Source organism: Bubalus kerabau, chromosome 7 (assembly GCF_029407905.1).
Source record: "Bubalus kerabau isolate K-KA32 ecotype Philippines breed swamp buffalo chromosome 7, PCC_UOA_SB_1v2, whole genome shotgun sequence".
NCBI lineage: Eukaryota > Metazoa > Chordata > Mammalia > Artiodactyla > Bovidae > Bubalus > Bubalus kerabau.
The window spans coordinates 88557603-88616457 of record NC_073630.1 but is presented as its reverse complement, the minus strand read 5'-3'; the positions used below and the strand labels follow the sequence as shown (position 1 = coordinate 88616457).

Genomic DNA, 58855 nt, shown 5'->3' with positions numbered 1-58855 from the left:
CAACATTCACTGGAACATCAAAAAAGAAAGAGAGTTCCAGAAAAACATCTATTTCTGCTTTATTGACTATACCAAAGCCTTTGACTGTGTGGATCTCAATAAACTGTGAGAAATTCTGAAAGAGATGAGAATACCAGACCACCTGACCTGCCTCTTGAGAAATCTGTATGCGGGTCAGGAAGCAACAGTTAGAACTGGACATGGAACAACAGATTGGTTCCAAATAGGAAAAGGAGTATGTCAAAGCTGTATTTGACCCTGCTTATTTAACTTACATACATATTCTTGCCTAGAGAATCCCGTGGACAGAGGAACCTGGTGGGCTGTTGTCCATAGGGTCACACAGAGTCGGACATGACTGATGTGACTTAGTATGCATGCATGCATTGGAGAAGGAAATGGCAACCTACTCCAGTATTCTTGCCTGGAGAATCCCAGGGACAGAGGAGCCTGGTGGATTGCTGCCTTTGGGGTCACACAGAGTCAGACATGACTGAAGCAACTTAGCAGCAGCAGCAGCAGAGTACATCATAAGAAAGGCTGAGCTGGATGAAGCACAAGCTGGAATCAAGATTGCTGGGAGAAATATAAATATCCTCCAATATGCAGATGATACCACCCTTATGCAGAAAGTGAAGAACTAAAGAGCCTCTTGATGAAAGTGAAAGAGGAGAGTGAAAAAGTTGGCTTAAAACTGAACATTCATAAAACTAATATCATGGCATCCAGTCCCATCACTTCATGGCAAATACATGGGGAAACTGTAGAAACAGTGGCAGCCTTTATTTTTGGGGCTCCAAAATCACTGCAGATGGTTACTGAAGCCATTAAATTAAAAGATGCTTACTCCTTGAAAGAAAAGTTATGACCAAACTAGACAGCATATTAAAAAACAGAGACATTAGTTTGTCAACAAAGATCCAGATAGTCAAGGCTATGGTTTTTCCAGTAGTCATGTATGGATGTGAGAGTTGGGCTATAAAGAAAGCTGAGTTCTGAAGAATTGATGCTTTTGAACTGTGGTGTTGAAGACTATTGAGATTCTTGATTTTGGAGCCCAAGAAAATATTTTTATATTTTTATTTCACTCTTTCACTTATTTAAAACAAATTTCTGTGAATTCATATTTATACAAACTCACCCTCCTAGGTACTAGGAAAGATAGGACTTAATGCTATAAACTAAAAACATGACTTACCTAGTTGTTGCTTGTTTTTTTAGTCACTAAGTCTTATATGACTTTTGCCACCCCATGGACTGTAGCCCACCAGACTTCTCTTCCTATGGGATTTTCCAGGAAAGAATACTAGAATGGATTACCATTTCCTTCTCCAGGGTATCCCCCTGACCTAGGGATCAAACTCACATCTCCAGGTGGATTCTTCAACACTGAACACCAGAGAAGTCCATACTTGCTTAGTTCAGTTCAGTCACTCAGTCATATCTGACTCTTTGTGACCCCATGGACTACAGCATGCCAGCCTCCTGTCCATCACCAACCCCTGGAGTTTATTCAAACTTATGTCCATTGAGTCAGTGATGCCATCCAACCATCTCATTCTCTGTTGTCCCCTTCTCCTCCTGCCTTCAATCTTTCCCAAATCAGGATCTTTTCCAATGAATCAGTTCTTTGCATCGGGTGGCCAAAGTATTGGAGTTTCAGCTTCAACATCAGCCCTTGCAAAGAATATTCAGAACTGATTTCATTTAGGATGGACAGGTTGGATCTCCTTGCAGTCCAAGGAACTCTCAAAAGTCTTCTCCAACACCACAGTCCAAAAACATCAATTCTTCAGTGCTCAGCTTTCTTTATAATCCAACTCTCACATCCATACATAACCACTGGAGAAACCATAGTTTTGACTACATGGACCTTTGTTGGCAAAGTAATGTCTCTGCTTTTTAATATGCTGTCTAGGTTGGTCATAACTTTCCTTCCAAGGAGCAAGTATCTTTTAATCATGGCTGCAGTCACCATCTGCAGTGATTTTGGAGCCCAAGAAAATAAAGGCTGTCACTGTTTCCATCATTTCCCCATCTGTTGCCATGACATGATGGGACCCAATGCCATGATCTTAGTTTTTTGAATGTTGAGTTTTAAGCCAACTTTTTCACTCTCCTCTTTCACTTTCATCAAGAGGCTCTTTAGTTCACTTTCTCCCATAAGGGTGGTATCATCTGTGTATCTGAGGTTATTGATATTTCTCCTGGCAATCTTGATTCCAGCTTGTGCTTCATCCAGCCCAGCATTTCTCATGATGTACTTTGCATATTAATTAAATAAGCAGCGTGATAATATACAGCCTTGATGTACTTCTTTCCCAATTTGGAACAAGTCTATTGTTCCATGTCCGGTTCTAAGTGTTGCTTCTTTATCTGCATACAGATTTCTCAAGAGGCAGGTAAGGTGGTCTGGTATTCCCATCTCTTTAAGAATATTCCACAGTTTGTTGTGATCTACACAGTCAAAGGCTTTGGCATAATCAATAAAGCAGAAGTAGATGTTTTTCTGAAATATCCTTGCTTTTCCTTTGATTCAACGGATGTTGACAACTTGATCTCTGGTTCCTGTGCCTTTTCTGAATCCAACTTGAACATCTCGAAGTTCAAGGCTCACATATGTGTTAACTTATCTGGCCACAAAGTAGAAATTATAATTATATGTTATGATAGAGGTTTGAACCATCATTAAAATGGCAATCATATTATAATATATAGATGTATCCATCATCATGTTATATATCTTAACTTAATAAATATATTGCATCCTTTTCTAAAAGTATATAATTTGAAACTAAGACTATCCCTGTATGGAGAGCTTTAATAAATATTATTTCCCTTTATATAAATTTTCATACCTTTGCATATTTTCTTGCCATGAGCTTATATTTTTTTCATAAAGATATCAGAGGATGAAGAGAATCAGTCCACATCAGTAATTAATTTGTATAGACAGTATGTACTATAATAATCCCAAACGGATGCATTTTTCACAGCATAGATGAAGTAGCATTGGGTAGCAAGGCAATATGACAAAGCATTGAAGATAAGTAACTTTAAATTCTACTACAGATCACTAGAAATAGAATATTACCTGGATATATCATGTGAGCATTAAGAAAGTTCAGTGACATTAATATTAAAACTGATATCAACAGATGAAATTATACTTTTGAAGAACACTCACATTGGAGAAGGAAATGGCAGCCCACTCCAGTGTTCTTGCCTGGAGAATCCCAAGGATGGGGGAGCCTGGTGGGCTGCCGTCTATGGGGTCGCACAGAGTTGGACACGACTGAAGTGAGTTAGCAGCAGCAGCAGCAGCACCAGCATCAAAACAGCCTTTAAGGTTAAAGTTTGAAAAAGTGTTTTATTTTCTTTTCTTTGTTAAAATATATTTTTGCAAAGAAGTTTTACACAATAATTAAAATCAAAAAGTGTATATCTTATGATATACAAATTTGGTCATTATTTTCCAGAGATTAAACAGAAGAAAATAGTTTTAAAAAGATGAGTACATGGTCACTAAGAGTCGGACAGGACTGAGCGATTTCACTTTCACTTTTCACTTTCATGCACTGGAGAAGGAAATGGCAACCCACTCCAGTGTTCTTGCCTGGAGAATCCCAGGGACAGAGGAGCCTGGTGGGCTGCTGCAGTCTATGGGTTCGCACAGAGTCGGACACGACTGAAGTGACTCAGCAGCAACAGCAACAACATGGTTTTAATCAGATATTCAGGAAAATAAATTTTGCTCCTCTAAATCTTAAATAGAAAACTTTGAGAAATATGGAATTATTCCTGTATAGAAAATAACATATTTTTAAACTAGAAAGGATCAAGGATCACAAGACAAAATAATTCAAAAACAGTTCCAGGAAAATAAGTATTCACCAGGAGCTTTATTTAGTTAGAAGTGAAGTACTCAAAAGGTGACCAGATCTCTGCTGCAGAAAGCTCTGGGTTACCTCTCCCACTGTGGGGCAGGTGTTCCCTGGGTCTCAGGTGATGATGATTGTCCCTCATGGCAGTTACACAGAGCACATCCTACTGTGACATCAATTATAGGATTTCAGGACAAAGGGTGCTGTATGTAAAAAAACCGAGCAATGCCATGTGCTGAGTCATTCAGTTGTGTCCAGACTCTTTGCTACCCCATGGACTCTAGCCCACCAGGCTCCTCTGTCCATGGGAATTCTTCAGGCAGGAGTACTAGAGTGGGTTACCTTTCCCTCCTCCAGGAGATCTTCCCAACCCAGGGATCGAACCCAGGTCTCCTGAATTGTAGGTGGATTCTTTACCATCTGAGCCACCAGGGAAAGCCAAATCCAGCAATACAGTCACTCAAATAAGTAACTACACAAGTGTACCTCTGGGATACAAACGCAAGTCATAGGACTGTTTCATAGAACTTCTAAACAATAAAACCAGACTCCTCAGTATCAGTGACTAGTAATATAGACAGAGAGTTTTGGAAATTTTTAAAAATTTTAAGGTAAAGAATAAGGAATAAGAATGGTAGACATAAACTGATTAAAATTATATTTTTTCATAGTGCTAATAGGGAAAAGAAATATTAATGACTAATTAAAATAATTCTCAAAGGAGGGTCTCAAATAAATAAATGATTTAGTAGAACAATAATAAAAAAGAATTAAAGGTGAGTTGAATCCTGCATTGTAACTTCTTTCCAAGAATCTATATTAGTAACAAACAACATGATTGATGAAGAACCTGAATATAATATTGTTTAACAGTATCTCCTTGTCAGCTCTGTGTACTGGCTTTATTTCATTTCCTGCTTATACACAAACACATTTGCACAAATATACATAATAGAAGAAATTGACCTCATATCACCCATTTCCTTCCCAAGGAACTCAAGGATGATTTACGTTAAAAACAGCCATTATGGATTCTAATATGGAGTTTCCTCGATAAATTTTAACTTCTTTAGTGTTAAATACTTATTAGCACACTAACCAATGTCCAAAGTGTGAAGGCAGCATGTTCAAGAGACATGGCTTTGTAGGGGGGAGATTGGAGGGGGGGGGGGTGTTGGAGGGGTTAGGGAGGGAAATCACTCTATAAACTAGCTATATAGCACATTGTAGGAATAATGCACATTTTCTAATATAATGCCTGTCTACATATGTGGCTTAGTAATTCCTCTTCTAGGTGTGTATCCAAAAGAATTGAATCTAGGACCCCAGTGAGATATTTGCACACCACTTACATAAAAGCTCTATTCACAGGAGCTAAGAGGTTGAAGCAACAAGAGTGTACATCAACAGATAAAGCAATAAACTAAATATCATATACACAAACAATGAAATATTATTCACCCATAAAGGGAAATTCTGACACATGTCACAACATGAATGAATGTTATGCTAAGTGAAATAACCCAGTCAGAAAAAGACAAATACTATACAATTCACCTTATAAGAAATACCCAGTCTAGTCACATTTGTAGAAACTTAGAGTAGAAAGAGAGGCTTCCTGGGTGGCTCAGACAGTGAAGAATCTTCCTGCAATGAGGGAAACCTAGATTCAATCCCTGGGTTTGTAAGATCCCCAGAAGAAGGGAATGGATACCCACTTCAGGATTCTTTTTTTTTTTTTTTTTTTTTATAAGAATTGACATTTATTAGGTGCTTGCTATTTGATGTTTTAATGCTTTATATTACTTAAGCCACCTAATCCATACAGTAATCCTAATAATGGAGTTATAGATTTGGACATGACTCAGCTGGTAAGTTACAGATTTACTGAAGAATTCCATCTGATTTTCTCTCTTTAGTTGCTTGTAGAAATTCATTCAATAATGTTTGCTACACTACTGCTCTTTTGTGATGGAACAAAATTTTTCATAGGAAATGGAAAAGTTTGTGCAGAGCTCAGGAGAAGATAGTATTGTGGTGTTTTCTTTGGGGTCAATGGTCAGGAACATGTCAGAAGAAAGTGCCAATGTGATTGCATCAGCCCTTGCCCAGATTCCACAAAAGGTACACACAGTAACTTAATACTGGACACCTATTTAATGTCTGTTAAACTATAAAAGATGTGACTTTAGACATTTTCTACCAGAAAGGTGAAATATTATAATAGTTACCACTTATCTCAGATATATATATATATATATATATATAAACCAAATATAAATGACAGGCTAGTTATATCATTACAAAGAGTGTCTTTGATCCATAATACTTTTAGATTAACATTGTAATAAAAAAGAATGATATTTGAAGAAACAGTGTGAATTTTGGAATTATAATGGTAACATGGGCAGGAAAATAAACCACTGTATTCTGCTGTGTCACTTGTTCTTTTTCCTTGAAGAGCTTCTTTTAAAAAAAAAAATCAATTGAAGGATAATTGCTTTACAGAATTTTATGGTGTTCTGTCATACATCAACAAGAATCAGCCATAGGTACACCTATGTCCCCTCCCTCCCAGACCTCTCTCCCATGGCCCTCCCTACCCTCCCCTTCAGCCTGTCACAGAGCTCCTGTTTGAGTTCCCTGAGTCATACAGCAAATTCCCATTGGCTATCTGTTTTACACAGGATATTGTTAAGTTTCTATGTTACTCTCTCCATATATTTCCCCTTCTCCCTCCTCTCCTCCCACCTTCTCCATAGGTGTGTTCTCTATGTCTGTTTCTCCATTGCTGCCCTGAAAATAAATTCATCAGTGCCATCTCTCAGATTCCATATATATGTGTCAGTATATGATATTTGTATTTCTCTCTCTAACTTACTTCACTCTGTATAATGGGCTCTAGTTTCATCCACCTCATTAGAACAGATTCAAATGTATTCCTTTTTATGGCTAAGTAGTGTTACATTGTATAAATGTGTGCCATTTGCTTCAAGGAATCTTCTGATTTCTTATTTCTTCAGTAACCTCTTTGTTATTTAGTAATGTATTTTTTAATCTCCACGAGTTGGTGTTTTTTGCTTTTTTTCCCCCCCTGTAGTTGATATCTAGTCTCATAGCATTGTGGTCAGAGAAGATACTTGATACAATTTCAACTTTCTTAAATTTACTGAGGCTTGATTTGTGGCCCAAGATGTGGTCTATCCTGGAGAATGCTCCATGTGCACTTGAGAAGAAACTGTATTCTTCTGCATTTGGATGGAAAGTCCTGAAGATATCAATTAGGTCCATTTGGTTTAATGTTTCATTTAAGCTTTGTGTTTCCATATTGATTCTCTGTTTTGATGATCTATCCATTGGTGAAAGTGAGATGTTAAAGTCCCCTACTATTATTCTGTTGCTGTAGATTTCTCCTCTTATGCCTGTTAGTGTTTGCCTTATGTATTGAGGTGCTCTTACGTTGAGTGCATAGACATTTATAATTGTTATGTCTTCCTGGATTGATCCTTTGATCATTATGTAGTGTCTTTCTTTGTCTCTTATGATATTCCTTATTTTAAAGTCTATTTTGTCTAATCATTGGAAAGAGAATAATCACTGAAATGGTAATAGAAGGATTAAGAAGCATTGAGAGCAGTTAAAATAGGGAACCATGAATGTTATGGATACTCATCTTCCCACTTTTCTTTCTTTCAGTGTGTGAACTCCTCTGATGTTTTAAACTCTTCAAAGAGCATTTATTTTCAGTAAACTATCTTGATATTTTATTGCTGTTTAGTCCTCAAGTTGTGTCTTTGACTCTTTGCCAAACTGTGGACAGCAACATGCCAGGCTTTCCTGTCCTTTACTATCTCCTGAAATTTGCTAAAATTCCTGTCCATTGCATCAATGATGCTATCCAACCATCTCATCTTCTGTTGCCCCTTTCTTCTCCTGCCCTCAATCTTTCCCAGCATCAGGGTCTTTTTCAGTGAATCAATTCTTTTAATCAGGAGGCCAAAGTATTGGAACTTCAGCATCAGTCCTTCCAATGAATATTCAGTGTTGATTTCCTATAGGATTGATTGGTTTGATCTCCTTGCTGTCCAAGGAGCTCTCAAGACTCTTCTCCAGAACCACAATTCAAAAGCATCAATTCTTTGGTACTCAGGCTTCATTATGGTCCAACTCTCACATCCATACATGATTACTGGAAAAATCATAGCTTTGACTATACATACCTTTGTTGGCAAAGTGATGTCTCTGCTTTATAATACACTCCTAGGTTTCTCATAGCTTTTCTTCCAAGGAGCAAGTGTCTTTTAATTTCATGGCTATAGTAACATACCACAGTTGTTTTGGAGCCCAAGGGGGGAAAAGAAACCTGCCACTGCTTCCTCTTTTTCTCCTATTTTCCATGAATTGATGGAACCAGATCTCATGATCTTAGTTTTTTAAAAGGTGAGTTTTAAGCCAGCTTTTTCCACTCTTCTCTTTCACCTTCATCAAGAGCCTTTTTAGTTTCTCTTTACATTATGCCATTAGAGTGTTTCTTCCAGGATCATCTGCATATCTGAGGCTGGTGATATTTAGAAATATCAACAACCTCAGATATGCAAATAATACCACTTTAATGGCAGAAGGCAAAGAGAAGCTAAAGAGCATCTTGATGAAAGAGAAAGAGGAGAGTGAAAAAGCTGGCTTAAAACTCAGCATTCAAAAATCTAAGATCATGGTATCTGGTCCCATCACTTAATGGCAAATAGAAGGCGGGCAGGGGGGAAGTAGAAACAATGACAGAGTTTCTTTTCTTCAGCTCCAAAATCAATACGGATGGTGACTGCAGACATGAAATTAAAAGATGCTTATTTGTTGGAAAAAAGCTATGACAAACCTACACTGTGTATTAAAATCTGAGACATCACTTTGCAGACAAAGCTTTGTGTAATCAAAGCTATGGCTTTTCCAGTAGTCACGTATGGATGTGAGAGTTGGACCACACATAAGAAGGCTGAGCAGCAAAGAGTTGATACTTTTGAATTGTGGTGCTGAGAAGACTCTTGACAGTCTTTTGGACAGCAAGGAGATCAAATCAGTCAATTCTAAATGAAAGCAACCCTGAATATTCAGGGACGGACTAATGCTGAAGCTGAAGCTCCAATACTTTAGCCACTTGATGCCAAGAGCTGACTCATTGGGAAAAAAAAAAAAAAACAACCTGATACTGGGACCTTCTGGGAGAAATGTGGTAAAGAATCCGCCTGCTAAGGCAGGAGACCCAAGAGACACCAATTTGATCCCTGGGTCCGGAAGATTGCCAGGAGAAGGAAATGGAAACCCACTCTGGTATTCTTGCCTAGAAAATTCCATGGACGAGGAGCTTTGTGGGCTATAGTCCATGGGGTCACAAACAGTCGGACGCGACTGAGTGACTGAGCACACACACACACACTGATGCTGGAAAAGATTGAGGGCAGGAGAAGGGCACGACAGAGGATGAAATTGTTGGATGGCATCACCAACTCAATGGATGTGAGTTTGAGCAAATTCCAGAAGATACGGAAGGACAGGGAAGCCAACCGTGCTGCAGCTCACAGTGTTACAAAGATGCGGACACAACTTAGTGACTGCTGCTGCTGCTGCTGCTAAGTCGCTTCAGTCGTGTCCGACTCTGTGCAACCCCAGAGATGGAAGCCCACCAGGCTCCCCCGTCCCTGGGATTCTCCAGGCAAGAACACTGGAGTGGGTTGCCATTTCCTTCTCCAACGCATGAAAGTGAAAAGTGAAAGTGAAGTCGCTCAGTCCTGTCCTACTCTTAGCGACCTCATGGACTGCAGCCTACCAGGCTCCTCCATCCATGGGATTTTCCAGGCAAGAGTACTGGAATGGGGTGCCATTGCCTTCACTGAACTTAATGACTGGACAACAACAATAATGAAATATAACCTACAAAAATCCTGATTTGTTATATTATACACCTAAAACTAACGCATGATTGTAAATCAACTACACTTAAAGATTGATAGATCAATAGATAGATAGATAGAGGATAGATAGATATACTTATGTTACAAACCGAAGGGCTTTTAAACCATGGCCTCTGGGTCATATCTTGGCGGCAGCCATTTGTGGTTCTACTGGTGAGGTTAAATGTATATAACACAAAATTTGCTCTTTTAACCAGTATAAATTATATAGTTCAGTTAATAAGTTTACATGATATGCAACTATCACCTCTAGTTAGATCAAGAGTATTTTCATCTCCCAAAAGAAACTATATACCCATTAGATAGTTACTTCCCATTCACTCATTCCTCAGCCCTAGCAAATTGCCATCTACATCCTTCTGCACGTATTAAGGCAGCAGAATGTTGAGAAATTTCAAAACACTTTGAATCTCCCATTTCTTAAATGCTAACATGACATATTTTATGGAGAAGCTCTTACATGAAGTAAGAATAACTAGTGAAATTATGCTTTAAAACAACTAAAGTGTCTAGAAATTCACTTAACAGCATCAAAACAAACAGCTGACTCAAAAAAATGGTCAGAAGATCTGAATAGACACTTCTCCAAAGAAGACATACAGATGGCCAACAGGCATATGAAAAGATGCTCAACATTGCTAGTTATTAGAGAAATGCAAATTAAAACCACAGTGAGATATCACCTCACACTCATCACTATCATCAAAAAAATTCACAAATAACAAATGCTGGAGAGGGTATAGAAAGAAGGGAATCCTGCTACACTGTTGATAGGAATGTAAATTACTACAGCCACTATGGAAAACAGTATGGAGATTCCTTAAAGAACTAAAAAGAGACTTACCATATGACTCTTCAATCCCACTCCTGGGTATATATCCAAAGAAAAACATGATCCAAAAAAAATGCATGCACCCCCAATGTTCACTGCAGCACTGTTTACAATAGTCAAGACATGGAAGCAACCTAAATGTCCATCAACAGAGGAATAGATAAAAAAGACGTATATATATTCAATGGAATATACTCAGCCATTAAAAAGAAAATGATGTGATTTGCAGCAACATTAATGGACACAGAGAAAGTCATACTGAGTGAAGTAAGTCAGACCAAGAAGGAGAAATATCATATGGCATCTCTTATATGTGCAATCTAAAAAAAAATTATACAAATGAACTTACAAAATAGAAAAAGACTAACAGAAAATGAACTTATGGTTGCTGAGGGAAGGAGATAGTTAGGGAGTTTGGGAAGGTCATGTACACATTGGTATATTCAGAGTGAATAACTGACAAGGACCTATTGGATAGCACATGGAACTCTACTCAATGTTATGTGGCAACCTAGATGGGATGGGGATTTGGGGGAGGAAGGATACATGTATATGTATGGCTGAGTCCTTTAGCTGTTCATCTGAAACTACCACAACATTGTTAATGGCTATACCCCCAATACAAAATAAAAAGTTTAAAGTTTGAAAAAAAGAACCAATAATAATACTACATCTAGAGATTTTCCTGAAGATACAGTAAATAAAGACACATTTATTCCAGAAGAGTATACTAACAGTAAAATCAACTGAAAGCCTATGCCATTTAAACCTTAAACTGCTCCCTCTTTCACTGTCCTTAATCAGAAAAATAGATTCCACTCTAAGTAGGTTCAGAAAGAACACAGAGCTCTCACTCCTCACAGTTCCTTTGACTGCTATGGTATCTTCTTCTAAAGGGTCAAGTCACTTGAATTTCTCACACATACACATCTCAGCTGTGTCTTACAGAGGCAAAGTTCCAGACAAGTGTGGTCAACAAGGTTCTCCCATCTTCCACCCAGCCAGACTCATAGGGCAAAGGTTCCCTTTAGACAAAACATATTGAGAATACTGAATCCCAAATAGTCATTTCCCCAGCTCTTTCATATAATGGAGGTTCCAGGACAAAAGAGGCAGACTAAAAATAGATACTACTGTTTACATCTAAAAGAAGGATGTCACAGAGAGGTGTGCCACTGTGCATATCCCCAGTTCTGAAGTCAATGTTCAGGGAGTTTGACCAGAGGGGGGACATAAAACATAAAACTCAGAGCTCCAAGCTATTCTCAAGACACTCACTTTATTTGAATCAGACTGTGGGAAGGAAGGTCAAGCCTATGACTGACCACAAGTTATGAAAGATTTGTTGGTTAAACAGTTAAGAGGAAGCTAATTGTTTCATGACAGATACAAGCTAAACCATTGGCAAGCTAGTTTATCAGAGAAAAACAAAGAAAGACACAGCTAAGAAGAGTCTTCTGAGATCACAACAGACTTCAAACATTGACTTCCAAAAACATCCTTGCAAATGAAAATGAACTTCTGGAAGTCAGATTCTGGAGCAATTTATGCTTCCAAGATACTAACATAACCTATTGCACAATCAGTCAACAGTTGATGAAAGTTAACAGTAAGAAAAGAGACAGTCAAAAGGAGGCCCCTACTAAAACTACTGTTAGCCCAGGGAATGTGAATATGCCCAAGGCTGCACCCTCCAAATAGCCCCCAACAGAGGCTTCACACTGTAGGGGAAAGAGACTTCACTAAAATAGTCCATTTAGTTATTGAACAAATAATAGTAATAACTAATGGAACTGGAAAAGACCAGTATCCAGAGTTGCTATACTCATTATCTAAATGTCAGAGCTTAACAAAAATTTCACAGTACATAGAAACAGGGAAATGTAACCTACATGGGGAAAAAAAGCAATAGCAACTGCCTCTGAGAGGGACTAATAGTTCTAACAGGTAAAAACTTTATACTAGCTATCACAAACTGTGTTCAATGACCCAAAGGGGATTATCAAAAAAAAAAAAAAAAAAAGCCAAATAAATAAAATGAGAAGCTAAATATATATGTATGTATAAATATATGCATACACACATATAAATGATCATAAGAGAATATTATGAATCATTATATTCTAAAAAACTGGGGAACTTAGAAGGAATAGATAAATTTCTAAAAACATACAATGCATCTTCTGTAAAACAAGCTTAAAGAAGTAAAGAAAGGTATAAAAACAATGTCCCATCGACAGAGTCTATAAGTAAGAGATATAAATCATATTTTTCAAAAGTACCAAATGAAAATTTGAGTTGAAAATTACAATAATTGAAAAAATTCACCAGAGGTAGTCAGTAGCAGATTTGAAGCAGCGGATGAAAAAGCCAGCCAAGTTAAGATAGAGCAGTAAGATAATATAATCAAAAGAACAGAGATAAAAATGTATAGAAAAGTGAAAAGAAAGATAGCAAATTGTGGAATACAATTAAACACACTAACATATGCAAAATAGGGGTGCCATAAGAAAAATGAGTAAAACAAAATATTCAAAAATATAATGCTGGAAAATATCCTAAATATGATGGCAAATACTAATCTATACAGCCCAGTATTTCAATCAGTTCAAAGTAGGATAAACATAGGAGAGCCATACATCAACACTAGTAAAATGTTGAAAGCTAAAGGCAGAAAATCTTAAGGCACCAAGAGAAAATATTACATCCATACAAATGAACTGCAATAAGATATTACTTATATTTCATCAGAAAGGATGGAAGCTCTATGGCAATGGGATGACATATTCAAAGTGCTGAAAGACAAAACTGTCAGTCAAAAATTCTATGTCAACAAAGCTATCTTTCAAAAATGAGGACAAAATATAGATAGTCTTCTGCCCCTCATGCCTTCCCCTCCTCTCCTCCCGCCAAAAAATAAAAAAGACTTCATTGCTGGGAAATCTGCCTTACAGGAAAACTGGAGAAGTTCTTCAGCCTGAGGTGGTAAAACCAGCCTGCAGTTCTAATCCACATGATAAACCAAAGAGCACTGGTAAAGATAAGTAACTTTGTAAGACAGTACAAGTACATATTTTTTCTCTTTCTTCTCTTAACAAGTACAAAAAATAAGCATGTAAGTCATCTACATAGTTGTATTGTTAGACATATGACATATAGTTAATATATTTGTCAAAAGCAAGATAAAGTAGGTGGTGGTAACAAGCTGTGTTAAAGAAAGGAACGATGCTATATGATAACATGAATACATGGAAGCAAAAAGAAAATAAGAATAGGTAACTAAAAAGGTATCATAACCACTGAAATAATATATACTTATTCTCATTTTTGCCTCATTTTGCCTTAAAAAAAGGACAAAATTATGTAAATACTAGTATACAATACATACACTATTATGTAATTACATGTATGAATATAGCATGTATAACAATGACAGCACAAAAGTTTGCAATAGAATAGAGCTTTTAGGAATATTTTTTCTGTATTGAACAGGAATTAAGTTAGTATAAAACTAACAAAATTCTGATAATTTATCATGTATATATAATAAACCATAGAACAATACAAAAATAATTTAAAATCATTAAATGAATTGAGATGTTGTGCTAGTAAGTATTCATTTGATGCAAAAGAAAGACATCAAAAAAAAAAACTTAAGCAAATAAAATGACATGCAGATAAAAGTAAAATGATAGATATAAATCCAACAGTAGCAATATTAACACCAAATGTAAATAAATTAAAAATTCAATCAAAAGACATAAAGTAAAGGTTATAATAAAAATATTCAACTATGTTACTTAAAGATACAGTATAAATTCAAAGATACAAATAGGTGGAAATAAAAGAATAGAGTAAGATATATATCATATGAACAGCAACCATAAAAATACTGGAATGACTATATTAATATCAGCCACATAAACTTTAAAACCAAAAATGTTGCTATAGATGAAAAGACACATTTTATTATAAAAGTGTGAATCTCTCAGTGTGAAGATATGTCAGTTATAAAGATACATGTACCTAACATCAAGACCAAAACACATGAATCAAAAGCAGGTGGAAATTAAAGGAGAAACAATCCGACATTAATACTGGAACACTTTACTCACTTACATTTAATAATGGGTAGAAAACTAGGCAGAAGATCAACAAAGGAAACAGAAGAATTCCATAACACGATAAACCAATTAGATTTTAAGAGACATCTATAGAATACCCCATTCCAAAAAGAGTAAAATACACAATCTACTCAAGTGCACATAAATATTTCCCAAGATACACTATCACTAGTGTGAATTTTTTAAGTCTCAATAAATTTTAGAAATTCAAATCACAAGATGAATGGCCTCTGGCCACAATGCAATAACAAAAAAAAAATTACAAAGAAATTGAGAAATTCACAAATATATGGAAATTAAATAATATTCAAAAAAAGCATCACAGATGAAAGCAAAAGAAAAATTAGAAAATAATTTAAGAAAGAAAATGAAAAACAAAAATTATGAGAATACACTGTTCAGAGGGTCATTTAAACCCTAAACATCTACATTAAAAAATAAATATTTCAAATCAATAGCCTAAATTTATACCTTAAAAAATCAGAGTATGGAGAAAGACAGGTTCCAGTTCAAGATGGTGTTTATGAGCATAAATTGCTACACAGTCTGACCCAGCAAAATTCACACTCTTTTGCAGGAATGTTTTTTGAAGTTGGTGTTATGTCAAAGAATAAATTATGCCAAAGAGTATTCTGCTTGTTTTTGTCTAAGTGTCCAGTCTCACATTTAGATCTTTTTAATTCATTTTGAGTTTATTTTTGTGTATGGTGAGAGAGTGTTCTTATTTCATTTTTTTCATATGTAGCTGTCTGGTTTTTCCAGCACCACTTATTGAAGAGACTGTCTTTTCTCCATTGTATATTCTTGCCTCCTTTGTCATAGGTTAGATGAACATAGGGTACACGAGTTTATTTCTTGACTTTCTAAGAAACAATTCACAGAGATTTTTTTCATTCTTTTCTCTCTGTGTGTGCCTAGTTGTTCAATCCTGTCTGACTCTTTGCAACCCCATGGACTGTAGCCCCCACAGGCTCCTCTGTCCATGGGAATTCTCCAGGCAAGAATACTGGAGTGGATCTCCATGCCCTTCTCCAGGGGATCTTCCTGACCCAGGAATCGAACCGAGGTCTCCTGCATTGCAGGCGGATTCTTTACCAGCTACGCTACCAGGTAGCTTTCTCTCTATCAACTGGATAATATCAAGACATTTGTTTTCAAGTTTGAAGATTCTTTCTTGTGCTTGATTGAGCCTATTGTTGAATTTCAATATCAATTGCATTTTAAATTTCATTTATTTATTTTTCAGTTACAGAATTTCTGTTCAATTGCTTTTATAATTTCTTTTTCACTTATCAGCTACTTGTTTTGTTCAGGCATTGTTTTTCCTGACACCATTGAATTATGTGTGTCCTCTTTAATCTCACTGAACTTTCTGAAAATAATTATTTTGAATTATTTCCTGGTAACTCATAGATTTTCATTTTTGGGGGGTCAGTTACTAAAAAATTATTGTCTTCCTTTGGTAACACAATAATTGTCTCTGCCCAGAGGGAACTGTCACATTTCTAGCCTTTTTGGACTCATTTTATCGGGAAAAGACTTTCACCTGAAGTTGGCTGTGAGAGAAATGAATGAATGAATGAGGTGTCATATCTGTTCCTCAGAGTGCATGGCTGCATAATCTCTGTGTGGTTATCACACAGATCAGCATCTGTGAAGACTGCATGGGTCTTCAGTGACCAAGGCTACAGAGATAGTTCTTGATGGTTGCAGCAGTAACTAGAGCTATTGGGGTCCTTGGCAGTGAAGTCTGCTGGCATCCTACTGCTGGGGATCTCCACCTGTGTCCATGGCACATAGTTGTAACTGAGGAGATCCTTCTTGGCATCAGATACAATGTAGTGGCACTGAGAGTGGCAGTGAAGCAAAGATCCTGAAATTATGTTCATGTGTAACTACTATACTGCCTTGGCCCTGATGTGCAAGAGTACATGCTGGAGCAGTGGTGTCAGAGTCTAAGGTACAAGCATGTGCAGATTTGTAATAGAACTTAGGTGTGTGGCTGGTTTGCTTCAGTGACTTGCAAGGGGAAGGGGTAGGTGCAGCAGTGGTAAAGGGCATGAGGTGACAGGTGGCTTAGGCCCAGGGGACTGAATGCCATAGCAGCCCAGGCTGAGGATAGTGCACCAAAATTCCAAAACTTATGCCAGGGGAAGTCTCAAAGCAGCACGATCCAGCGATGGCATGTTAAAGCCAATGTCAGGACCCAGGGGATGTGGTACAGAAAAGCAATGGTGTGGCCCCAGTAACAGTCGGTCAAACTCTGACTTAGAACCCAACAAGGGGGTTTAGAACAGCCTGGGTAATGGCCAAAGACATGACTGCAAGTACAAGATGAGGTCTACAGCTGTAGCAGCATGGCCCCGGTTACGTGGTGGTGATTTAGTCACCCTGTTGTGTCCGACTCTTGTGACCCCATGGACTACTGCCTGCCAGGCTCCTCTGCCCATGGGATTTCCAAGGCAAGAATAGTGGAAAGGTTTGCCATTTCCTTCTCCAGGGGATCTTCCCAACCCAGGGATTGACCACGTCTCCCACTTTGCAGGTGGATTTTTTTTTTTTTTTTTTTAAGGTGGATTCTTTACCAACTGAGCTGCCCGGGAAGCCCAACCACAGTTACAGCAGGAAAAGAACCGACTTGGAACCCGGGGGCAGGGTGCAGTTCAGCAGCTCCTCTCACATAGACCACAAGGCTTGTGGCATCCCAAACAGAGAAAGCCAGGCACAGGACTGACAGGGCCCCAAGAGTCAGGTCCCACCACAGGGACAGTTCCAGCTTCGGGAAAGACACAGCAGCAGAGACTCGGCAGCTCTGTGGCTGAACTCAGAGCTGGATAAGACTGTGGAAGTCCTCAGTAACAAAGGCTGTAAACACCTATGATAGTGAGGCTTGCTGGTATTTTCTGACACTATTCTTCCCCATGGAGGGAACTTACTCTGACAGAATCTCTGCTGGTGCCAAGCTGTCCTGAACTCTGTGTGCTCAGTAGCTCAGTCATGTCCAACTTGGTGCAACCCCATGGACTATAGCCCACAGGGCTCCTCTGCCCATGGAATTTTCCAGTCAAAATACTGGAGGGTTCAGGATGGGGAACACATGTATACCTGTGGCGGATTCATTTTGATATTTGGCAAAACTAATACAATTTTGTAAAGTTTAAAAAAAAAAAAATACTGGAGTGATTTGTCATTTTCTACTCCAGGGGATCTTCCCAAACAGGGATTGAACCCATATCTCTTGCATCTCCTGCATTGGCAGGTGGGTTCTTTATACCACTGAGCCACCTGAAAGTGAAAGTAGCTCAGTCATGTCCAACTGTTTGCGACCCCATGTACTATGCAGTCCATGAAATTCTCCAGGCTAGAAAACCTTATTCTGGCCGTTTCCTTCTCCCAGGGAACTTCGCAACTCAGAGATTGAACCCAGGTCTCTCACACTGCAGGTGGATTCTTTACTGAGCCACCTAGGAAGTCCCAATACTACACTTGATCTTAGCCAAAAGACCCAGAATCTCTGAACTGGAGGATGGGGTAATGCAGGTAAAATCAGCCCCATGTTTTCTATATGACCATTCTCAGTTTTCAATCGTGCCAGGTTTCTGTTGCTTTTTCATTATAGTCCAGAGCTTTCCCAACATATTTTTCACTGTTGGACATGACTGAGTGACTTCACTTCACTATTTATAGTTTTTGCTATTTCTCTGTGGGAAATACAAGTGTTGAAACCTTCAATCTGTCTATCTTGCTGTGTGTGTGCATGCTTCACTCATGTTTGACTCTTTGCAACCCTACGGACTGTAACCCATCTATCTTATTGATGTCACCTTAGCTCTTTAACTCTGCTTGAAGGAGACTGCAGACATTCACTTGCTACAGTTTTCAGGCTAGTCTTATCTCTTGCATAACATAGTGGATTTGCATGTGTAAACTCGTTGACTTTTAGATCAATGACAGTGCTGACAATACTGAACACACTGTATAACCTAGAAGTGTTTTACCCTTTGCCCTTTCACTTGCTTTCCACTGCTGTTGGCAATTAATATAATGTACTTATTTGAGTTGTATTATATTATAAATATATAAAGTCACATATTATAAATCAGGAATTATAATTTAACTTCCTGATTGATTTCTCCTTTTATATATGCATGAGCACTGGTGAAGGGATGCAGTAATTTTGCAGGAGCAAAATGTCTATGAAGTGGCTCTCATTTCTGGTACTGCAACAGATGACTTGCTACTTTAGCTCTACAAGTTGTGGAAAGGAGCTGGTGTGGCCAATGGAATACAGTCATTGAATGAATATGAAAACAGTTCTGGACGAACTTGTCCGGAGGGGTCATGAGGTGACTGTTCTGACACCTCCAACTTCCATTCTTGTTGATCCCAATGAATCACCTCCTATTAAATACAAGACTTTTCCTTTGGCAAGAGGAGACTGGCAGGTTGCAGTCTATGGAGTCCCAAAGATTGAGACATGACTGAGTAACTAAGCACAGCACACAGCACATTGTAAGAATTTTATCAAGCATGTGGCCAGCACGTGGACATATCTGGCAAAAGATTTGTTTTGGACACATTTTTCGTTAGTAAGAAGTTTATACTGGGAATTTTTTGATGTTTTTTAAGGATCTCTGTAAAGATGTTGTTTCTAACAAGTGACTGAGGACAAAACACAGGAATCAGGTTTGATGTTGTTCTTGCAGATGCCGTTGGATCCTGTGGTGAGCTGCTCACTGAGATACCTAAAGTACTTTTATTTGTACAATCCCTGCTTCTCATCCGGTGATTCAATGAAAAAATTAATGGAAAACTTCCATTCTTACCATCTTATGTACCTGTTATGTTGTCTGAATTAAGTCATCATATGACATTCAGAGAGAGGGTCAAAAACATATGTACTTTATTTTGATTTTTGGTTCCAAATGTTTAATGAGAACACATGGAGTAAGTTTTACAGTGAAATACTAGGTAAGTCATGTTTTTAGTTGGTAGCATGAAATCTTATTTTTTCTAGTTCATTTGAAGGTGAATTCACATAAAGTCACAGGAATTTGTCTCCTCTAAGTAAAATGAGGAAATTAAAATATAAAATGATTCAGCAAACTCATAAATATTATGGAAACTTTTATGGAATACTGGAAATAGAACCCTGTGTTCCGTTACTGGCATAGAACACTCCAGGAACTCATAAACCACAATTTGAAGGATTAAGACTTCTCCAAAAAATTATATATCTACCTTACTAAACCTTCTTTTTTAATTTAGAAAGCATCACTAGAAACCTCGTAAAATTTTTGATTAATGAAGACATGTATATTGAAGAGTTACACAGATATTTGTAGAAATAGTATCTAGGTAGCACTTAGAAACTGTTCCTACTTGTTTGTTCCTACTTGTAGCTCAGTTTTCTTATTATATTACACTATATTATATATTATGGGCTCCCAAGGTGGTACTAGTGGTAAAGAACCTTAATGAAGGAGACTTAAGGGACATGAATTCAATCCTTAGGTCAGGAAGATCCCTTGGAGGAGGGCATGACAGGGTTCAGCAAACATAAATATTATGGAAAAATTTATGGAATATTGAAAGTAGAACTCTGTGTTCCATTACTAGTATAGAACATTCCAGGAAGCCATAAACCACAATTTGAAGGATTAAGACTTCTGTAAGCAATTATATATCTGCCTTACTAAACTTCAGTATCTACCTTACTAATACTCCAGTATTCTTGCCTAGAGAATCCCATGGACAGAGGAGTCTAGAGAATGACTAGTCCACAGGCTCACAGAGAGTCAGACATGACACAAGCGATTTAGCATGCATGCATGCATATTGCATATGATACATGAACATACGTATTTGCTTTATCAAAAAACAGACACTTTGAAACATCTTTTGCCAAAACATTCCAAGCCTTTTCCCAAAAATTATCTAATATACGCATGTGAAAAGATAGTCATTTCATCAAAGATTTGTTTTTGTTTTTCCTTTCAGGAAGACCCCCTACAACATTTGAGATAATGGGGAAAGCTGAAATATGACTCATCATGGCACTTATTGGAATTTAGAATTTCCTCTCTCAGTGCTATGAAATTTTGAATTTATTGGAGGCCTCCTCTGCAAACCTGCCAAATCACTGCCTTTCTGGATTTATTTCTCCACTGATCTCCAGTAGCATATTGGGCACCTACAAACCTGGAGAGATCATCTTTCAGTGTCCTATCTTTTTGCCTTTTCATACTGTTCATGGGGTTCTCGAGGCAGGAATACTGAAGTGATTTGCCATTCCATTATCCAGTGGGCCACATTTTGTCCGACCTCTCCACCATGATCCATCTGTCTTGGGTGGTCCTACACAGTATGGTTCATAGTTTCATTGAATTAGACAAGTAATAAAGTATTACTTAGCTTTTAGAAGAAAATTCTGACACACCACACAACAGAGATGATTTTTACTCTAAATGAATTAAGCTAGTCCAGAAAGACAAGTACTAGAGAAGACCAGAGTATCCAGCCTAGTCAAATTTGTAGAAACATAAAGCAGAGTGATGGCTGCCAGAGGCTGAGGAAAGAGGAAAATGTAGTTTCTTAATGACATAGACTTCAATTTTTGCCAGATGAAAAAGTTCTGGTGATTGGTTTCACTATATGAATACACTTAACACTACTGAACCATACCTTTAGGAATGATTAAGAAAGCCTTTGACTGTGTGGATCACAATAAACTGTGGAAAATTCTGAAAGAGATGGGAATACCAGACCACCTGACCTGCCTCTTGAGAAATCTGTATGCAGGTCAGGAAGCAACAGTTAGAACTGGACATGGAACAACAGACTGGTTCCAAATAGGAAAAGGAGTATGTCAAGGCTGTATATTGTCACCCTGCTTATTTAACTTATATGCAGAGTACATCATGAGAAATGTTGGTCTGGAAGAAGCACAAGCTGGAATCAAGATTGCCAGGAGAAATATCAAGAACCTCAGATATGCAGATGACACCACCCTTATGGCAGAAAGTGAGGAGGAACTAAAAAGCCTCTTGATAAAAGTGAAAGAGGAGAGTGAAAAATTTGGCTTAAAGCTCAACATTCAGAAAACGAAGATCATGGCATCTGGCCCATCATTTCATGGCAAATAGATGGGGAAACAGTGGAAACAGTGTCAGACGTTATTTTTCTGGGCTCCAAAATCACTGCAGATGGTGACTGCAGCCATGAAATTAAAAGACGCTTAGCCCTTGGAAGGAAAGTTATGACCAACCTAGATAGCATATTCAAAAGCAGAGACATTACTTTACCAACAAAGGTCTGTCTAGTCAAGGCTATGGTTTTTCCTGTGGTCATGTATGGATGTGAGAGTTGGACTGTGAAGAAGGCTGAGTGCGGAAGAATTAATGCCTTTGAACTGTGTTGTTGGAGAAGACTCCTGAGAGTCCCTTGGACTGCAAGGAGGTCCAAACAGTCCATTCTGAAGGAGATCAGCCCTGGGATTTCTTTGGAAGGACTGATGCTAAAGCTGAAACTCCAGGACTTTGGCCACCTCATGCAAAGAGTTGACTCATTGGAAAAGACTGATGCTGGGTGGGATTGGGGGCAGGAGGAGACGGGGATGACAGAGGATGAGATGGCTGGATGGCATCACTGACTCAATGGACATGAGTCTGAGTGAACTCTGGAAGTTGGTGATGGACAGGGAGGCCTGGCGTGCTGCGATTCATGGGGTCGCAAAGAGTCGAACATGACTGAGCGACTGAACTGAACTGAACTGAAGATGGCAATATCTTTTAAAAAGCTACTATTCTAATAATTGCAGAATACATCCAACTTTCTCTCTTTAGGTGTTTGGAGCAATCTTTTCAATATGTTAGCTCTGCTGTTGCTCCTTTGTGATGAACTGTCTTGCTGATCTTGTTTGTAACGCCAGTTTTCTCGCCATTCATATAGCTCACACTGTTCACTGAACCCAGGGGAGGCAAGGCACAAGCTAAGAGCCTGGAAGGAGACTCAAGGAGCCCTAGTAACTGCAGACAGGTTCACTGTCTCCTGACTGGCACAGCAGCCATAAAACAGCTTCTCTCCTAGCTTATGCAGCACCTGTAGCAGCAGTCACAACATAACCATAACCTAGCCATAACATTACCTCATGTAACATAACCATGGGTCATGCCAATGTAGCCCCAGTGCAGCAGCAGCCAGGACTTTCATGGTGAAGCTCCTACAGAGCTACTGCACAAAGCAGCGCATGACCAGTAAGTACCTCCTGATATGCATATGTAGTCCTACATCTGTTACAGATCTCATCTGCTATATAACCATACAAACTCATTGTTTACAGAACATGGGTGAGAGAGCATGAGAGCATGGGGCAAGAGGGCTTGACTGGAGTCATCTTGTTTATTTCCTCACATGAAGCAAATTTTTTTTCCACAGAAGTGAAAGAGTTTGCCCAGAGCTCTGGAGAAAAAGATATTGTGGTGTTTTCTTTGGAGTCAATGGTTATTAACAGAAGAAAAGGCCAATATGATTGCATCAGCTCTTGACCAGATTCCACAAAAGGAAGGTAAAGTAATTTAATAGTGGTAAAATATTTAATGAGTCACTTAAAAAATATAAAAGGTGTGATTACAGACAATTTCTGCAAGAAAGGTAAATTACTATGATAGTTTCAACTTATCACAGATATTTATAAAAACCAAAATATATATGACAAGTGCCACACTGGTGTGAAAACTCACCTAGAGCCAGACTTGAAGTCAAGTGGCCTTAGAAAGTATCACTATGAACAAAGTTAGTGGAGGTGATAGAACTCCAGTTGAGCTATTTCAAATCCTGAAAGATGATGCTGTGAAAGTGCTGCACTCAATATGCCAGCAAATTTGGAAAAGTCAGCAGTAGCCACAGGACTGGAAAAGGTTAGTTTGCATTCCAATCCAAAAGAAAGACAATGCCAAAAAATGCTCAAACTACCACACAATTGCACTCATCTCACACGCTAGTAAAGTAATGCTCAAAATTCTCCAACCCAGGTTTCAGCAAAATGTGAACTGTGAACTTCCAGATGTTCAAGCTGGATTTAGAAAAGGCAGAGGAACAGAGATCAAATTGCCAAATCTGTAGATGATGGAAAAAGCAAGGGAGTTCCAGAAAAACATCTATTTCTGCTTTATTGACTATGCCAAAGCCTTTGACTGTGTGGATCACAATAAACTGCAGAAAATTCTGAAAGAGATGGGAATACCAGACCACCTGACCTGCCACTTGAGAAACCTGTATGCAGGTCAGGAAGCAACAGTTAGAACTGGACATGGAACAACAGACTGGTTCCAAATAGGAAAAGGAGTACATCAGGCTGTATATTGTCACCCTGCTTATTTAACTTATATACAGAGTACATAATGAGAAACGCTGGGCTGGATGAAGCACAAGCTGGAATCAGGATTGCCGGGAGAAATCTCAATAACCTCAGATATGCAGATGACACCACTCTTATGGCAGAAAGTGAGGAGGAACTAAAAAGCCTCTTGATGAAAGTGAAAGTGGAGAGTGAAAAAGTTGGCTTAAAGCTCAACATTCAGAAAACTAAGATTATGGCATCTGGTCCCAACACTTCATGGGAAATAGATGGGGAAACAGTGGAAACAGAGTCAGGCTTTATTTTGGGGGGCTCCAAATTCACTGCAGATGGCGACTGCAGCAATGAAAGTAAAAGACGCTTACTCCTTGGAAGGAAAGTTATGACCAATGTAGATAGCATATTAAAAAGCAGAGCCATTACTTTGCCAACAAAAGTCCAATTAGTCAAGTCTATGGTTTTTCCAGTGGTCATTTATGGATGTGAGAGTTGGATTGTGAAGAAAATTGAGTGCCGAAGAATTGATGCTTTTGAACTGTGGTGTTTTAGAAGACTCTTTAGAGTCCCTTGGTAGGCTATAGTCCATGGGCTCGCTAAGAGTCAGACACGACTGAGCGACTTCACTTTCACTTTTCATTTCATGCATTACAGAAGGAAATGGCAACCCACTCCAGTATTCTTGCCTGGAGAATCCCAGGGACAGAGGAGCCTGTTGGGCTGCCGTCTATGGGGTCACACAGAGTCAGACATGACTGACTCGACTAAGCAGCAGCAGCAGCAGCAGAGAGTCCCCTGGACTGCAAGGACATCCTACCAGTCCATCCTAAAGAAGACCAGTCCTGGGTGTTCACTGGAAGGACTGATGATGAAGCTGAAACTCCAATATTTTGGCCACCTCATGCGAATGACTCATTGGAAAAGACCTTAATGCTGGGAGGGATTGGGGGCAGGAGGAGAAGGGGACTACAGAGGATGAGATGGCGGGATGGCATCACCTTCTTGATGCACATGAGTTTGAGTAAACTCCAGCTGTTGGTGATGGACAGGGAGTCCTGGTGTGCTGCGATTCATGGGGTCACGAAGAGCCGGACAAGACTGAGCGACTGAACTGACTGACTGACAGTAGTTTAGAGCATCTTTTATTAACAATACTTTGGATTAACATTATCAAAATGGAAAATATCTAAGCGATCCAGTATGAATTTTGATATTATAATGGGATTGTGGGCAGGAAGATAAACGATCAAATTCCGCTTTGTCATTTGTTCCTTTTCATTGACGGACTCTTGAGGACACAGTAAACATACAAATATTCTCAAGAGTTAAATTTTAACAGTAAGTGCAGTAGCACAAAGGCATTATGCAATAGTGATAAGACTCTGGAAGGCATCATGCAGACTGTACTTGCCAGATAATCCTGGCCCCTTTCATTTCCCCTAAATTTTAAAGTAGCCCTATCAGTGTGCTTTGCACTGTGCTATTCAGAGAAAGAATGGTCAGGGCTCCCCAAGAGACCTCCAGATCCCATCCAGGCACAGTGACTTAGAGACAGAGAAACATCAGCCTTCCTGGTGACTTGGTCCTGACAAAGTCTGAATCAGGAAGATCAAAGAGAAGACAAGGTCCTGCCCTTAAGTAAACTCTGTGCATGGTAAGGTCTGGACCTTGATGGACTCTGCTTCTAACCTGTCACATTGCTCCTCCTGACTGAGGAGGGAGAGGGACTGTAAGAAGGAATCAAGCATAAGGAAAGTGGCATGGAAAAGATTCAGCAGCCTCTTTATCCATAAAATAGAGTGGTACCTTATTTTCTAATACATAAAATTCCCCTGGGGTCTTTGGATATTTTGAACTACTTTTATAATTTGTTTTCTGATATTGTAATCTTCTCCTAATGAACTATGCTGTTTCTTTGCTAGTAGAGTTACTTTACATTCCCAGAGCAAATAGAGGTTAAACACTAAAAATTATAACCCAGTGTATGAGAATTGATTGGGAATTCCAAAATCCGTACCTTACTTTTGTGCTGGGCATAGAAACTACAGATTGCCACTGTCACTCCTTTGTGGTTCATTGTTAATGTGTTCGTGGTCAGCTGAATCAATTTTATTATCAGAAAGTTGGAACTTTTACAACAGCCTTACTAATACTTTTAAATTAAAAAAAAAAAAAGTCTTCTTTTATAAATGTAAACATCATTTGTCTATGCCATCATGTGTGAATGGTCATGATTATATTCCATAGTTGATTGAATACAGTAATAAGTATGTAAAATGTGAGTATTCCTACTGATGTCAGAGCATTAGTAGTTATCGTTGCTTAAGATCACACATCCTTTCTTCCTTACATGCCATATGGAAGACGTTTAACTAGTTACCTTTCAATCTCTTGAATTCTAATGCTATAACTTTAAACTCATTGAATAAGGTATTTTTGTTATCCTAACAGGGTCTATGGAGACATGATGACAAAAAGCCAGACACCTTAGGACCCAATACTCGTCTGTATAACTGAATTCCCCCAGAATGACCTTCTTGGTAAATATTGGCAGACAAATCCTAAAAACATGATTAACAGCTGAGCAGAGTGATAGTACTTCAATAGGAAATAAACTTATCAAGTGTTTATTATTAAGACATTCAGAAAGAAAACTTTACTTCTGTGTTTTTACTCCCAACTCTAGAGGGGAGAAGGAAAACATATCATAGTTGGCACTGTATTATGCATGGTCATATCCCTTATGGCCAAAATTAAAATGTCTTCATTTTGCCTGTAATTGTTTCTAACAGTGAATAGTTTAATGGGTTATTGTTCTACCTCTGAATGCTTGCCTTACACCTATTGGTTCTCCTGTGTAGGAGTATTCTAAATACTACTGATAAATAACTGCTCCTTATTTATTACCAGTGACTCTCCATCTTCTACAGAAATAAAATCCACAATCATTTCCATGAATAGGTAGCATATTTCTTAATAAAATGAAGATTCTCTTTTCTTTGGTTCCACAGTCACTACCATTACCCTTTGTGTGATCTTGACACCATCCTTATCAGATTAAATGACGTCCTTAATCTTTTAGAGAATATATTTCTGAATGCCCCCTTTTTATGCATATGTGGTTTCTTCTACCCAGGGTGTTCTTTAAGTTGTTCATCTGCCAATCTTTAATTTACTTGTGAAGTCCAAGTGACAAAGCACTTCTTTCATGAAGTCTTCACTTATCTCTCCAGCAGACAGGAGTTTCTGGCTGTGTATTCTGAAAGCAATTTAAATGCAGTTTCCTGTGTGTAACCATCTGTTATCTTAAAACATTGATTTTTACAGTGCCTTATAATGCCATTTCTCATTTTATTCTGAATTATAATTAATAATTTTACTGAAAGTCACTCAACGCTAGGTCATCCAAAAACCAAAGGTTTTATAACTCATGGTGGAACCAGCGGCACTTACGAGGCCATCTGCCATGAGATCCCTATGGTGGGCTTTCCTATGTTTGCTGATCAACCTGATAACATTGCCTGATGGACCACAGCACACCAGGCTTCCCTGTCCTTCACCATCTCCCAGAGTTTGCTCAAATTCATGTCCATTGAGCCAGTGACGCTATCCAACCATCTCATCCTCTGTCGTCTCCTTCTGCTTTAACTCCCCACTGTCATCAGTAGGCAGATCGTTCAGACAAAAAAATCAATATGGCAATAGTGATCATAAATTATACAATTGACCAAACTTAATTGATATCTTTAGTATTAATACATTACACTAAAAAAATCAGAACACACATCTTCAGTCCTTGCAAACTGCAGGATTTCTGCTGCTTTTTCATGTTAGTCCAGAACTTTCCCAAAATACTTTACATGGGTTTGCACTTGGTCATTTATTGTTTTTGCTGTTTCTGTGAGGGACACAATTGTTGTGACCTCATAACCCTCCATCTTGTTGATGTCACCTTATCTCTAATTCTGTGTCAAAGCGACTGCAGACTCAAGAGCCTCTCACCTGCTATTGTTTTACACTAGTTAGTCTTCTTTCTCCCAGAATATAATTGATGTGTGTGTACAAATGGGTGACAGCACTGACAAATCAATACTAAACACGCTGTATAATCTCGAAGTGTTCTGCACTTTGCCTTTTCACTTGATTTCCACATCTGCTGACTATTCATGTAACCTACTTTTTTAAGGAATAGGAGTTATACTTTAACTTCTGGTTGATTACTTCTGGATATAAGCCCGAGCAGTAGCCAAAGTTTACAGTAATTAATTTAAAAGGACTGCATGTGAGCAAGATGTCTATGAAAAGGCTCTCGCTTCTGCTGCTGCTACAGCTGACTTGCTACTTTAGCGGTGGGAGTTGTGGAAAGGTGCTGGTATGGCCAGTGGAATTTAGTCACTGGCTGAATATAAAGACAATTCTGGACGAACTTGTCACGAGGGGTCATGAGGTGACTGTTCTGATATCTTCAGCTTCCACTATTCCTAATTCCAGCAAACCATCTACTATGAAATTTGAGACTTTTCCTGTATCTTTAACAAAAAGTGATTATGAGAATTTTATAGAACATCTTCTTGAGGAACTGACGTATGTGGCGAAAGATTCCTTTTGGTCCTATCTTTCAACACTGAAAAGTTTATTTTGGGAATTTTTTGAAACTGCTTTAAGTATGTGTAAAGACGCTGTTTCCAACAAGAAATTAATGACAAAACTGCAGGAATCAAGGTTTGATATCCTTATTGCAGATGCTGTTGGACCCTGTGGTGAATTGCTGGCTGAATTACTCAAAATACCATTCGTGTACAGTCATTACACCTCACCTGGCCACATAATTGAGAAGAATAGCGGAAGACTTCCATTCCCACCATCTTATGTACCTGTTATGTTTGCAGAATTAAGTGATCGCATGACATTCATGGAGAGGATCAAAAATATGTTATATACACTTTATTTTGAGCTTTTCTTCCCAACGTACAAGGAGAAGAAGTGGAATCAGTTTTACAGTGAAGTACTAGGTAAGTTGGGCTTCCTGATAGCTCAGTTGTAAAGAATCTACCTGCCAATGCAGGAGACACAGGTTTTATCCTTTGGTCAGGAAGATCCCTTGGAAAAGGAAATGGCATTCCATTCCAGTGTTTTTGCCTGTGAAATCCCATGGACAGAGAAGCCTGTTGGGCTACAGTCCACAGAGTTGAAAAGTGTCAGTTACCACTTAGCAACCAAACTACTAGGTAAGTCATGTTTTTTTTTTTTAGTTGGTAGCATTAAGTCCTATTTTTCCTATTGCCTTGGAAGTTGAGTTTTTCTAAATATAAATTCACAAAAATTTATCTCAAGTAAGTGAAACAGTGAAATAAAAATATGAAAAGACTCTCAATCTAATAAATATTATGCAAACACTTAAATTATAGGGTAGGGTAAAGCCCATTACTAGTATCAGGTACCAGGAAGTCATTTACCACAGACTGAAGTACCCAGGACATCTGCAAGTGACAACTTACAAAGCTTCTTTGTTTAACGTAAAGTCATTACGAATCTCATAAACTGTCTTGACAAATGAAAACATGTACATTGAGAGTTATACACATATTTGTAGTATAAGTATCCAGTTAGCTTTTAGAAATTGTTTCTGCTTATGTAGAAACAGGTGTATTTCAGATATACTTTATTATCCTGTACTATGCTATGGTATATATTTATCAAGCAACAGACACATTCAAACATCTTGGCCACAACATCCCAAGTTCCTTTACAAAAATTATCTAATATACACACATGACAATAGTCTCATTTGATTAAACATTTGTTGTTGGTTTTCTTTTTACTTTCAGGAAGACCTACTACCTTATCAGAGACAATGGGGAAAGCTGAAATGTGGCTCATTCGAACCTACTGGGATTTTTCATTTCCTCGTCCACGACTACCAAATGTTGAATTTGTTGGAGGGCTCCACTGCAAACCTGCCAAGCCCCTGCCTAAGGTCACCTACTCCTCCTTGTTGTTCTTTGTGGACTTTGTGTTTTCGATAGGAACATTCTGTATTCTTTATTTAGAATGTTTGATTACAGGTAGTCAGATATGGAAACCTGGATAAAGTGACCTTCCACCTAGAAAGTGATGTATTTCTATATCAACACAACTATCTGAATTTCATTATCATTACAGAATAAACTAGAGTACATGGGATACTTTGAAAATATATCAATTAAATTACAATGTCATTATTCAACACATAGAGAAGCATCATTCATTAAAGGGCACATATTTTTACATAAAAATATATATTTTATATGAATAATAGTGATATTATCACCTAATGATGCCATCCAACCATCTTATCTCACTATAATCAGTTACATTATAATTGTATTATCATTATTATAGGATAACTTTGTATATAGCATATTCCAGAAGTGAGTGCTAATATAGGCAAATGGTGTAGGCACAGTTTCTACCACCTGACAGTCCTCCTAAATGGCAGAACACAATCAGGTTGTAAAAAATGTTATAATATGGAAAGACCAGAGTGCTAAAGAAATACTCAGTATGAATCATATAAAGTACCTCTGATCCAGATAATTATGAGATCTGAAGGATGCTCAGGAATAAACAGAGGAATAGGGCAGGGGTGGAAGAAGATATGGGCTTCCCTCATAGCTCAGTTGGAAGAAGATATAAAAGAAAGTTAGGTGTAGTAGTAATGACAGTTGCCCAAAGTCCAAGTTTAGTCTAGATAGGAAAACGCTGAATAAAGAAGAAGATGATGCTGTAGAGGTAAGTTGGAAACAGATAATTATAAAGATTTGAAACATCTAGTAGGGGCATTGGGAAGAATATTGAAAAGATTAAGAAAGAAAAAGATGACGGCGGTGGTTTAGTCTCTAAGTTGCGTCCGACTCTTGCAATCACATGGACTGTAGACTGCCAGGCTCCTCTGTCCATGGGATTCTCCAAGTGTGAATACTGGAGCAGGTTGCCATTTCCTTCTCCAGAGGATCTTCCTGACCCAGGGATCAAATCCTGGTTTCCTGCACTCCAGGCAGATTTTTTATCATCTGAGCCGCTAGGAAAGCCCAAACAATGCTAAATTATACTAAATCAGATACAAAAAAATATTTACTTAGAAAATAACAAATATAATAAGATCACAGTTTTCTTGAAGATTAAAAAAGCATAAGCTAGAATTACAATTTTCAGGATATATATCATAGTGTATTATTTGATGATAGGATAAAGATTAAAATGACAGCACACATTTTAGCATAATGTCTTCAAGGTCCACCCACATTGTCGAAAATGGCAGGATTTCCTTCCTTCTTGTGGGTGAATGACATTTCATTCTGAGCACGTGTGTCTGTTTGTGTGTGTGTGTGTTCGTATCTGTGTGTATCTATGAAACATCTTTAAATAATTCATCCATTGGTGGGCACATAAGTTTTTTTCCCTTAGCTAATTGTGAATAATGCTGCAGTCAACATGGAGCACATATACCTCTTCAATATCCTGTTTTTATTTCCTTTGGCTGTATACCCAGAAGTAGAATTGCTGGATCATACAATAGATCTATCTTTAATTGTTTTAGGAAACTTCAATTTATGTTCCATAAGGGCTAAACCAATTTACATTCCCACTGAGAGTGTACAAGCATTCGCTTTTCTCCACATTCTCACAACACTTTTCTCTTCTTGGTTATAGACTTTCTAATAGGGGTGAGGTAATATCTGATTGTGATTTTGAAATACATTTCCCTGATGATTACTGATGTTGAGTATCTTTTCCTATACCTGGTGACCATCTGGAAATCTTCTTTGTAAAGTGTCTATTTTGTTCATCTGCCCATTCTTTAATTGAATTTTGTTGTATGAGTTGTGCATATATTCTGGATCTTAACCCCACATTCAATATGTGGTTACAAAACTTTTCTTCCATTCTGTAGATCGCATTTTCATTTTGTCAATTGTTTCTTTTGCTGTGCAGAAGTTTTTAAGCTTGTTGTAGTCCCACTTGTGATTTTTTTCCTTTTCTTGTGGTCTTGATGTCATATAAAAAAACATCATTTTCAAGACCAGTGCCAAGGGGTTTCATCCTTATATTTTCTTTTAGGGATGTTATGGTATCTGGTCTTATGTTTAAGTCATTGACTCATTTTGAGTTGTTTTTGTGAGTGGTATAAGATAGAGGTCTTGTTTTTTGCTTTTTTGTTTTTTTCATATGTTTATCCAGTTTTCTCAGAAAAGAAATAAGTGACTAACATTTCCACAATTGGTGTTCTAGTCTCCCTTGCTCCCTTGTTGAATATTAGTTGAACCCTGTATGCTGTTCCATGGTCTTTGTGTCTATTTGGGGGCCAGTACACTATTATTTGAAATACTGAAACTTTGTGGTAAATATGAAATTTCAAGATGTGATTCTTTTGGCTTTTGGGGTATACCAGACCACCTGACCTGCCTCTTGAGAAACCTGTATACAGGTCAGGAAGCAACAGTTAGAACTGGACATGGAACAACAGACTGGTTCCAAATAAGAAAAGGAGTACATCAAGGCTGTATATTGTCACCCTGCTTATTTAACTTATATGCAGAGTACATCATGAGAAACGCTGGGCTGGAAGAAGCACAAGCTGGAATCAAGATTGCCGGAAGAAATATCAATAACCTGAGATATGCAGATGATACCACTCTTATGGCAGAAAGTGAGGAGGAACTAAAAAGCCTCTTGATGAAAGTGAAAGTGAAGAGTGAAAAAGTTGGCTTAAAGCTCAACGTTCAGAAAACGAAGATCATGGCATCCGGTCCCATCCCTTCATGGGAAATACATGGGGAAACAGTAGAAACAGTGTCAGACTTTATTTTGGGGGGCTCCAAAATCACTGCAGATGGTGACTGCAGCCATGAAATTAAAAGACGCTTACTCCTTGGAAGGAAAGTTATGACCAACCTAGATAGCATATTCAAAAGCAGAGACATTATTTTGCCAACAAAGTTACGTCTAGTCAAGGCTATGGGATTTCCTGTGGTCGTGTATGGATGTGAGAGTTGGACTGCGAAGAAAGCTGAGCGTCGAAGAATTGATGCTTTTGAACTATGGTGTTGAAGAAGACTCTTGAGAGTCCCTTGGACTGCAAGGAGATCCAACCAGTCCATTCTGAAGGAGATCAGCCCTGGGGTTTCTTTGGAAGGAATGATACTAAAGCTGAAACTCCAGTACTTTGGCCACCTCATGCGAAGAGTTGACTCATTGGAAAAGACTCTGATGCTGAGAGGGATTGGGGGCGGGAGGAGAAGGGGACGACAGAGGATGAGATGGCTGGATGGCATCACTGACTCAATGGACGTGAGTCTGAGTGAACTCCGGGAGTTGGTGATGGACAGGGAGGCCTGGTATGCTGCGATTCATGGGGTCTCAAAGAGTCGGACACGACTGAACTGAACTGAATATGGTGGTTGCCAGGACTGAGAGGTGGAAGAACAGGGGAAATGTTGTTTAAGGATACAAATTTGCATTTCTTAGTAAATAAATACTAGAGACCTAAGGTATAGAGTAGTAACTATGCATACATGTTCAGTCATGTCTGACTCTTTGTGACCCTGTGAACTATAGCCAGCCAGTCTCCTCTGTCGATGGGATTTCCCAGGCAGGAATATTGGGGTGGGTTGCCATTTAAAATTTGGAATTATTCTAGTATAGAAAGTAACCTTTTTTTTAATCAGAAAGGATCAAGGACCACAAAGCAAAATAATTCAGAAACAATTCCAGGCAAATACAGGTTCACCAGGAGCTTTATTTAGTTAGAAGTGAATTACTCAAAAGCTGACCAGACCTGTTTTGCAGAAAGCCCTGGGAACTTTTCCCTCTGTGGAGCAGGTGCTCCCAGGGGGACTCACTGAAGTCATGCTGAAGGTTCTTCACCACAGTTAGACATAGCACATCCATCTGTGACATTAATTATGCAAGTTCAGGACAAAGGCATCATATGTAAAGAAACACAGTCATATGGTCGCTCAGATAAGCAACTATACAAGTGTAACTTTGGATTATAAATAGAACTCACAGAACTAATTCATACAACTTCAAAACTATAATACTTGACTCCTCGAGTCAGTAGTTAGTAATTTAGACAGAGTTTGGAAATTATGACAAAGTTTAAGGTGAAGAATAGGATTACAGAGCTGAACGAATGACATAAAGTGATTCAGATCATAGTTTTTTTTCATAGTGCTCATAGTCAGGAAATGAAATATTAATTAATAACCTAAATAATTCTCAAAAAGCCTGTCTGGAATAAATAAATGATTTAGCATAATTATAATAACAAAGAACCAAAGGGAGTTGAATCGGGCAAGTAACTTCCTTCCAAGAATCTATGTTAGTAATTAGCATCAAGATTAACGAAGAGTCTGAGGATAATATAGTTTAATAGTATCTCCTTGTACTGAGTACTGGCTATATCTTATTTCCTGCTTATACAGAGACACATTGCACAAATATATATAATGGAAGAAATTGACTTCATATCACCTTTTCTTTTCCCAGGATCTCAAGGATGAAAATGTTTTCTAAAAAAAAATCATCATTATAAAAAATAATATAAAGTCCCTCAAAAAAATTTCTTTAATGATTTTTAGGTTGAAAATTTATTAGCACAACTGACCAAAGTCCAAGATGTGAAGTTAATATGTTCAAGAGAATTGGGGGAGTGGGGTGGGTGAGGGATGGAAATCACTCTATTAGCTAACTGTACAGTATGTGAAAAGAATAATGTGCACCTTCTAATATAAAACCTGTCTACACATATAGCTCAGCAATTCCTTTTCTGGGTTTATTTCCAAAATAATTAAAATTAGGATCCCAATGAGATATCTGTACAACATATGTATGAAAGCTCTATTCACAGGAGCCAAGAGGTTGAAGCAACCCAAATGTCCATCAACAGAGGAAGCAATCAACAAAATGTCATGTATAAAAACCGTGGAATATTACTCACCTTTAAAAGGAAATTCTGACACGTCACAGCATGAATGAACCTTACATTAAGTGAAAATAACTAGTCAGAAAAAAAGACAAATACTGTGCAATTCAACTTATAAGAAGTATCCAGACTAATCTCATTTGTAGAAACAGAGTAGAATGAAACTTGCCAAAGGCTAGAGAAAGAGGAAAGTAGAGTTTCTTAATGATCATAGACTTCCAATTTTGTCAGATGAAAAAGTTCTGGAGATTGGTTGCACAATGTGAGTATACTTAACACTACTATACTATATACTTAGGAACAATTAAGGAGTAAATTTTATGCCATGTGTATCTTACCACAATATTTTTGTAAGAAATCACTACTCTGATATCTCAAGACAATTTCTGATTTTCTCTCTTTAGTTGCTTGTAGCAATCCCTTCAATAATGTATGCTATGCTGCTGCTCTTTTGTGATGGGCACATTCTTTTTTCACAGGAAATGGAAGAGTTTGTGCAGAGCTCTGGAGAAAATGGTATTGTGGTGTTTTCTTTGGGATCAATGGTCAGTAACATGTCAGAAGACAGAGCCAAGGTGATTGCATCAGCCTTCGCTCAAATTCCACAAAAGGTAGATACAATAACTTAATCATGGACAACTCTTTAATAAGTCTGTTAAACTCTGTAAAGATCTGATCTTAGACATTTTCTATCAGAAAGGTAAATAATATGATAGCAGCAATTTATCTCATATATAACATATATATATATATGTATATATAAACCAAAATATACACGGCAGGTGCTATGGCAGTACAGGGAATGCCTTTGATCCATAATAATTTTAATTACTCAACATAGTCATCAAAAAGAATGATATTTAAGAGACACAGTGTGAATTTTAGTGTTATTAATACAATGGTAGCATGGGCAAGAAGATTAACCAGTAAATTCTGCTTTGTCACTTGTTCCTTTTCTTTGGAGGACTTCTGAGGACACAACACACAGATAGATGCTCTCGGGAGTTAAATTTTAACAATAAATATAGTCATGCAACATTGATTCAAGTCAAACAATTCCACTTTTCATTGTTTTTGGAAGTAGGGCTTAATAATTTGTAATTTAAGAGAACATACTTCTTCAGCAGCACTGATTAACTTATTATTAAAAAATAATGCTGTTGTTGTTTAGTCATTAAGTCGTCTGAATCATTGCAATCCCGTGGACTACAGCATGCTAGGCTCCCCTGCCCATCTTATTACCCAGGGTTTGCCCAGATTCATGTCCATCGATTTATTGATGCTATCTTACCATGTCATCCTCTGCCAGCCTTCTCCTTTTGCCTTCAACCTTTCCCAGATCAGGGTCTTTCCAATGAGTTATCAGGCCAGAGTATTGGAACTTCAGCATCAGTACTTCCAATGAATAGTCAAGATTGTTTTCCATAGGATTGACTGGTTTGATGTCCTTGCAGTCCAAGGGAGTCTCAAGAATCTTCTCCAGCACCACAATTCAAAAGCATCAACTCTTCAGCGCTTAACCTTCTTTAAGGACTTCCCAGGTGGCTCAGATGGTAAAGCGTATGCCTACAATGCAAGAGACCTGGGTTCGATCCCTGGGTCGGGAAGATCCTCTGGTGCAGGAAATCACAACCCACTCTAGTACTCTTGCCTGGAAAATCCCAAGGATACAGAAGCCTGGTAAGCCCCAGTCCATGGGGCCGCAAAGAGTCAGATACAAACCGTTGGACTGAGTGACTTCACCTTATTTTATCTTACCTAACATTCTTTACTGTCCAATGCACATATCCATACATGATTACTAGAAAAAAATATAGCTTTGACTATGTGGACCTCTATTGGCAGAGTGATGTCTCTGCTTTTAATACTCTATCTAGATTTGTCATAGCTTTTCTTCCAAGAAGCAAGTGTCTCTTCATTTCATGGCTGAAGTCACCATCCACAATGATTTTGGAGCCCAAGAAGATAAAATATGTCACAGCTTCCACATTTTCCCCATATATTTGCCATGAAGTGATGGGACCAGATGCCATGAACTTATTGCTTTGAATGTTGATTTTAAGACAGCTTTTTCACTTTCATCTTTAACCCTCATCAAGAGTCTCTTTCAATTCAGTTCAGTCACTCAGTCATATCCCACTATTTGCAACCCATGAATTGCAGCACGCCAGGCCTCCCTGTCCATCACCAATTCCCGGAGTTCACTAAAGCTCACGTTCCTCAAGTCAGTGATGCCATCCAGCCGTCTCATCCTCTGTCGTCCCCTTCTCCTCCTGCCCCCAATCCTTCCCAGCACTAGGGTCTTTTCCAGTAAGTCAACTCTTCGCGTGAAGTGGCCAAAGTACTGGAGTTTCAGCTTTAGCATCATTCCTTCCAAAGAAATCCCAGGGCTGATTTCCTTTAGAATGGACTGGTTGGATCTCCTTGCAGTCCAAGGGACTCTCAAGAGCCTTCTCCAACACCACAGTTCAAAAGCATCAATTCTTCGGTGCTTAGCTTTCTTCACAGTCCAGCTCTAACATCCATACATGACCACTGGAAAAACCATAGCCTTGACTAGAGGAAACTTTGTTGGCAAAGTAATCTCTGCTTTTGAATATGCTATCTAGGTTGGTCATAACTTTCCTTCCAAGGGCTAAGCGTCTTTTAATTTCATGGCTGCAGTCACCATCTGCAGTGATTTAGGAGCCCCAAAAAATAAAGTCTGATATTGTTTCCACTGTTTCCTCATCTATTTCCCAGGAAGTGATGGAACCAGATGCCATGATCTTCGTATTCTGAACGTTGAGCTTTAAGACTACTTTTTCACTCTCCACTTTCACTTTCATCAAGAGACTTTTTAGTTTCTCTTCAGTTTCTGCCATAAGAGTGGTGTCATCTGCATCTCCCAGTATCTTGATTCCAGCTTGGGCTTCTTCCAGCGTAGTGCTTCTCCTGATGTACTCTGCATATAAGTTAAATAAGCATGGTGATAGTATACAGCTTTGATGTACTCCTTTACCTATTTGGAACCAGCCTGTTTTTCCATGTCCAGTTCTAACTGTTGCTTCCTGACCCGCATATAGGTTAGCATAGTCAATGAAGCAGAAATAGATATTTTTTCTGGAATTCTTTTGCTTTTTCTATGATCTAATGAATGATGGCAATTTGATCTCTGGTTCCTCTGCCTTTTCTAAACCCAGATAGCACATCTGGAAGTTCCTGGTTCATGTACTGCTCTGGCCGAGCTAAATGATTTTTGAGTATTACCTTGCTAGCATGTGAAAAGAACATAATTTTACAGTAGTTTGAACATTCTTTGGCATTACCCATCTTTGGGTTTGGAATGAAAACTGACCTTTTCCAGTCCTGTGGCCACTGCTGTGTCTTCCAAATTCACTGGCATATTGGGTGCAGCACTTTAACAGTATCATCTTTTAGGATTTGAAATGCCTCAGCTAAAATTCCACTAGCTTTCTTCATAGTAATACTTCCTAAGGTCCCATTTTTTCACGCTCCAAGATGTGTGGCTCTATGAGTGACCACACCATCATAGTTTTCCAGGTTACTAAGACCTCTTTTGTATAGTGCTTCTTTGCATTGTTCACTTAAGAAGGCCTTCTTATCTCTCCTATCTATCCTCTGGAATTCTGCATTCAGTTGAGTATATCTTTCTTTCCCTTTCTCCCTTGGCCTTCACTCCCCTTCTTTTCTCCACTATTTATAAAGCATCTTCAGATAACCACTTTGCCTTCTGGCATTTCCTTTTCTTTGGGACTGTTTTGATCACTGCCTCCTGTACAATGTTACACACCTCTATCCACAGTTCTTCAGGCACTCTGTATATCAGATATAATCCCTTGAATCTATTCATCACCTCCACTGTGTAATTATATGGGATTTGATTTCTGTCATACCTGAATGGCCTAGCAGTTTTCCCCGCTTTCAATTTAAGTCTCTCTTCAATTCAAATCTGAATTTTGCACTCAGGTGCTCATGATCTGAGCCACAGTCTACTTCAGGTCTTGTTTTGCTGACTGTATAGAGCATCTCCATCCTCGGCTGTAAAGAATATAATCAATCTGATTTCGGTATTGACCGTCTGGTGATGTCCATGTATAGAGTCATCAGTTGTTGGAAAAGGATGTTTACTATGACCAGTGTGTTCTTTTGACTAAAGTCTGTTAGCCTTTGCCTGTTTCTTTTAGTACTACAAGGCCAAACTTGCCTGTTACCCTAGATATCTCTTGACTTCTTACTTTTACATTCCAATCCCTATGATGAAAAGACTTCTTCTTCTTCATTATTTATTTATTTTTTTTTTAGTGTTAATTCTAGAAGGGCTTGTGGGTCTTGCTGAATCATTCTTCATCATTAGTGGCTGGGGCATAGACCTGGATTACTGTGATGTTGAATGGTTTGCCTTGGAAATGAACCAAGATCATTCTGTTGTTTTTGAGATTGCACCCAAGCACTGCATTTCAGAACTCTTTGTTGACTGTGAGAGCTACTCCATTTCTTCTAAGGAATTCGTAACCACAGTAATAGGTATAATGGTCATCTGAATTAAATTCATTGAACTTGTCCATTTTAGTTCATGGATTCTTAAGATGTTGATATTCACTCTTGCCATCGCCTGCTTGACCATGTCCAATTACCTTGATTTAATTGGCCTAACATTCCAGGATCTTATGTTCTTTACAGCATCATACTTTCACCACCAGACACATCCACAACTGAGCATCATTTCTTCATTGGCCCAATCACTTCACTCTTTTTGGAACTATTAATAATTGCCCTCCACTATTCCTCAGCAGGATATTGGGCACATTCTGACCTGGAGAACTCATCTTCCAGTGTCATATATGTTTGCCTTTTCATACTGTTCATGTGGTTCTCACGGCAAAGATACTGGAGTGGTTGTCCATTCCCTCCTCCAGTGGACCACAGCTTGTCAGAACACTCCACTATGACCCATCTGCCCTTGGGTAGCCCTGCAGAGCATGGCTCATAGCTTCATTGAGTTACACAAGCCCGTTTACCATGACAAGGCTCTGATCTATGAAGGGGATTAATAAATTATAAATAAGCCAAAATATTTCTCTTAAGTGATTGACTGCATACTTTTTCCTCTCTATAATCAAAATGTGTAAAATTTAATAAAATAACTTCCCATTTTAACTACTTGATATACATAAACTCTTTTATAAGTCAAAAATAAATAAATCACTGAATACTGAGTTTGAAAATGAGCACTAGCATATAAAGAAAGCAAATGAATGTGTAGGTTATGTGTAATCTGCCACTGGCTTGTTGTATTGGAAACAAAACCAATTATCCATGGAAGAAAAGCTATCACAAACTTAGACAGTGTATTAAAAAGCAAAGACAGCACTTGCCCGGAAAAGTCCATATAGTCAAAGCTATGGTTTTTCAGTAGTCGTGTATGGATGTGAGAGTTGGACCATAAAGAAGGCTGATTGCCAAAGAACTGATGCTTTTGAATTGTGGTTCTGGAGAAGACTCTTGAGAGTCCCCTGGACTACAGGATCAAACCAGTCAATCCTAAGTTAATTAACCTTGAATATTCATTGGAAGGACTGATGCTGAAGCTGAAGCTCCAATACCTTGGCCACCTGATGCAAAGAGATGACTCATTGAAAAAGACCTTGATGCTGAGAAAGATTAAGGACAGGAGGAAAAGGGAGAGACAGAGGATGAGTTGGTTGGATAGCAACACTGAATCAATGGATATGAACATGAGCAACTTCTGAGAGATAGTGAAGGACAGGGAAGCCTAGCATGCTGCAGTCCATGGGATGCAAAGAGTTGAACACAACTTAGTGACTGAAAAGCAACAACAAAACAGTTTTTTGTTTTTTTTTAATATTTGAATTGGTCATTGAAAATCTCACCTGTCTCTGCCATCATGTGTACATAATTAATACATCATATGTAGGTATTCCTATGTATGTCTTTCTATTACTAGTTACCATTACTTAATATGCCTTCATTTCCTTACGTGTCATATGGAAGACATGTAATTATATGTATCTTAGGTCAATTTAGAAATTATTAGTATAACTTGGAAGTTCAACTCATAGAATAAGGTATTTCCTTTGCTTTTAACAGGTGCTATGGAGATATGATGGCAAAAAACCAGATACCTTAGGACCCAACACCCGGTTGTATAAATGGCTTCCCCAGAATGACCTTCTTGGTGAGACTTGTCAGAACAAATAATGAAAATATGAGTAACAGCTGAGCAGAGTGAGAGTGCTTCAACAGGAAACACACTTAGAAAGCAATTATTGAAACACTGAAAAGAAAACTTTACTAGTCTATTATAATTGTCTTTGCTATGAGAAAAAAAGGAGAACATATAAAAGTTGTCAGTTTATTCTACGTAGTCACATCCCTTACAGCCAGAATCTTTACTTTAGCTGTAATTACGTCTCACAGTGAAATTTTCAATAACTTCCCGGATTGTTGTTCTGTCTCTGAATTCTTTCGTTATACTTATCATTTCCATTCTGTAGAGGTATGTTAAATGCTACTAAAAATAAGAACTCTTGTGCCATTACCAATGACTCACTGCTGGGGCTGCTGCTGCTGCTAAGTCGCTTCAGTCGTGTCCTACTCTGTGCGACCCCGTAGATGGCAGCCCACCAGGCTCTGCCGTCCCTGGGATTCTCCAGGCAAGAATACTGGAGTGGGTTGCCATTTCCTTCTCCAATGCATGAAAGTGAAAAGTGAAAGTGAAGTTGCTCAGTCTTGTCTGACTCTTATGGAACCCATGGACTGCAGCCTACCAGGCTCCTCTGTCCATGGGATTTTCCAGTCAAGAGCACTGGAGTGGGTTGCCATTGCCTTCTCCCACCAATGACTCTCAATTTTCTGTAAAAAAAAAAAAAAAAAGGCACAATAATTTTTGTGAAGCAATAACACACTTCATGGTAAAATTTAGCTTTTCCTTCCTCTGGTTCCAGTGCCACTACCATTATCTTTCTTTTCCCCTGACACCATTCCTATCAAACTAAATGACTTCACTATATCTTTAGGTGAATAAATTCTGGCATGTCCTCCTCTTTTTTTGCACATGTGGTTTCTTTTACCCAGAATGCTCTTTCAAGTTGTTCCCCTGCTGCTTCGGGATTCATTTGTGACGTTCAAGTGACTCAGCACTTTTTTCACAAAGTCTTCATTTACCCCTTCAGCAGACATAGCCGTTTCTTCTCTGAGTTCTGAAAGCAAGTTAAAAGCACTTTCATATGCATAATAATCTGTTATCTAAAAGATACTCCTCCATCCACTGCCTTATAATACCCATTTCTCATTTTATTCTGAGTTATAATTAATAATCTTACTGAAAATCACTCAATCCTAGGCCATCCAAAAACCAAAGCCTTTATAACTCACGGTGGAAGCAATGGCGTTTATGAGGCCATCTATCACGGGATCCCTATGGTGGGCACTCCTTTGTTTGCTGATCAAGCTGATAACATCGCTCGAATGAAATCCAAGGGAACGGCTGTCAGATTGGACTTGGAAACAATGTCAACAAGAGATTTGCTCAACGCCTTGAAGGAAGTCATTAATAATCCTTCGTGAGTATATATAATTTTTTTTCTTTTTTTTTTTTTTCTTTACCAGCTAATCTTTCTAGAGAAGTTCTCATCTGAAGGCCAGGGAGGCAGTGATGAGTCTTCACATAAGCACAAAAGGTGTATGATTTGCTCAATGTTTTGAAAACAGACAAAAATAACGGGTTGTGAATGTCACATTAAGATTTTTTCATGGTTTTATGGAAAAAGTTTGTCAGTGTTTTAAAGATAGTGGAGAAATGTTGAAAACTTAATCATTAGAATGAGAAGAACCACTGAAATGGTAATAGAAGGATTAAGAAGCATTGAGAACAAAGTTATTGTAGGGAACCATGAATGCTATGGATACTCATCTGCCCACTTTCTTTCAGCATGTGAACTTCTCAAATATTTTAAACTCTTAAAAGATGGTTTACTTTCACTAAACCATCATGACATCATCCATTTCAAATTCGTTACATTTAATATTTTCCAACTTTTCTATGCTAATATTTTGACTCCATCTCTGATAAATGATAAACAGCTATAACTTTCTAATTACCCAGTTTCAACTATGTATATACTATTTATAAATGTGGGTGCATTCTTGGGTTTTTTTTTTACTGTGGTCATTTTGTCTTGTTTGGAAGAATTATAAATCTAAACATAATTGACTTGGGAGGAGTATGTTGATATGAAAAAGTGAAAGTGTTGGTTTCTCAGTTGTGTTCGACTCTTTGGGACCCCATAGACTGTATCCCATCACTCCTCGGTCCATGGAATTTTCCAGGCAAGAACACGGAAATAGGTAGCCATTCTCTTCTCCAGAGGATCTTGCTGATCCAGGGATCAAACCAGGTCTCTGCATTGCAGGCAGATTCTTTACATCTGAGCCATCAGGGAATCCCATATGTTGGGATATTCCTTTTTTAAAAAATGTTACACAATTTTTAAAGGTTATTTTCCATTTAAAGTAATTACCAAATAGTGACTAAATTTCCAGTGTTGTACAACACCTCCTTGAGCTTATATTATTCCCAGTAATTTTGCCTCCTACTCTCCGACCTGTGTTTCTACTCCCCCAAATCTGGTAACCAATAGATTGTTTTCTGTATCTGCTAGTCTTCAATAATATTTTGATCCCATCATTGATAAATGGTAAACAACTAGAATTTTCTAATTTACTCAATTACAACTATGTAGATACAGCTTATAAATGTAAGTATATTCAGAGTTCTTTTATTTGTGCTCATTTTTGTCTTATTTGGAATAGATAGTTATGTTGGGATATTCCTATTTAAAAGCCACATTTTCTGAAAACGGAAATACTTTATTTCCAAATCACTTCAGGATATACATGAATTTCAATGACACAATTATATTAATATCACAAATATGATGTATATATTCCCCCTTTTTTATCATAATGACTTCATAAAGAAAACATTTTGAGAATGTGTCGGTAATAGCAGCAAAAAGCATTTTGTGTTTTATAAGCAGTGTTATTTAAATTTAATTTTAGCACAGCTATTGTCCTAAGTGAGCAGCATAAAAAACACTGTTTCTTTTTTTAAAGAAACAAATCTTTCATTTGCTGTTTTCATGTAAATGTACATATCTCTAGTATATTTATATGTCTTTTTAATTTTTAATAATGTAATGTTAGTGTCAAAAATGAAGATATACTGAATGTTCATGATATGCTACATGTTGTATTTAGTAAAACAGTGTTACTTTACACATATTAAGTAATTTCTTTATTGTAGTCTATAAAAATATATTTCCAGAATTACTGCAGTCTTTGCAAAACCCCAGTGCTCCTCCTGTGTTTTTGACAGTAAAGGGAGAAAAGTTACTTCCATTGTTATTACTACATTGCCATGTTATAGCACTTTGTGATTTAAAGTTCATGTGCTATATCTCTTTATTCTTCTTTCTTGTCTGTTAGTCTGCCATCATTTCTGCAGTAGAAACAAGTGTGTCTGTAATGCCTGAGAGTGAAATGCTGAGCCTTCTCCAGAATTTTAGAACAAGAACCAGAATAACAAAACTAGTAAACATTTACTGAGTGCCTACTGCATGCTAGGAATGCCTCTAAGAATCAATACAATATTCTCAAAATAATTAGATATGGTACTATTCCTAGACATTTTATAGTGCAATGAAAAACTGAGAAACAGATTCTATCATGATTGAGCCCTCCAAAGTAAAATTAAAAGTTTAAAAAATAAAAATGTTTTAAAATGTTGATAAAATTAATTAAAAAAATAAATCTGAAGAACAGAAAAAATAAAAAAGCAGCCAACAAAGTAAGAGTCAGGAATCAAACTGAGTCAATCTACTTCCACACTTTCAACCACCACTTCACTAATGTAAGATCAGCCTTATCTGGACATGTCTCCAAACCTCATCACTGATTTACCTGCTATATCTAGATTATAACATTTTGAAATACATCTATCAGGTCTATTAACAATTCTTTATGAGATAATTCAAACTTTGGACAAACATATTATGAATTTCTTTTCTTTTCTTTCCCTTTGGGACAGCTCATTCCATTCTTTAGAATACACAATCTTGTTCTCTCCCATTTTCTTTCTTTTCTTTGTAGCTTGAAACGCTATGCACTTAAGAAATCCTAGCTCATAAGCTAATATCTCAATAATCACCTCGGAGAAAATTATCTGTTTTTCTTCGACCCTTTGTTGCACTCTGTTACCATCTGCAAGAAAATTTCACATATTTATCTATTATAGCTCATTCCATAAGTGATAACTGTTTGATTTTCCTTCAGCTACAAAGAGAATGTGATGAGATTATCAGCCATTCAACATGATCAGCCTATGAAGCCCTTGGACAGAGCAGTCTTCTGGATCGAGTTTGTCATGCGCCACAAAGGAGCCAAGCACTTGCGGCCAGCTATCCATGACCTCACCTGGTTCCAGTACCACTCTCTGGATGTCATTGGGTTCCTACTGGCCTGTGTGGCAACTACCATATTTGTCATCATAAAATGTTGTCTATTTTGTTTCTTGAAGTTTGCTAAATTAGGAAAGAAGGAGAAAAGAGACTAGCTGTATCTGAGACCTCAGCGCAGGTGTCCCCAACCTCTGAGATCTAATGGCTGATGATCTGAGGTGGAGCTGATGCAATAATAGAAATAAAGTGAGCAATAAATGTGATGTGCTTGAATCATCCCAAACCCATTGCTTCCTACCCCAGTCCATGGAAAAATCGTCTTCCACGAAACTGGTTCCTGGGGCCTAAAAGGTTGGGTACTGCTGCTCTAGCAGTTCTGCCTCATAAGTAGAACTCCTCCGTAAAACTATGTGGGTATGTACTGAAATTTATTGTTTTAATGCAAAAGTATACTAAAAAGATATGATTGAATTTAACTGTTTTTCACATATTGGGTGTAGAAACAAGAACAATAAAAGTCTATTCATAGTATCCATATTACTTTGTAGATATTCAGAATTTTACCTTCATTTTTGTACAGAATTTTATAGCTTTTCCTTGCTATAGAAACTGTTCAATAACTGGAATTCTTTTGAAAGATTCACCCTTTAATTTTATTTGTGAGACCACTAATAGTTCTTCATTTTTACTGTGCATCCTGCCTCAACATCCCTTCTTACCTAAAGCCATGGCAAGACACTTGCCTTTGTCCAGTTAAACTGATTTGCTTTTGGAGTGTTTGTGGAATTAGAAGTATAGCAACTGCTACATGCTTCCTTTTATAAAATTGAGATATTTGCAAAAACCTTTAATTTCATGACCTAATTCTCTTTTTGTCATCCACCTTTTATTCACCTATTATTTTCACTCCCATAATCAGCCTTTGCTAATGGATATAAGTTCTCAACTGTATGTTAAGAAAATTATAACCTGAACTCTATATTCAGGTTGAACTCTAAATTTAAAAGGGGTTTTTGAATTTTCATTCTTGCCAAAGCTACCTGAATATATCTATGATCTTGTCTATATCTATATCTATATACATATCTAAATCTATGTATATTTTTACAATTCAGGACACAGCACCACTTAGCTACTTGCAGATATGATGAAAAATTCAATGGGTTTGTTGAACACAGACTGAATTATTTACTATTATATTATAATATGGGCTTCCCTGGTAGCTCAGCTGGGAAAGAAACCGCCTGCAATGCAGGAGACTCCAGTTTGATTCCTGGGTTGGGAAGATTCCCCTGGAGAAGGGATAGGCTACCCACTCCAGTATTCTTAGGCTTCCCTGGTGGCTCAGACTGTAAAGAATCTGCCTGCAATGTGGGAGACCTGGGTTTGATACCAGGTTGGGAAGATCCCCTGGAGAAGGGAATAGCTACCCACTCCAGTACTCTGGCCTAGAGAATTCCATGGGCGAGAAGCCTGGTAGGCTACAGTCCATGGGGTCCCAAAGAGCTGGATATGACTGAGCAACTTTCACTTTCATATTATATTATATCGTAACCACACTTTAGTTCAGCATTTATCATTCTTTTGTCTCTTTCCTCAGGAAGCTATTGTGTCGTCCCTCCCATACACGCTTCCATGTAAACATTCAATCCTTTATCATGACAGAAAATATTATAGACATATTTTCTTTAAACCTAGGTCCACTATGACTGAAATAATCAGAAACAATGAGCACAATACAAAAATCACGTAAATTTTGTAAAATATTGGTGAATCAAATGAAAACAATCTGAAGGTACTGATGAAAACTGTACATCAGAAAAGCAGTTTATAAGCAAAATGTCCAGGTGAGGGAATGAATCTTGTCTTATTGGTCAAGGGGACCACCATCCACAACAAATAACAAAACATTCATCAGCCTTAGGGATAATTTATTTAAAAAATGAAACATTGATGTTTGGGGAATTATAGGAAAATTTACCAAGAATTTCGCATAGAACCCACGTAGATAATTGACACATATTTAAAGAAAAATAGAACTAGCAGAAAAGTGAGAAAGTAGAACCATGTGTTTCCATAGTAGAAAATGTTTTTAAATCAAGCATATAGGCTTACAAAATTTTCCTCAAATCAATACGGCAGCACTTGTAATAGACAAAGCATTGGTAGTCACTGTGCAATAAGAAAGACTAAAATTCTCCAATGAAAAGTCGAGCAGTCTAATATGAAAATAAATGAAAAGTATGAACAGGAAATTCACAGAGGCAAAATAGCGAATGACATATAAAAGGTGACATGGAAAATCTGAGACATTGAAATTGTCAAAAAGTAATATTCCTACAAATAATTTGTAGAACAAATAATCTGGTAGGACTAATTTTGAGGGAGTATAATTTGGAAATACCATTGAAATAAAATTTATGCACACTTTTATATTGCAACTCATCATCTAGTTATCATGAAGAAAGACTTGCACATGTTCATAATTGCATGTTGAATATTCCCACTAGCACTTAAATGGCTATCAATTTGTGAACACACTTACCTACAACATAGGTATGAGTTATACAGCCATGAAAGAAAACAGTTAAATTATGCACAATATTGTTAAATATACTCCATGTCACATTACTAAACAAATAAAACGTTCCAGAAATTCTAAAAAAAAAAGCATGAAACTCGTCTTTGAAATAAAATTAAACATATTTTATGTAAATATATGTAAATGCATAGACCACAGATGAAATGATCTTTAGAATACACTGAATTTCCAATGAAGACAATTTAAATTTTTATTCTATATACTTCTTCATTACTTGACCTTTCACAATAATCTTTTCATTTATTAATTATGTGATTTTAAATAATTAGTGAAATAAACATATAGATTCAAAATATTAGTTCTTATTATCTTAAGATATTACATCATAAGATTTTCATATCATGTTATCAGTGTGTTAGTTTCACTCAGAATCCTTGAATTGAGGACTTCCCTGTTGGTCTAAGGGGCTCCCCAGGCGGCTCAGTGGTAAAGAATTTGCCAGCCAATGCAGGAGATGCAGGAGACCTAGGTTCGATCCCTCAGTTGGGGAGATCTCCTGGAGGAAAAATCACAATCCACTCCAATATTCTTGCCTGGGAAATCCCATTAACAGACAAGCCTGCTTGGACACAACTGAGTGACTAAGCATGTACTTACACTGGTGGTCCAATGGTTAAGACTCCAGCTTCCACTGCAGGAAGCACATGTTCAATCCCTGGTCTGGGAATTAAGATCCCCATCCCACATGCTGGGGCCAAAAGTAAAATAAAATGAAAAAAAAAAGAAAGCTACCGGAAATTTGGCATACTATCCAATATGTCAAACAAGGACTCTTTCTTTTTTTTAGAACACCTTATATTTATAATTCCAATCATTTATTAAAATCTTAACTCACATAGTCTACTGATTTTACTGTGGTTTTAATTCAATATTATATGAATTTTACAATAGTTAAGGGACCTCTGCTGGATTACATCTTTACTTATAATTATGGTGTTTTTGAGACATGGCTACAAATATTCTGCCAGCTCTCCCATCAAGTAATTCCCTCTCTCTTGAACTTTAGTAAATCTAGATGCTGTCTCACAAATGTTTCAGCCTAGCCTCCAAGGCTCAGTTACAGAACACAACACAAATCTCTCTCTGCCTCTCTGTCTCGGTCGTTCAGCCTGTCTATGTCTCTATCTGTCTATCTATCTACCTCACTATCTCCATTTCATCTCTCCGTCTGCCTACTCACCATGGAGGTCTGTAACACACTCAAAGTTTCCATGAAAAGTGACCATTTGTGGAAAGATACATACACATGCCTAAGAAGTCCCAGTAGTTCCAGCCCTCCAGGAATTTGAGCCTTTTAAAAGCAATCACCAGAGGTCCTCATGCTTATAGCCCCAGTCACCATAAGACTGGAACCACCTGAGAAATCTATTACAAGAACAACCTGAATGAGCCCCACCAACACTTAGAACTGTGAGAGATAAAAATAAAATAAATATTGCTCTTCTAAGGGCAGTTTTTTACACTAATACATAACCTAAACAATAATCATGCTTTTATCATTATATCATAGTGATGATATATCTTAATAATGGGAAACTGTTAATGTTACATTTTGAAAGTAACTGTAACCCAGAAAAGGGAGTCACCATACCTTAATGGTTAAGAGATTGCACTCTGAACACAGACAGTGTGGATTTAAGTCACTGAAAAACTACTACATGAATCACAATATTCATAGCAGCACTATTTACAATAGCCAAAACATGGAAGCCAACTAAGTGCCCAACAACAGATAATTGTCTTAAGATGTGGGATGTATATCAAAGGAATATTACTCACCCATAGAAAGAATAAAATTTTGCCATTTGTAGCAACATGGATGAACCTAGAGACTATTATTCATGGTGAAATATGTCATTCATAAAAATACTATACCACTTATATGTGAAATCTAAAAAGTAATACAAATGTATCTATATATAAAACAGAATCAGATTCACAGACATAGACAATAAATTTATGGTTACCAAACTGGAGAAGGGGAAAAACAAATTAGGAGTATAGTGTTACAAATATAAACAATTAAACATAAAATAAGCAATAAAAATCTATTGACTAGCACAGAGAATTATACCCAATATGTTGTAAGAAATGATTATGAGTATAATCTACAAAAAAATCTTGAATCATGATGCTATTTACCTAAAACTCAGACAAAGTTGTAAAACTACACTTAGAGATACATAGAGACATGGTAGATAGATAGGTTTACATTACAAACCAGGGGCTATTAAACCATGGCCTCTGAGCCAAATCCTGGTGGAACACATTTGTTATTCTACCAGTGAGGCTAAATTTATATAACACAAAATTCACCTTTTTAACCATTATAAATTGTATAATTCAGTCAATGAATTACATGATGTACAACTATCACCTCTAGCTACATCCAGAATCTTTTCATCTCCAAAAAGCAACTATGTACCCATTAGATAGTTACTTCCCATTCACTCATTCCTCAGCCCTAGCAAATTGACATCTACATTCCACTGAATATATTAAAGAAGCAGAATGTAGAGAAATTTCACAACACCTTGAACGTCCCTCTTCTTAAATGGCAGCATGACATATTCCATGGACCAGCTCTTACATGAAACAAGAATAACTAGTGGAAATTGTGTTATAAAACAGCTATTTAAAGTGTCTAGAAGGTAAAGACACATTTATTCCAGAAAAACATCACAACAGTAAAGCCACCAAAATCCTGTGCCATTTAAACATCAAATTGCTCCCTCTCTCACTGTCTTTAATCGGAAAAATAGATTCCACTCTAAGTAGGGTCAGGAAGAACAGAGCTCTCACTCCTCACAGTTCCTTTTGAGTGCTATAGTATTTTCTTATAAGGGTCAAACCACTTGCATTCCACACACACACACACACACACACACACACACACCTCAGCTGTGTGTTACAGAGGATAAGTTCCAGGCAAAAGTGGGCAACAAGGTTCTCCCTTCTTCCACTCAGCCACACTCAAAACGCAAAGATTCTATTTAGGTACAATATACTGAGTATCAGATCAGATCAGATCAGTCGCTCAGTTGTGTCTGAGTCTTTGCAACCCCATGAATCGCAGCACGCCAGGCCTCCCTGTCCATCACCAACTCCTGGAGTTCACTGAGACTCATGTCCATCGAGTCGGCGATGCCATCCAGCCATCTCATCCTCTGTCGTCCCCTTTCTCTCCTGCCCCCAATCCCTCCCATCATCAGAGTCTTTTCCAATGTGTCAACTCTTCGCATTAGATGGCCAAAGTACTGGAGTTTCAGCTTCAGCATCATTCCTTCCAAAGAAATCTAGGGCTGATCTCCTTCAGAATGGACTGGTTGGATCTCCTTGCAGTCCAAGGGACTCAAGAGTCTTCTCCAACAACACAGTTCAAAAGCATCAATTCTTCGGTGCTCAGCCTTCTTCACAGTCCAACTCTCACATCCATACATGACCACAGGAAAAACCATAGCCTTGACTAGACGAACCTTTGTTGGCATAGTAATGTCTCTGCTTTTGAATATGCTATCTAGATTGGTCATAACTTTCCTTCTAAAGAGTAAGTGTCTTTTAATTTCATGGCTGCAGTCACCATCTGCAGTGATTTTGGAGCCCAGAAAAATGAAGTCTGACACTGTTTCCACTGTGTCCCCATCTATTTCCCATGAAGTGGTGGGACCGGATGCCATGATCGTAGTTGTCTGAATGTTGAGCTTTAAGCCAACTTTTTCACTCTCCACTTTCACTTTCATCAAGAGGCTTTTGAGTTCCTCTTCACTTTCTGCCAGAAGGGTGGTGTCATCTGCATATCTGAGGCTATTGATATTTCTCCGGGAAATCTTGATTCCAGCTTGTGTTTCTTCCAGCCCAGCGTTTCTCATGATATACTCTGCATATAAGTTAAATAAGCAGGGTGACAATATACAGCCTTGATGTAATCCTTTTTCTATTTGGAACCAGTCTGTTGTTCCATGTCCAGTTCTAACTGTTGCTTCCTGACCTGCATACAGATTTCTCAAGAGGCAGATCAGGTGTTCTGGTATTCCTATCTCTTTCAGAATTTTCCACAGTTTTTTGTGATCCACACAGTCAAAGGCTTTGGCATAGTCAATAAAGCAGAAATAGATGTTTTTCTGGAACTCTCTTGCTTTTACCATGATCCAGCGGATGTTGGCAATTTGATCTCTGGTTCCTCTGCCTTTTCTAAAACCAGCTTGAACATCAGGAATTTCACAGTTCACATATTGCTGAAGCCTGGCTTGGAGAATTTTGAGCATTACTTTACTAGCATGTGAGATGAGTGCAATTGTGGGGTAGTTTGAGCATTCTTTGGTATTGCCTTCCTTTGGGATTGGGATGAAAACTGACCTTTTCCAGTCCTGTGGCCACTGCTGACTTTTCCAAATTTGCTGGCATATTGTGTGCAGCACTTTCACAGCATCATTTTTCAGGATTTGAAATAGATCAACTGGAATTCCATCACCTCCACTAGCTTTTTTGGTAGTGATGCTTTCTAAGGCCTCACCTGACTTCACATTCCAGGATGTCTGGCTCTAGGTCAGTGATCACTCCATCATGATTATCTGGGCCGTGAACATCTTTTTGTACAGTTCTTCTGTGTATTCTTGCCATCTCTTCTTAATATCTTCTGCTTCTGTTAGGTCCACACTATTTCCATCCTTTATACAGCCCATCTTTGCATGAAATGTTCCCTTGGTATCTCTAATTTTCTTGAAGAGATCTCTAGTCTTTCCCATTCTGTTGTTTTCCTCTATTTCTTTGCATTGATCACTGAAGAAGGCTTTCTTATCTCTTCTTGCTATTCTTTGGAACTCTGCATTCAGATGCTTATATCTTTCCTTTTCTCCTTTGCTCTTTGTTTCTCTTCTTTTCACAGCTATTTGTAAGGCCTCCTAAGACAGCCATTTTGCATTTTTGCATTTCTTTTCCATGGGGATGGTCTTGATCCCTGTCTCCTGTACAATGTCACAAACCTCATTCCATAGTTCATCAGGCACTCTATCTATCAGATCTAGGCCCTTAAATCTATTTCTTACTTCCACTGTATAATCATAAGGGATTTGATTTAGGTCATCACTGAATGATCTAGTGGTTTTCCCTACTTTCTTCAATTTAAGTCTGAATTTGGCAATAAGGAGTTCATGATCTGAGCCACAGTCAGCTCCTGGTCTTGTTTTTGCTGACTGTATAGAGCTTCTCCATCTTTGGCTGCAAAGAATATAATCAGTCTGATTTCGGTGTTGACCATCTGGTGATGTCCATGTATAGAGTCTTCTCTTGTGTTGTTGGAAGAGGCTGTTTGTTATGACCAGTGCATTTTCTTGGCAAAACTCTATTAGTCTTTGCCCTGCTTCATCCCGTATTCCAAGGCCAAATTTGCCTGTTACTCCAGGTGTTTCTTGACTTCCTACTTTTGCATTCCAGTCCCCTATAATGAAAAGGACATCTTTTTTGGGTGTTAGTTCTAAAAGGTCTTGTAGGTCTTCATAGAACCGTTTAACTTCAGCTTCTTCAGTGTTACTGGTTGGGGCATAGACTTGGATTACTGTGATATTGAATGGTTTGCCTTGGAAACAAACAGAGATCATTCTGTCGTTTTTGAGATTGCATCCAAGTACTGCATTTCAGACTCTTTTGTTGACCATGATGGCCACTCCATTTCTTCTGAGGGATTCCTGCCCGCAGTAGTAGATATAATGGTCATCTGAGTTAAATTCACCCATTCCAGTCCATTTCAGTTTGCTGATTCCTAGAATGTCGACATTCACTCTTGCCATCTCTTGTTTGACCACTTCCAGTTTGCCTTGATTCATGGACCTGACATTCCAGGTTCCTATGCAATATTGCTCTTTACAGCATCGGCCCTTGCTTCTATCACCAGTCACATCCAGAGCTGGGTATTGTTGTTGCTTTGGGCCATGCCTTCATTCTTTCTGGAGTTATTTCTCCACTGATCTCCAGTAGCATATTGGGCACCTACTGACCTGGGGAGTTCCTCTTGCAGTATCCTATCATTTTGTCTTTTTATACTGTTCATGGTGTTCTCAAGGCAAGAATACTGAAGTCGTTTGCCATTCTGTTCTCCAGTGGACCACATTCTGTCAGATCTCTCCACCATGACCCTCCCATCTTGGGTGTCCCAAGGGCATGGCTTAGTCTCATAGAGTTAGACAAGGCTGTGGTCCTAGTGTGATTAGATTGACTAGTTTTCTGTGAGTACAGTTTCAGTGTGTCTGGCCTCTGATGCCCTCTTGCAACACCAACCATCTTACTTGGGTTTTTCTTACCTTGGGCGTGGGGTATCTCTTCACGGCTGCTCCAGCAAAGCGCAGCCACTGCTCCTTACCTTGGATGAGGGGTATCTCCTAACCACCGCCCTTCCTGACCTTCAATGTGGGATAGCTCCTCTGGGCCCTCCTGTGCCCGCACAGCCACAGCTCCTTGAATGTGGGGTTGGTCCTCCCGGTCGCTGCCCCTAGCCTCGGGCTTGGGGCGTGGTGGTATAACACCTCCTGGCCACCCTGCCCCCGGCCCCGCCCCCACCGCCACCCCCGGACCTCAGACGTGGGGTAGCTCCTCTCCTCCGTTCCTGTGCCATCGCAGCCTGGCACTCTCAGCTGCTGCCCCTCACCTCAGACGTGGAGTAACTCCTCTTGGCGGCTGCCCTTCGGACATGTGGTCCTACCAGCTTCTGCCCCTGACCTCGGACGTGGGGTGGTTCCTCTCGGCCCCGCTTAGCCAGTCGCAGCCGCCTGCGCTTACAGCGCCGGTCACAGCCAACAAATACAAGTTAAACCACTGGGAAGATACCAGAAACCCTAGAAAACCAATGAAAGACACAGTTGAGAAGACCCTTTCTGAACTCAGACGCTGACTTCCAAAGCATCCCTGCAAAAGAATCTGAACTTTTGGGGGTCAGATGCTGGAGAAATTTATACTTCCAAGATATTATCCAAAACTATAGCACAATCACACAACAACTGGTGAGGGCTAACAGTTAAAAAAAAGAGATAGTCAAAAGGAGTGTCCCACTATAACCACTGTCAGCCCAGGGAATGTGAGTATGCCCAAGGCTGCACTCTCCAAGTAGTCATATCATAGCTTTAACATAGTAGAAGAAAAAGACTTCACTAAAATAGTCCCTTCAGTTACTGAACAAATAGCAGTAAAAATACATGGACCTGGAGAGGATCAGTATTCAGACGTGCTATACTTTATTATCTAAATGTTACAGTTTAACAAAAATTTCACCATACATATAAATAAAAATGGAAATGTGACCTCCATATGGGGGAAAAAATGCAATACAAACTGACTATGAGATAGACTAATTGTTCAAACAGGGAAAAACTTCAAATTAGCTATTGTAAATTGTATTCAATGACCTAAAGGAAACTATGAGAATGGGAAACCATTCAAATAAGTGAAATGATAAACTAAATATATACATTAATGTTTGTGTGTGTGTGTATAAACAATTGCGGGCTTCCCATGTGGCACTAGTGGTAAAGAACCGGACTGCTAATTCAGAAGACATGAGAGATGTGGATTCAGTCCCTAGGTTGGGAAGATCCCATGCAGTAAGGGCATTCAACCCTCTCCAGTATTCTTGCCTGGAGAATCCAATGGACAGAGGAGCCTGGCAGGCTACAGTCCATGGGGTCACAAAGAGTCAGGCATGACTGAAGCAACATAAGAGGCACACAAACAAATGACCATGAGACCTTTGTGAATCCTTATATTACACCAAAATGGAGGACTCTGATTCCTAAAAGCATGCAACCCACCTTCAGTAAGCCATTCTTAAGATGTAAAGAGAAGTATAAATTAATGTCCCATTCAATTGAATCTATAAGTCAGAGATTGTTGTTTTTCAGTCATTCAGTCGTGTCTGACTCTTTGTGACCCCATGAACTGCAGCATGCCAGGCTTCCTGTTCTTCACTATCTCCCAGAGTTTGCTCAAACTCATGTCCATCAAGGCGGTGATGCCATTCAACCATCTCATCTTCTATCACCCACTACTCCTCCTGCCCTCAATCTTTTTCAGCAACAAGGTCTTTTCCAATGAGTCAGCTTTTCACATCAGGTGGCCAAAGTATTGGAGCTTCAGCTTCAGCATCAGTCCTTCCAATGAATATTCAGGGTTGATTTCCCTTTAGGATTAACTGGTTCGATCTCCTTGCTGTCCAAATTACTCTAAAGAGCCTTCTCACAGTTGAAAAGCATCAATTCTTAGATACTCAGCCTTCCTTCTTCTTCATCATCCAACTCTCATATCCATACATGACTACTGGAAAAACCATAGCTTTGACTATATGGACCTTTGTCAACAAAGCAATGTCTCTGCTTTTGAATGTGCTGTCTAGGTTTGTCATAGCTTTTCTTCCAAGGAGCAATCTTCTTTTAATTTCGTGGCTGCAGTCACTACCCACAGTGATTTTGGAGCCCAAGAAAGTAAGAGATACAAAGTAGGGGATAGAAATCTTGTTTTCAAAAGTATCAAATGAAAATTTTAGAGTTGAAAATTACAATACTGGAAAAAAATTCACTAGAGGGAGTCAGTAGTCAAGTTGAAGCCATGATGAAAAAGCCAGCAAATTCAATATAGATCAATAAGATAATACAATCAAAAGAACAGAGATAAAAAAGAATAAAGAGAAATGAACACAAGGGCAGCAAATTGTGGGACATAATCCAACACACTAACATACACAAAATAGGAGTGCTGTAAGAAAGATAGGCAAAACAAAATATTCAAAACATAATGGCAGAAAACATCCTAAATATGATGAATGATATCAGTATACATATCCCAGGGTTTCCATCAATTCCAGGTAGAATAAACATGGGAGAGTCATACACAGACACTAGTGAAATATTGAAAGCTAAAGATAGAAAATCTTAAAGCACTGCTGCTGCTAAGTCACTTCAGTCGTGTCCGACTCTGTGCGACCCCATAGACAGCAGCCCACTATGTTCCTCAGTCCGTGGGATTCTCCAGGCAAGAATACTGCAGTGGGCTGCCATTTCCTTCTCCAATGCATGAAAGTGAAAAGTGAAAATGAAGTCGCTCAGTCGTGCCCGACTCTTAGCGACCCCATGGACTGCAGCCTACCAGGCTCCTCCGTCCATGGGATTTTCCAGGCAAGAGTACTGGAGTGGGGTGCCATTGCTTAAAGCACTAATAGAAGATAATACAGCCATACTAGTAAACTCCAATAAGATACTACTTATATCTCATCAGAACCTGTGGATGCTCCATGGCAGTGAGATGATATATTCAAAGTGTTGAAAGGCAAAACCGTCAGCCAAAAATATTATGTCAAACAAAGCTATCTTTAAAAACTGAGGGCAAAAAATAGATAGTCCTTTGCCCATCCCACCCCACAAGCCCCTGCCACCACCACCACCCGCTGGCTCCCCTGTGTCCATAAAATCCTCTGGTGGAGACAATGGCAATCCACTCCAGTATTCTTGCCTGGAAAATCCTAGAGGAGCCTGTCTGGCTATGGTCCACAGGGTCATAAAGAATCAGACATGACAGAAGCAACTTGCCAGGCACGTGCATATCGTATATTATACATGCACATATATGTTTGCTTTATCAAAAAACAGACACTTCCAAACATTTTTGGCTAAAACACTCCAAGCTCTTTTCCAAAAATTACCTAATATATGCATTTGACAATATTGTCACTTCCTCTCAGATTTGTTTTTGTTCTCCTTTCAAAAAGAGTGGGAAGACCCACTACAACATGAGACAATGATTGGAAAGCTGAAATACGGCTCATTCAAACCTACTGGGATTTAGAATTTCCTCTCCCAGTGCTACCAAATTTTGAATTTGTTGGAGGCCTCCCCTGCAAACCTGCCAAATGTCTGCCTAAGGTATTCCGGTTTTGCTTTGTTTACTTTGCATTTTCAATAGAAATAATTCTGAATTCTTAATTTAGAATGTTTGATGAGAGTGAGTTGGATGCGAGAAGCTTGATAAAATTACCAGCCAATTAGAAACTCGAAGAAATTCCTATACCAACTCAAGTGTCTGAATTTAATTATCATTACAGAATCAAATGGGATACCTGGGAAACTTTGAGAATATATGAAAAAAATGAAAGACTTCATTATTCAACACATAATAAAACATCAGACATTCATTAAAAGAATAATCGTTCAATGATTAGCATATTCCAGAAGTAAGTGCTAATATAAAGGAATGGCGTAAAGCCAGCTTGTGCCACTTGGCACTCTACCTGGAAAGCCAGAATACAAGAAAGTCATGAAAATTTCATGCTCGGTATCATAATAAGGAAACTCCTACCCTGGTGGCTCAGATGGTAAAGAACCTGAATGGAATGGCAACCCACTCCAGTATTCTTGCCTGCAGAATCCCACGGACTAAGGAGTCTAGCAGGCTGAAGTCCATGAGGTCGCAAAGAGTGGGACACCACTGATCGACTAACACTTTCACTTTCACACATGCTATTGAAATATCCAGTAGGAATTATGGAAATTATCTCTGAAGCACTGATAAGTCAGGTGAAATCTGAAGGATGTTCAGGGATAAGTAAAAGGGATCGGGTAGGGGTGGAGGAAAACATGAAAGAAAAGCAGGTAGAATAGTAATGACAGTC

At 38.3% G+C, this 58855-nt stretch overlaps 1 protein-coding gene and 1 pseudogene across 4 annotated transcripts; both read left to right on the top strand.

Moving 5' to 3' along the window:
• Positions 1 to 18996: 18996 nt before the first annotated feature.
• On the top strand, positions 18997 to 27686 carry LOC129657253 (UDP-glucuronosyltransferase 2B31-like; annotated as a pseudogene).
• A 763-nt stretch (positions 27687 to 28449) lies between these two features.
• LOC129657252 (UDP-glucuronosyltransferase 2B17-like) lies at positions 28450 to 46143 on the top strand. 4 transcript variants are annotated; one of them, XM_055587471.1, is made up of 6 exons: positions 28450 to 29173; positions 29990 to 30138; positions 35607 to 35738; positions 41239 to 41326; positions 42494 to 42713; positions 45484 to 46143. In XM_055587471.1, the coding sequence occupies exons 1-6, from the start codon at positions 28453 to 28455 to the stop codon at positions 45761 to 45763; spliced, it is 1590 nt and encodes a 529-aa protein (XP_055443446.1). In that variant the 5' UTR covers positions 28450 to 28452; the 3' UTR covers positions 45764 to 46143. The 4 variants fall into 4 exon arrangements, with proteins under 4 accessions (XP_055443446.1, XP_055443445.1, XP_055443443.1 ...); XM_055587470.1 differs by having other exon boundaries at positions 28453 to 28921; XM_055587468.1 differs by having other exon boundaries at positions 28453 to 29177; positions 29994 to 30138.
• Positions 46144 to 58855: the final 12712 nt, after the last annotated feature.

What these genes read in the sequence shown, in the direction of transcription:
- LOC129657252 (XM_055587471.1), top strand. Translation starts at nt 28,453, where the DNA reads ATGTCTATGAAAAGGCTCTCGCTTCTGCTGCTGCTACAGCTGACTTGC. An exon ending in GTTTTACAGTGAAGTACTAG is followed by an intron (nt 29,174 to 29,989) that starts GTAAGTTGGGCT and finishes TTTTACTTTCAG; the next exon opens with GAAGACCTACTACCTTATCA. An exon ending in CTGCCAAGCCCCTGCCTAAG is followed by an intron (nt 30,139 to 35,606) that starts GTCACCTACTCC and finishes CTTTTTTCACAG; the next exon opens with GAAATGGAAGAGTTTGTGCA.